Source organism: Chanodichthys erythropterus, chromosome 5, assembly GCF_024489055.1.
Source record: "Chanodichthys erythropterus isolate Z2021 chromosome 5, ASM2448905v1, whole genome shotgun sequence".
Lineage (NCBI taxonomy): Eukaryota > Metazoa > Chordata > Actinopteri > Cypriniformes > Xenocyprididae > Chanodichthys > Chanodichthys erythropterus.
Genome location: NC_090225.1, coordinates 29,405,327 through 29,477,415, shown reverse-complemented (window position 1 = coordinate 29,477,415; position 72,089 = coordinate 29,405,327). Strand labels below are relative to the sequence as shown.

At 36.9% G+C, this 72,089-nt stretch overlaps 1 protein-coding gene across 1 annotated transcript; it reads left to right on the top strand.

Annotated features, from left to right (window-relative positions):
* Window positions 1-47,495: 47,495 nt before the first annotated feature.
* Window positions 47,496-60,404, top strand: tnfaip3 (tumor necrosis factor, alpha-induced protein 3). Its single transcript, XM_067386826.1, has 9 exons — window positions 47,496-47,802; window positions 48,646-48,982; window positions 55,912-56,102; window positions 56,234-56,375; window positions 56,512-56,682; window positions 56,775-56,955; window positions 57,157-58,058; window positions 58,246-58,445; window positions 58,543-60,404. Exons 2-9 carry the CDS (start codon window positions 48,676-48,678, stop codon window positions 58,801-58,803), a joined length of 2,355 nt encoding a protein of 784 aa, XP_067242927.1. The 5' UTR covers window positions 47,496-47,802; window positions 48,646-48,675; the 3' UTR covers window positions 58,804-60,404.
* The last annotated feature ends 11,685 nt before the right edge of the window (window positions 60,405-72,089 follow it).

The following is a 72,089-nucleotide window of genomic DNA, read 5'->3' as shown; positions in this document are numbered from 1 at the left end:
ACATCCCTTAATCCATACCTGAACTTAACAACTACCTTACTATTAATAAGCAGTAAATTAGGAGTTTGAGGAAAAAAGTCATAAATAGTTTATATGTGTCCTATACTAAAGTGTCACAGTAATAATATTACTTTTTGCAGTAACTAATAGTGTAACTAATTACTAATAAGTTTTCAGTAATAACATTACAGTTATCATCCATAAAACAGCTCATTAGTAACTTTTGATGCCTCAACTCCTACTGATTTGAAATCCAACAATCTCACAGGCATATGAAGTCGCCAGTGCAGCAGGCAAGCTTGAAATATGGAAAAAATTACATTCAGAGGATGGAAATATTGCCATTACATTGATTTTGTCAGGACACTAACACTGTTGTGTAAGTTGTGGCATTAGTTTACTCTGGCATTACATGGCCCACCCACATCCCTCTGATCCCGATATAAATTATATTACTATAATTTAAAAGATTTTTTGGAAAAGAAAAATTTTCTCACGAACGTATGTGTATATATATATATATATATATATATATATATATATATATATATATTTATATATATATATATATATAGATATATATATAGATAGATAGATAGATAGATAGATAGATAGATAGATAGATAGATAGATAGATAGATAGATAGATAGATAGATAGATAGATAGATAGATCACAGTGTCACATGATCCTTCAGAAATCATTCTAATATGATGATTTGCTGCTCAAGAAACATTTATGATTATTTTCAATGTTGAAAACAGTTGTGTACTTTTTTTTCAGGATTCCTTGATGAATAGAAAGTTCAAAAGAACAGCATTCATCTGAAATACAAAGCTTCTGTAGCATTATACACTACCGTTCAAAAGTTTGGGGTCAGTAAGAATTTTTATTTTTATTTTTTTGAAAAGAAATTAAAGAAATTAATACTTTTATTCAGCAAGGATGCATTAAATCAATCAAAAGTGGCAGTAAAGACATTTATAATGTTACAAAAGATTAGATTTCAGATAAACACTGTTCTTTTGAACTTTCTATTCATCAAATAATCCTGAAAAAAAATATTGTACACAAATATTTTGTACAATTGTACACATTAAATGTTTCTTGAGCAGCAGATCAGCATATCAGAATGATTTCTGAAGGATCATGTGACACTGAAGACTGGAGTAATGATGCTGAAAATTCAGCTTTGCATCACAGGAATAAATTACTTTGTGAAATATATTCAAATAGAAAACAGTTATTTTAAATTATAATAATATTTCACAATATTACTGTTTTTACTGTATTTTTAATTAAATAAAAGTAGCCTTGGTGAGCAGAAGAAACTTCTTTTAAAAACATTAAAAATCTTATTGGTTCCAAACTTTTGGACTGTATATATATATACAGCTATGGAAAAAAATAAGAGATCACTCCAAGTTCAGAAATCAATGTTAAGTGGTCTCTTATTTTTTTCCATAGCTGTATATATAATATATGGGTAACTATATGGTATAGAAATTATAGCTACAATTAGCTTCAAGCTACACATGACAATTAATGAGATAAATACAACACTTTTACTTTAAAGTCTCTATCAGTCACCATTGAGTGTTTATAATAACTTCTGACTGCGATCCAATGTGGACTTTGGTCAAATGATGAGGCAGAAATTTGTTGTTAGTGACATTTTAGAAGAATTTTATGGGGAAGATACACAATTACAACTTCTGTGGGGTGTGAAGGAAAAGTAATATAATTAGTAGTGTAAGTAATTACTGTTGCCAGAAAGTAATAATAAGTAAATAATATTACTTTTGAAAGAAGTAGCTAGTAAAAAGTAATAAATTACATTTTTTGAGTAATGAGCACTATTAACCATATAAGTAATGTACAGTATTTTAGTAAAGGAGTTGTTAATGGTTATCAGGAGTAAATAGATCTCACTAAGTCATGGAACATCATAAAATGTTTTAAACCAGGTTTGTTTCAAAAGGTGCTTTAAATAAACCAGTCTTTGCAACAAAAGTGGTGTGAAAAACTGTTTGCCCCCTTCCTGTTTTTTTTTTTTTTTATTATTATTTTTTGCATGTTTGTCACACTTTAATGTTTCAGATTATCAAACAAATTTAAATATTAATCAAAAATAACATGCAGTTTTTAAATGAAGGTTTTTATTTTATGAAGGGAAAACAAATCCAAACCCACATGGTCCTGTGTGAAAAAGTGCTTGCCCCCTAAACCTAATAACTGGTTGGTCCACCCATAGCAGCAACAACTGCAATCAAGTGTTTGCGTTAACTTGCAATGAGTCTGTTACAGCACTGTGGAGGAATTTTGGCCCACTCATCTTTGCAGAATTGTTGTAATTCAGCCACATTGGAGGGTTTGAGAATGAATCTCTTCCAGGTCCTGAAGCAGCAAAACAGCCCAAGACCATAACACTACCACCACCATATTTTGCTGTTGTATAATGTTCTTTTTCTGAAATGCTGTGTTACTTTTATGCCAGGCGCAATGGGATACACACCTTCCAAAAAGTTCAACTTTTGTCTCATCAGTCAGAGTATTTTCCCAAAAGTCTTGGGGATCATCAAGATGTTTTCTGGCAAAACTGAGACGAGCCTTTGTTCTTTTTGCTCAGCAGCAGTTTTCATCTTGGCCATTTTTGCCCAGTCTCTTTCTTATGGTGGAGTTATGAACACTGACCTTAACTGAGGCAAGTGAGGCCTGCAATCCTTTGGATGTTGTTGTGGGGTCTTTTGTGACCTCTTAGATGACTCGTCGCACTTTCACACAGGACAACGTGGGTTAGGATTTTGTGTGTGTGTGTATATATATATATATATAATATATATATATATATACATATAGATGATCCTTGGATGATTTGCCAAATACGGAGTGTCTATTTACACTAAGCACAAATAGTGTCCCTTGTTAGCAAAAGGCTATTTACACTAGCTCCGCCCACCAATGTCTGGTTGGGCCACTCAAGTTCATTTTAAGCTAGCCATATAGCAATTTTTAAATAATAGTTGGTTTAAATAAAACTACCCAGCAGGTTGGGCAAACATTTAACCCTACCGCTGGGTTAAAACAACCCAATCGCTGGGTTTGTCCATTTTCAACCCAACTTGGGTTGTTTTTAACCCAGCATTTTTTAGAAAGTAGCCACTCGCAGACCTGGCTTTTAACGCGATCGACGCAGGTTCGAATCCGCCTTTTGCCAAGCTCGCTCTTCTCCATTTTCCCATCACATATCACATCAGATAAGCATTTATTTTCTATAAAAATGAAAATAATGTTCTAAAAGTGGAAATAAACTTTGAACACGTTTAATAATATAAAAAGTATTTATTGGGTAGGGGAAGGTGTATTTATTTATTTATTATTATTTTTTTATTTAGAGGGTTATTATATCCTGTTATTGTACAAAAATACTGAGGTGCAAATAGTATGTGCCATTATAAAGTATAGCATCTAATTATTATTTACACTTATTACAAAGAACTGATACTTTTACATGGTGTAAATCGAATCTATCACTATTTTCACCTAGTGTAAATAGCATATCAATAAGAAAATGCTACTATTGTAACAGTGTAAATAGAATATATTGTTATTTTCACTTAGTGTAAATAGCATCTATTGCTAAAAAAATATGTTATATGCCTCTATTGCATAAACAACATTTATTGCTATTTGCACTTAGTGCAAATAGCCGCTGCCTTAATTAGTAAAACTTTATTTTGACAATCTTTAGACATTTTACTAACTATGGGTAACTTTGCAACTGCATGTCAACTAGCAGTCATTAGAGTATCAGTAGTGCTAAATATCTGCTAACACTTTATTTTGATGCTCCTAACAGACATTCTACTGACTATAAGTAACTTTACGAGGATATATCTACTAATTCTACTAACCCTACTATTACTCCAATTTAAAGTCGGCATGAAAGGGAAGTTGCGATAGTCTTTCTTCCCTGTTGTGCTGTATATCTGAAACATCTTCTGGAATGGCTTTCCTGTAGCTCAGTGGTTAGAGCGTGGCACTAGCAATGCCAAAGGTCATGGGTTCGATCCCAGGGATTGCACATACTCAGATACAAATATATAGTATAATGCAATGTAAGTCGCTTTGGATAAAAGCGTCTGCCAAATGCATAAATGTAAATGTAAATGTAAATGAGAACAAATATGGGCGGGGCTTTATTTTGTCTGTGGGGAATTGATTGGATGGTTGTGGTTTGCTATTGGTGGATCTCATGTGAGTGACAGGTTGCCCCGCCCTCGTCATCAGAGAAGAGATGTCGCTGCAGAGGGAAGTTATTCTGATTCAAGATTATGAGGAACATGAATTTAACAAAATAATGGTATGCACGGATAAATCGTTCATAATAAATACAGTAATATTCCATCCAAAAAATTGTCAATTTTAATTTCATTGTGCCTTTAAGTGTGTTAATGTTAATTTCTTCATATACTAATATTACCCCTAATAAATGAACCTAGGCTAATAAATGCTGTAACAATTATTGTGTTATCAGTGCATGACATCCAATGCATAAACCAATTAACCTTATTGCGAAACATTACCGATTTTTTGAATGTAACTGCATATCATCTGTACATGCGTGTGCTGGGAACTGTGAGAAATCAGGCCCTGCAGTGGTCAACAGGCAGTTTCCCTCCCAAGCACTGCTGTCTATTGTCAAACAGCCAATGAGAGCACCAACCCCATTGATCACCCTGACAAAGTGTCTAATGGCTGTTCCCACACAGACAAGATACACAACAAGCAGGTATATTGCCATGGCTACAGAACAGCACTCGAGAGCGAGAGCGGCCCGTCGGGGGGAATAGTTGCGTGGGGAGACGCCAAAGGCCGCCACTCACCTTTGACATGGCCTCATGAATGCCAGTTTGTTTTCCGATTGCTACGGTTCATCTTCACGTGGAGGCGGACAAACAGTGGTAAACAGGCAGCTAGCAGTTCAAAGCCAGAAAAGAAAGGCAGGGTCCCCACTTCAGCTGTGTTCACATGAGAATCAATCTGTTTTGAGTCTTTGAAGAGCGGAGAGCATAAAGGAATAACAGGGGTCTGCTCTGAAAGGAAAACAAGAAATGAGCTTGAAAGAAACTCTTGCCCTGGCTAGTGTATCTCTCCATTTGGATGCTAACCAATGAACGGTCTGCAAAAAAAGTTTAACAATAAGCGACCTGGTCCCACTTTATATTAAGTGTATTTAACTACTATGTACTTTCATTATAAAATAATTATGTACAATGTACTTACTGTGTTGACGTATTGCAAAACATTTGTGTCGATATTGAGCTGGATACGGTTAAGGTTAGGACAGGTTTGCGGTTTAAGGGTGGGTTAAGGTGTAAGAGAAGGGTCAACACTTTGATTAAAGGTGTAATTACAGAAAGTTCTGTTTCAGAGATGCACCGATGTATCGGCCGATGAAAGCTATTATTTTCACTATCAGCCATTGGTCGATTGTTTAAAAACAGCTGATGATCAGGGCTGATTATATCCCGTCAATCAAAAAGGTGTGAGAAAATACGTCAGACTGCAACTCATACTGTGTGTGAAGAAAATGTCTCGTGTTGAATTTAGGGCAAGTTCACGTGGCAATAATGCATTAACAGTTAAAGAATATAGCGATGTTAAAGCAGGCTCTATTTGAATCACCCATAGTTCAAGCCAAGAGCTTTGCTACTTCTGATCAGAAACAAAATCTCAGTGTTCAAATTCTGTCCATTTTATCGCAAAATTCAAACAATAAATGGTGTTTTGACACTCTTAAATGTGACGTGACAGATCACTGCAGCACCTCAGTGCTCAGAGTGTTTTTTTCCTCTTTAATAGATGTTATAGCATTAAAAAACATGCATGAACATCAGAAGGTATGTTGAAAGATACAGTACAACTAACTGAAATGTATCATGTCTCATGTAATTGTACAGTGTTTCAACCGCAGAAAGACATCAATAAAACAGTTTATGAACAATATCTCACTTGATGTTGCATTTACCTCAGTAAAGTTATCCAATGTTTACAGTTCATTAGTTAGCTATAAAAAACACTAGAGAGGAACTTATTTACTGTTAATTATTATGTATGTTTGAATAAATTTGCCATGAAGACGAGTGTTTATGAAAACTACCTTATTTAAATGTAATTATTATATCTAATAAATAGCAGTTAGCTCTGTTGTTAATCGTAACCTCTAATATTATAGCGCACTAAATGAGAGAGTTCCCTGTATAGTTTGCAGCATTATTTGGGAGAGATTTTTTTTTTCCTTAAGAAAAATCAAAGTATCACTATCGGTCTCGGCAGATATCATTCTGAATAATCGGCTATCTTTATCGGCTGAGAAATTTAGTATCGGTGCATCTCTATTCTGTTTATATGTACCCTAATTTTGCGATTAATTTATGCGTTTTACATGTATTCCCAACAAATTTCAGCACATGTGCAGTGCCCACGTTCAGAAACAATAAAACTTGATGACATATCTAAAAAAAAATATTTCAGAAAAGCTTTTTTTGGCAAATATGATAAGCATACACATGTTTTTAAAGGTGCCCTAGATTCAAAAATTGAATTTACTTCGGCATAGTTAAATAACAAGAGTTCAGTACATGGAAATGACATTCAGTGAGTCTCAAACTCCATTGTTTCCTCTCATTTGTTTAAAAGACCTCTGAAGAACAGGCAAATCTCAACATAACACCGACTGTTACGTAACAGTCGGGATCATTAATATGTACGCCCCCAATTTTTGCATGTGCCAGCTCATGTTCAAGGCATTAGACAAGGGCAGCCAGTATTAACGTCTGGATCTGTGCACAGCTGAATCATCAGACTAGGTAAGCAAGCAAGAACAATAGCGAAAAATGGCAGATGGAGCAATAATAACTGACATGATCCATGATTACATGATATTTTTAGTGATATTTGTAAATTGTTTTTCTAAATGTTTCGTTAGCATGTTGCTAATGTACTGTTAAATGTGGTTAAAGTTACCATCGTTTCTTACTGTATTCACGGAGACAAGACTGTCATCATTTTCATTTTTAAACACTTGCAGTCTGTATAATTCATAAACAACTTCATTCTTTATAAATCTCTCCAGCAGTGTAGCATTAGCCGTTAGCCACGGAGCATAGCCTCAAATTCACTCAGAATCAAATGTAAACATCAAAATAAACACTGTACTTGCGCGATTAGACATGCTGCATGACAAACACTTTGTAAAGATCCATTTTGAGGGTTATATTAGCTGTGTGAACTTTGTTTATGTTGTTTAAGGCAAGCGCGAGCTCTTGGGGCGTGGAGCGCCAGATTTAAAGGGCCACACACCCTGAATCGGCTCATTTCTAATTATGCCCCAAAATAGACAGTTAAAAAAATGAAATCTATGGGGTATTTTGAGCTGAAACTTCACAGACACATTCAGGAGACACCTTAGACTTATATTACATCTTTTTAAAAAAAGTTCTAGGGCACCTTTAATACGTGTGTGTGCAAGCTATATTTGATCATAAATGAGAAATGGATTGAAATTGGCTAAAATATTCCTGTCACACTGATGATTTAAGATCTACACCACCCAGATTGATATATTATTCGGAATGAGCTCAAACTGGGGTGCGTTTCCCAAAGCGAACTATGGTCGCAAGTTCCGTCGATACCAATAGAGTTCAATGGGACTTACGACCATAGCTGGCTAATGATGCTTTCGGGAAACGCACCCCTGATTGGTTGAGGTGTTCACAGGCTTTTCGGCCTGATTTGGCCATCAATTTGATTATAAACAGATTATCAGGTTGCTTGTAAACGTACCGTAAAGCACCGTTTTGCGTGGTCTGCATGGGGGAAATAAAGAAATAGTTGTATTTATTAATACGAACAATTTTTTGCTTCTCGTATCACTCCCCAGTGTTTTTCTTCTCACAAAATAAAATAATTTTAATCAACATTTCATGTACATTTAATTATTTATGTCTAATATCCTTCATGTTGAGGTCCATATCCCTTATAATTATTTTGCAGTAATGATCAACTGTTATAATCTCTTTTATGTGTTCATGGAAATTCAGTTCTGGTTATTGTGTGTTTTTTAAACCTGCAGACCGTGAGGTTTCAAGGCTTTCCCCGGGCATCAAACAGTTGTCAGGCGTTTTAGTCTGATTGAAAGGAATGTTGTTTTATTTGTGTTCCACTCTGAAGGAAAACGCCGATTTCTGTCACGAGAGAGCACCGAGACAATGAGAGGTGGAGAGAAACACTTTTCAGCCTTTTTTTTATTTCAACGCCAACACGCTCAGACAACAGCGGCCTTTCAGCTAATTAAGCTGTTTTAAAAAGGGCTGGTCGACCAGTGACATCTTGGTGGGGTATCAGGGAGTCAATGGGGCGGTACAGAAGGGGAGACATTTATGGGGTGGCTTTTCCCATTGTTTCCAACCTGGCAGGATCTTTTCTACTTGGCCGCCTCTGCCTCAGTGACCTGTACAATGACAAGAATGCAAAGGGTAAACTCTGTGTTCGCCACAAAGGGGACAATTGCAGAATAAAAATTTCACGCTGCTGGGCAATGCCTCTTCTCTGCCAAGATTCCACAGATATTTCAGTCCAACACAACTTCATGGTGATGGAACATGGATCTCTGGTTTGGCCTCAGGACTTGCATGTTGTTTTGTCTTAGTAGTACATCGATGGAAGGTTATTGTTATGGAGAAATGTATAGCACGTATAGTCTATATGCATTATAAAATTTGGTAACACTTTAGTTTTAAGAACACGTATTCACTATTTACTATGACTTTTGCCTCAATAAACTCCTAATTACTGCTTATTAATAGTAAGGTAGTTGTGAAGTTTAGGTATTGGGTAGGATTAAGGGATGTAGAATATGGTCATGCAGAATAAGACATTAATATGTGCTTTGTAAGTACTAATAAAGATATCCTACTAATATCCATGCTAATAAATAACTAGTTAATTGTGAGAATTGGACCCTAAACTAAAGCGTTACCTAAAATTCTTCAAGGTAGTTGATTGGGCAATACAGAGCTCCAGAAACATTCAAATCCACATAGATGTAATATAGAAACTGCGATGACATGAAACAGCTGATCATCAGCTCCTGTATGTTGTAGCAGGAATGGTGGCACTTAATGAATTCCCTTATTAAACTAATACACATTTTTAATTAAATAACTAAAACCCTTTTAAGAATACACACATCTGTGAACAGAACATTTGTGAATTCTATGGTGTATTATCTTGGTTGTTTTGGTCTGGGCCAAAAAAGAAAATGATTCATTTAGTTCTAGGGCCAAGTAATAATAAAAAAGTAAAACAATCTGAAGATTAAAGTTGTTTAATTTTGAGAAAAAAGTCGAGATAAAATGTTGAGAATAAAGTCATTAAATTACGAGAACAAACTCGTTAAATTATGAGAAAAATGTTGTTAAATTTCGAGAAAAAAATTGAGATAAAATGTTGAGAATAACTTTATTAAATTATGAGAAAAAATTTGTTAAATTTCCAGAACAAAATTCGTTAAATTACGAATTTGTTCTCATAATTTAATGACTTTTTTCTAATTTAATGAAGTTATTCTCAACATTTTATTTAGACTTTTTTCTCGAAATTCAACAACTTTAATCTCGAGATGGTTTTATTTTTTTATTATTGCTTGGCCCTAATCCTCTTCCGTAGGTTTGCATAGCGTTCACATTTTTAACACAAAACCTAAAGATACAAAAAAAAAAACCCCACAAAAAAAAGGCTTTTATGAGAAACACAAACAATGCTATTTGCTGGGCTTGTTGTACTGTATGTGTGCGTACATATGAGGAGTTTGTAACCAGCTGAAAACTCATGAAGTGCTTATAAAATGTGTAATGGAGTCAAAACAGCAGCAGGAATTTCTCCATTACACACAAACGAAGATCTGCTACGCTTTTCCAATGCCTGTACCGAACTGTAATGGGCCATATAGATCATATGATGAGAAAAACATCCTTGTTAGGGTCACATCTTGTGACATCCTGTTTTTGGTTCATTTAGTCTTTATGATTATATTTCAGTCAAACCGCACTTTTCAGGAACCTCTGTTCGCTTGTTTGCTACTCACCATGTTTCGGGTGGCAGCGTTCACACTTATTCACATGAACCACATGAACCGCACGAACAGAGCAATTGCACCAGAGTTTGTTTTAATCTAACCAAACTTGCCAGGTGTGAACATATAAATGCACCAAGTCTACAATATCACATACCAATGAGGTTTGTTCTTGTGTATCAACACTTACTATTAAGCTTCTGTTTACCATATTTGATTAGCTCTATGTATGTTGATCAATGTTTAATAAAAGCCTAAATTATATCTCTTCATCGTATAAAGTGACAGTGTCTCTTCAGAAGACTTGAATTAAACTGCTCAATCCATTCATTGCTTTTACCATGTCTTTATCAACTTTTTGAATCAACAAGGCTTTGGGTGAATGGACTTTCAAAAGAGAGACAGAAATCTCCCAGGTTGAAGTTGAACGGCTTCATGTGTTTAGACAGACATAACAGTGAGTAATAGATGGCAGTTTTCATTTTTGAGTGAACTATCCCTTTAATTGTCATTTTTATCACAACTAAATTGATTTATTGAACATTGGTGTCTTATAGGGGTGTAATGGTACATGTATTCATCCCGAACCGTGCAGTTAGGACGTCACAGATCGGTTCATGAAGTTAGATGACGAATACAGTCAGTCACAGTCGATCCACACTCCAATCCAGAAGGGCGCTGTAATATAACACTGTTTGCGAACTACCACAACAGGAAAAAGAGCAGAAGAAGACAAAACAAAGAAAACAAAGTCCGCTAGGTAGTGTGCATGCGTCAAATGTGTCTATTTGCACTCAAAGACAAAAGAGAATTGAAACAGAGCGGAAGGTTGGTCTTAAGCTTTGAATGTTTAAATATAGTTTAAGTGGAGCAAATTTTAACACTCCTAATGCACAAGTTTTATTTTTCATTATTCTATTTATTTTGTACTCAATATGACCTATGCAAGAGTGCACTGTTTACTGCTTAGTGCTAACTACACTATAGGAGGCTGTACTGCACTAGCTAGGGGACTAAATGCCGCCAGGTGGAACAAACTGTGATATGCACTACTGTCTGTTCAAAATAAATGAAACCTAGCATAATGAATTCCTTTTTCCAGTAACACTTTAGTTTAGGGCCCAATTCTCACTATTAACTAGTTGCTTATTACGGATATTACTAGGATATTGGCTGTTTATTAATTATAAAGCAGATATTAATGCCTTATTCTGCATGATCATATTCTACATCCCTTAATCCTACCCAATACCTAAACTTAACAACTACCTTACTAACTATTAATAAGCAGTAATTGAGTTTATTTAGGTAAAAGTCATAGTAGATAGTTAGTTAATAGTGAGAATTGGACCCTAAACTGAAGTGTGACCATTTTTCCTATTGTACCGAAATCGTACCGAACCGTGACCCCAAAACCGAGTACGTATGAACCATGACTTCTGTGTACCATTACACCCCTAGTGTCTTATATACCACATTATAATATATATAATATACTCCTGGACAGAAAAACATGAAATTATTTACTCATGCAAAGGACTTACATTTAATTTGACGTCATTATTCATTGAAAATCTTCCCGCCTGCCACAGTTCTCAAATCTCATTCTCCATATTTGGCACATATAAGAACCAATGAGGTTTTGCTTTCAATGATGTCAAACTTGGTGTGATGAAAAAACAGACCAGCTATGGCAGTGAGGAATTATCAATGAATAACAAGTGAAAGAGAGATTTGTTATGGCTTCAGAAGACTTTAGTCAGATATGATCACATATGTGTTAAAAACCACATGAGGATGAGTAAATAATGACAGTGTTTTCATTTTTGCCTGAACTATTCCTTCAACCAATAGTGACTCACAGCTGCTAAGCAAAACTTTTTTGACAAAAGAAACTCTTATTACGCTCAGATTGAAGATCAGTCTGGAGGGGGACAAACGGCGTTCACAGCGTCTAATCGTAAATCTACACATTAGACAGTCCACCCTGCTGTGTTGGCAACACTTCATTTAGCTGATCGTGTTTTATTTACCGCCGCTTTCGCTCTTCTTCAACAGAAATGCAAACCCTCCTCTAAGTCATATTAGCTGGTTGATGTTTGGCATCTGTGATCTGTGCGCACACGAACTTTAAATCATTATTCTAAGAGCTGAAGGAAAACTGTCAACACCACCTGCCACGTCCGCGAGGTCCTGCCAGCTTGTATCTCTTTTGAGCGAGCCATGTGTTGTTATAATGTAACGCGATTACAGAAAGCGTTTCACACCGTTTTCGGCAGAGCCAAAACATGAACAACAAAGCATGCCAATTATGGAGTCATTTGAGTGTTTGTTGAGCTTCGGCTGGGCTCCATTTTCTCTGGCTGAGCATATTGAAGGGGTCAAATGGAACATCTGAATCGCTGCTTTATTACACATCCTGTAATCCCTCTTACATTCGGATGCCCAAGAAGAAGGCGGGAAAAAAAACGTTCCTTGTTACAATTTGGCTCCGAGTGTCTGTGCACATTGCACTTGCGTCTGTAGCAGCATGTGTTTCTGGGATTGTTCTGGAAGGGAAAATGCCGAAACAGCAGGGAGCAGGAGATAAACAGGCTATTCGTGACTCGTTAAAAAAGGCGACGGTGGCCAACATTGTGGAGAGCGTAAGGACCCTCGTTCCAACTGGGCTATAAACTTTTTCGGCACCAGCTGGACCGAGCATCTGTCGGCTTGCGCGTGGAGAGATGATCTGGTGCGGATGACAACGGAGCTGTGCGTTAAAAAACCCAACACCTTACATAACTGTGCTGATTAAAAACTCAGGCAGTCCAATAGCACAGTGGCTTATGCCTACTATCAAGGGGCCTCCGGCTGCACAGGGAGCAAGTCTGCAGACAGCGTTCACTGTTACACGGCCAATGCCAGGCTGGGCTGAAAATTCAGCTCTACAATAGTCGGAACTTGTCTTGAAGTATTGCGTAGGGTCAGTTTGCTAGTATTGATCAGAAAGTGACCAAGACATGACACTCCACAAGTGATAATTTGGGTAAAATTAGCCTAAAAGGCCTAAACATACCCAAAGTAAATTGCACACTGTTCTTGAACCATTTGGAGTATATGCGTGCTTTTTGTCTTTTTTGAAAGGTATGTGTACCACGGCAGTACAGCGGAACACTAACAGGTTCAGACAAAATACACAAATGAGTGTTTTAAATTAATTTGTTTCATATATTTCATTTACAGATTATTCACTACTTTATCACCTACACATTCTAAATTACACCTCTTTTGGCAGATAAACATCTTTATATTTGTCCTTGAAAAGCAAAAACGAAGGTATCATTACATAAACTTAATAATGTTAAAGTTTGTTTTTACGTTTATGCTCATCGGAAGCAGGACTTGCCGACATCTTGGAAGTGACGTCAAATGACACGTCTCACTGAGGTCAGGGTTGATCGATGTACCCCGAGTTCACAGGTTGAATGTCTGAGTGATGTTCCAGATATTATTTCCAAGAACAAGGTGGGGAAAAAAAAAAAAACAGATTCTGAGCTGTCTGGAACGTAGCATTAGGGCTATAAATACAGAGTAAAACAGGAGCCAAACAAGGAGCAGGTGGATCAAATTAATTAAACAATGAGTTGCCATGACAACAAATGAGAACATACTAGAAACCATGGAAACAAAAAGGAAACAGGAAACAAAGATCTACAAACTAAACCGTTACGCTCTCTCATTTCAAACAGCCTCTGAATACATCTCTCGACAGAAACGTTTTTGCAGATTTTAATAAAATGTTATTTAATAACGGTAGTCATAATAAGCATATTTCCAGTACATGCCTCAGGCTTCAGACTCCTCGGTAATCCTTCGACAGCTGGGTGAACCGGCTCATTCGGTTCTTTTTGATTCGGATTTGCTACTTCGTATAGATGTATATACATAGATGCCTCATTAGCAGCCAATTAAATGGGCTGCAATACATAAGCTGTCCGCCATATTGCAGCATTCCGTGAACATTTAAGATCAAGTTGACAGCGTCTGCAATCGTAGTTAGATGCGTGCATGAATATCTATATATGAAATAGACTTGAGCAGATGATTTTGCTAAACTAAATACAATAAGATGAAGGCATCAGCTGACTCGACATTAATAAAAGTAAAAACATAATATTGCATTAAAACATATAAAAACACAAACCAACACATTCTCACCTGTGAAAGGTTATCCCATTTCTTCAGGAATTTAAATCTTGGACCAGAATTGCGTAATGTTGTGCCATCACTGATTCTTGCTGTGAGTGACAAGACCATGACTGTTCCAAGATGGCGGGCATGCCGACGTGTCTGGTGTGTTGGAATGAGGCATCTACGTATACATATCTGCATCATCAACCCGGAACTTAGGTTCGATTCAGTTCGATTAATGAACCAGCTCGACCGGTTACTTCCTAAAACTGGGCTCAAAAGAACAATTCGTTCAAATATCGAACATGACTATTTCACTTTGATATCATGTTGATTTTAAAAAAGTGATACAGAATAGAAAGAGCATTTCCAGGAGCACACTAAGATGCCTTCACCAGGGCAACATATATATTTTTTCAATGATATCTCACAGTCCTGTTTGTGTGGTTTGGAATAAAAATATTTGCTTGGTTATCTCTTGGTTATCTCTTTGGAAGCCAATCTGAAAATGGTTTCTTTAAAACGGTCTTCATACAGACTCTGTGAATCACTGACTGAACAGTGAGGCCTAATACACAGAGCAATAGCTAATGACATTCGCCTTACGCATATGTACATTGATCAACAATTAAACAACAACACAGACGGTGCATTCTGAGTGAGCAGCCCTCCAAATATGTCTGTCCATTTTTAATCCATGAAAGAGAGCGCAGGGCAAGTTTAGCCTTTTAGAAAGAAGTTATACTGCAAAAGATTTGATTTTTGAAGAACTTTTTGCTTATTGTCTTACATGACATGCGACTCCATCACCATTTCACCCTCCCTCACGTAAAGAAACTTCTCTGTATTTCAGCACAAGTTCTTTAGTCGCTCTCTTGAAAGTTTGTTAAGATGTTTACAGCCTCATTAGTCTGTAAGTGTGAATGAAGGCATGAAAAATAGATAAGCTGGATCTGTGCTGCGTGCCAGAGGAGCGGCGCGTGGCACTTAAGTCTTTGCAGTGTGACAGACGGCCGGCCCTTTCATTCTGCAGCATCAGGGTATCATTTGGAATTAAAGAAACTTTACGACTCCCTGAACTGATTTTCTGGAATATGAAAACATCAGCATATGGCTGAAGACAGCAGCGGGCTAAAAAGTCAATTTCCCTCATGGAACATAGCAAGAGGGGTGACATTCATATTTATATTGTCCTTTTGGCTCAGTGTTGCCTAGGACAGTGTTTTTTATGATATCTACTTTTAGTGAGCACACATTTCTGTGTTTATACATATCGTTCACGCATGTCATTGCTGTTATTTTTCCTGTGAAACACAAAAGGAAAAAAAAATTGTAAGCATTTTCAAGCTATAAAAAGGTCAACAAAACTGTCCCTCACACAAAACTATCATATGGATTCAAAAGACATGGAATAAAGTTCATGAGCAACGCAGACTACTACTAAACATGCTTCTACCTATGTGTCATGTAAATTAAAGGGTTTAAAGGGTTAGTTCACCCAAAAATGAAAATAATTTCATTTATTACTCACCCTCATGTTGTTCCACACCTGTAAGACCTTAGTTCATCTTCAGAACACAAATTAAGATATTTTTGATAAAATCTTAACTCTTTCAATGCCCAGTAAGCTGCTAAAGACGTATTTAAAACAGATCATGTGACTACAGTGGTTCAACCTTAATGTTATGAAACTTAAAGAATTTAGAGAAGTTAAAGAATACTTTTTGTGTGCCAAAAAAAAAAAAAAAAAAAATTAAAAATAACGACTTTATTCAACAATATAGTGATGGGTGATTTCAAAACACTGCTTCATGAAGCTTCAAAGCTTTACAAATCTTTTGTTTCAAATCAGTGGTTCAGAGCGCCAAAGTTACTTGATTTCAGTAAAAGAGGCTTCGTTACGTCATAACTGTTTTGAAATTTCAATGGTTCGCGTCTTTGGCAGTTTGACGCGCTCCGAACCACTGATTTGAAACAAAAGATTCGTTAAGCATTGAAGCTTCATGAAGCAGTGTTTTGAAATCGCCTATCACGAGATACTGTTGAATAAAGTCGTTATTTTGGGTTTTTTTGGTGCACAAAAAGTATTCTCTTTAGTAACTTTAAAGTAGTCTTTAGTAGCTTTCTGGGCATCTGAAAGTGTTAATTATCTTGCTAGCAATGCAGGCCTGAGCCAATTTGTGTTCTGAAGATGAATGAAGATCTTACGGGTGCAGAACGACATGAGGGTGAGTAATTAATGACCAACCCTTTAATTCGAGTCTATAGTCTCAAATATAGGCCTACTTTATAATCAAACTATCATAAGTGTGTCATTTTAATGACCTCATCTTAAAAAAGTTTTGTGTTCCCCCGAGAAACCTTAAGTGCAATATCTTTGCATTCCCTTTTGCATTCCCTGACCTTATCGGGGGAACGCAAAACATTTCAGAGAGAATGCAAAAGAATTGACATATAAATTTCTCCCTACCATCTCATTTTTTTTTCCATCCATGTAATGCGATGTGTGAAAGCAGTGCCATTTGTTGATGTTAACCAATAGACTGTAGTGCATCTTCTGAATGTCTAGTACAGTGGTTCCCAAACTTTTTAGCGTGGAGTACCCCCTGAAGGGATCACCATCCTTCCGTGTACCCCCTCTCTTCCACTTAGACTGCAGTCACACCTTTACCATTAAGGGACAATATTTGCCCCCTGAATTGATTTTCCAGTGCATTCTTTTTTTTACCTTTTTAAATAACTTTATAAAATAATTCATGTTTTAAATAAAAATGTTCAATAGAGAAATATGCAATGATGGTAAAACCAAGTAAAACTTTTAAATATTAAACTAAAACCGCTAGTAGGTGGCAGCAAGTCACTGTTTTTGTGAGTGAGTCATGGAGTCATTCATTCAGTAACGAAGCAAGTGGCTGTGAATGAATCATTGAATCATTGACTCACGATTCATTCAAAGCCGCAGAATTGTTTGCGAAACACAGACGTGTATTGTAGTTCTGCTGCGGTTTTCGTTATTATTTCATTGCAAAATAGAGTAAATACTGACAGTACTGTGTTTAAAATGTACGTTTTATTTTTTGACCTGTTGTAAGTGCTAAATCCCCATTTTTACAAAGGTGCACTGTCGAGAACGACAGTAATTTAGCGCGATTTAAGGCAGCAGATTCGGCACGCAATCTATGTATGCTGCTTGTGTGGATACAGTCATTTTTGATTACAAATGATGAGGTAATTTGATTAAATGTACTGGATTTACGACATTTTGGCAGTTAGAAATACATGCTCTATTTTAATATTATTTTAATGTAGAATTAAATGAAATACTCAGCATTTTGTTCGCATACCCCCTGTTGTCACCTCACGTACCCCAGTTTGGGAACCACTGGTCAATTTTTTTGTGACAACATTTAAAATATAGACATTCAACAAGGCTACACCTATGAACGGCCACGGGTGCTTTTCCCAAAGCCAACTATGTAGTTACGAAACAATTCAAAGGAAATTGCGACCATAGTTAGCTAATGATACTATTGGGAAACGTACCCCAGATCTGTTGATAAAAAGTTTGATGTTAGCTTACAATGCAGTACGCTGAAGGCGGCTCACTAGGTTTTTGAGAGCTTCAGATTGTTATATTTCAATAAGGCCTCCCATTTTTAATTTCAATAAGATTTTGATCACTTTTCCAATAGCCTAGACCGTATGCGTCAAAGAAACAAGCGCGCCACCATCTTTAAAATATTGTCTTTGAACTTCTGTTTTTGCGGGATCTCTGTACATTTCTATGGCATTGCTGTCAAAGGATAATTAGCTGGTTAAGTGGATTTACTTGTTGTAGAGTAGTCATTCGCTACGAGTGTAGATCCGGTGTGTGCTACATTTGTAGAAAGCTATAGCGTTCCAAGCAGACTGCAGTGTACATGTAAACAAAAAGGTAAAATGTGAGACTACAGACATGTTCCTCTTTGTACAGTAATAATTTGATAGGAATACAATGTACTACAAACCTTAATTTCATTCAGGAAGTTTCCCCTCAGGATGTTTTCTTATAACTCAAAATGACCAGTTTTAACCGGTTTGGAGCAGACTACCCGACATTGGGTTACACTGACCCAGCACTGTGTAGGTATGTGATGAGGTTCATCATTTGTATTGATAGTAAAAATGACCCAACAGCTGAGTTACAGAAAACTACCCAGCACTGGGTAAAAATATTAAAAATAACCCAATAAAACGATCCAGCATGCTGAACCCAGAATTTGGGTTAAAAAAAAAAAAAGAATTTCACTCTAAAAAATCTTGGGTTATTTTTTTTTTTACCCAAGTCCTGGGTTCAGCCTTTTGGGTCATTTTTGGGGTTATTTTTCCATTCTTTCCATTCATTACCCAGCTCCTGGGTTAGACGTAACAACCCAGAGTTTGGGTAGTTTTTGCGTTACCCAGATCCTGGGTCAGACGTCACAACCCAGTGTTTGGGTAGTTTTTGCGTTACCCAGATCCTGGGTCAGACGTAACCCAGTGTTTGGGTAGTTTTTGCGTTACGCAGATCCTGGGTCAGACGTAACAACCCAGAGTTTGGATAGTTTTTGCATTACCCAGCTCCTGGATCAGACATAACCCAGTGTTTGGGTAGTTTTTGCATTACCCAGATCCTGGGTCAGACATAACCCAGTGTTTGGGTAGTTTTTGCGTTACCCAGATCCTGGGTCAGACGTAACAACCCAGTGTTTGGATAGTTTTTTCATTACCCAGCTCCTGAATCAGACATAACCCAGTGTTTGGGTAGTTTTTGCTTTACCCAGATCCTGGGTCAGACGTAACAACCCAGAGTTTGGATAGTTTTTGTGTTACCCAGCTCCTGGGTCAGACATAACCCAGTGTTTGGGTAGTTTTTGCGATACCCAGATCCTGGGTCAGACATAACCCAGTGTTTGGATAGTTTTTGCATTTCCCAGCTCCTGGGTCAGACATAACCCAGTGTTTGGGTAGTTTTTGCATTTCCCAGCTCCTGGGTCAGACATAACCCAGTGTTTGGGTAGTTTTTGCATTTCCCAGCTCCTGGATCAGACATAACCCAGTGTTTGGGTAGTTTTTGTTTTACCCAGATCCTGGGTCAGACGTCACAACCCAGTGTTTGTGTAGTTTTTGCTTTACCCAGATCCTGGGTCAGACATAACCCAGTGTTTGGGTAGTTTTTGCATGTCCCAGCTCCTGGGTCAGACATAACCCAGTGTTTGGGTAGTTTTTGCATTTCCCAGCTCCTGGGTCAGACATAACCCAGTGTTTGGGTAGTTTTTGCATTTCCCAGCTCCTGGATCAGACATAACCCAGTGTTTGGGTAGTTTTTGTTTTACCCAGATCCTGGGTCAGACGTCACAACCCAGTGTTTGTGTAGTTTTTGCTTTACCCAGATCCTGGGTCAGACGTCACAAACCAGTGTTTGGGTAGTTTTTGCATTACCCAGCTCCTGGGTCAGACATAACCCAGTGTTTGGGTAGTTTTTGCATTACCCAGCTCCTGGGTCAGACATAACCCAGTGTTTGGGTAGTTTTTGCATTTCCCAGCTCCTGGGTCAGACATAACCCAGTGTTTGGGTAGTTTTTGTTTTACCCAGCTCCTGGTTCAGACTTAACAACCCAGGGGTTGAGTTATTTATCACAGGCTTTTTGCAACCTCTTCAGGAGAGAGCAGTGCAGCTCCGTCAAATTGGTGTCTTCGGTAAAATACAGGTTTGTGTACGTTTTATTTTATCTAAAAATTCATTATTGTTCTGTATATCATTTAATTTTATGCAAAGCAACATACAGGGGCGCGATGTGAGTCACCTAAACGAGTGCATCGAATGGATTATGTCCACTGAAGACAGTATTTTTTTAATTTCTATTTCAATTTTTTATCTATTTACTTACATCATAAGTCCTCCTGTTTTGTTTTTCTCATTCTCTATGCATCCTGTCATGCACCCTTCAAACCTGACAGACAAGATGCAGAATGTCCCGCCCCCTTAGTAAGACATGGTGGGAGAGGCTGTCAATCACTTAAATTGCTGAGCAGTCCAGCTCTATGTGCTTCTGTCATGCACTGATGGACATGTGGACTTTCCCACCTAGTAGGGGGCGACTTAGTGGCGGGTAAAGCGAAAGGGATGCATCCTAAATAAACTATTAATATGTTATGAATGTTTCCTACATTGCTAGGCTTTTATAAAAGATATAAAATCCTATTATTTTAATGATATATTTTGTCTGTTTCGATAACAATGAATGCGTTAAATAAATAATTAAATATGTAAAAATGGATTATGCATATCTTACTTTTTCCCCCTCTAAAGTCCAATTACACAATAATATGGCAATTTCACAGTACAACAGGTAATGGGCAATTATTCAACTTAGTCATGCAGTGTAATGTTTCAAAACAGTTATGCTAAAACCATTGTTTTAACAACTAATTCACAACTTCAGGATTCATTCAATACATGTGTATTGAGAGTATATTTTCTTGATAGATGACTTTCTTTGTATATGGTTGGGCAAATCCATTTTTACCCCAGCAAAGTGTTATCGAGCGCGCACGGCCCTTCTCGCCTCCCCCCGATCGACCCCGTTTTTTATGAATAATTGGTGATGTGTGTCAATATTGCACCCCATAGTAACCATATGGTTGGCCTGAGCAGACAGGCGATTGTTTGGTGCTGTGAAATATTGTGTTACCCTGTGAGATGTGGAGCCAGTGGAAGCAGAAACTGTTGCTCAGACTGACAGTTACATTGTGTGTCTGAATGGGAAAACTTCTGAGGAAAAGATGCAAGTGGACCCAGACAGAATGTCCTGACCTCCAAAAGAAAAGACGATTTGACATGGTATAAGGTCTTCCATCGCTTCCCATCTCTCGCTATCTGCCTTTCAGCCAATGGGAAATGAAGAGGAACATTAAACTTAAGTGGAGCTTTCTTTTGTTCTTCAACCCATGAGGAGAAACTTTTTTGGTGCCCAACAGTTGTCCTTATATTCACTGCTATTAATATAATATGCAATATGTCTGAAAGGCCCCTGGACTATTTAACAGACTGCTGGACTAAAACTAGTTTCAATTACTCTAATGGCACAATGACAGTTGTGATGCATTGGATGCTGTTTAAAAAAGCTTTACATTACTGAAGTACCTTTATGGACATATGCATACACAATGAACGTTGTGTCTAGTTCTGCAATGCACAACTTTTTTCTTCTAGACTTTTTCTTCTAGTTCATTCTGAAAGAAATCAACAGAAAAGTGTGGGATATGACTTCATCATCATACAGGTGCTATTTTAATGCAAAAGAAAAATAATAATGTATTAGTTTCCTTGTACAATATTTATACATGGAAATATTTATTCTTCTTCCCTTAATTTCTCTTTGATTTAAATTTATTTTTATATATGAATATGTACACTCTTAGAAAAAGGTTCAACGGGGTTCTATCTAGAACTCTAGGGTTCTTGACTCAATTTAAAGAACCAAAAAGGTTCTATATGAGGAAAAATGTCTTAAATGATTCCATAATACTTCCATGTGATTTAATTTTTGTCCTATTGATAAAGTATGTTTATGAGCTGCTTAATTCATAAATTTTAAGAGCCCTATTTTAAAAATCTAAGCGCATGGTCTAAAGCGCATGGCACTAGTGCACTGCATGTCCGAATCCACTTTTTCTAGTTTAAGGATGGGAAAAATGGTCAGCGTATAGTCTAAAAGGCTTGTTCCTATTCTCTTAATGAGTAATGGGTGTGTTTTGGGCATGCAATAAATCAATCAGAGTCTCATCTCCTATTCCCTTTAAAAGCCAGCTGCATTCGCGCCATGGCAGATTCGCTATTTACATGGCGGAATTTGCAAGCAGAAAAACCGAACGCTTCTCTAGCAAGGAAACGGATCTGCTCGTGCACGAGGTTAAAGCGCGCGCAGACCATCTATGGGACAAGCCGGATTTCACCAAAGCATTTTTATCTTTATGCACACAATAATAATCTTTTACATTGTGATACTTTTATTTTTAATATTTGGCATGTTTGTGTGCATCCCTGTGTGTGTAATAATCAGAGTGTACAGTCGCTGTGCACCCGCCTATAGGCGCATATTGCTAACATGCTCTTTAAATAACAAAACAAATATTACGCCAGGTTTCAGTTGGTCAATCGCGCAGTCTATTTCAGTTGCCTCAAAATAGTAACACGCCAACAATGCGCCTGAGCACGTTTTCAGACCAGCACCCCGTGGGCGAACAGATGGGGGCAAGTGCATTTGCACAACGTGGCACAGGACATGAAAATGATAACTGTGTTGGCCTGAAACTAGCAAAAAACACTTGCTTTGTGCCTGGTGCCGCATTGCGCCAGGTGTATGATGGGGCCCTACAGATGAATTAAAACAAAATTAATGAAATAAACCTAAATTCATAAAATGAGATGGGAACAGTTGTGTTTATGAGGTGCCTGACGGAACCCTGTAAGATTCTATATAGTAGGGCTGGGCGATATATCGCGCGCATTTCGTCAGTAAAGCCGGTTCCCTGATTGCCGCTAAATCACCATCACCTGCTTTCAAATGGAGTGGCTTTTAATAGACAGAACCGTAGATCACTACGCAATATCGCATTCATTATAGCAGATGAAACCCTTCGATAATGAATGCGATATTGCGTAGCTTGTCAGTGAACTACGGCTCTGTCTATTAAATGCCGCTCCATTTGAAAGCAGGTGATGGTGATTTAGCGGCAATCAGGGAACTGGCTTTACTGACGAAATGCGCGTGACAATCGCATGCGATATATCGCCCAGCCCTACTATATATAGATCTGTTTCTTCTAAGAGTGCACTCTCATGGCAATTCATAACTATTTCACGTATCAGCAATTTTTTGGCCAATTCATATTAATTTGTATGACCTCAATCATACAAGTAAGACATGCTGCTGCTGTACAACACAGCTACATTAATTACCTGTAGCAGATCTATACAGGTAAAGCTGAGGTATAGTTTCTGAAAGCATGCTGCAACCGCTACAGCAAATGCTCACCAAGTATTTGAAAGTTGAGCAGCGAGATCATTGGCTGCTGATACAGCAGGAACCAATCAGCTCTTTTCGGTTTGTGGCGACCAGGGCGGGCGAGAGCCGTGAGGGAACGGCGCGAGGCCGGTGGCGCGAGTGTTAATGAGCTTCACCTGGGAGGCGCACCGGCCTTGAGTCCCTCACGGAGGAGCTCCGGGAGCATAAAAGGAGGAGCGACTACCGTGAAGAACGAGAGAGGACCAGGCCTGGACTTTATTTTATGGTTTATTATGTTTGTGTGGCCGGCAGACGTCCGCGAGGGTCTGCCGGAATTACTTTCGTTTTGTTCTTTGTTTATTTTGAATTAAAGTTACGTTGAATGTTCGCCGGTTCCCGCCTCCTTCTTCCCATTTACGAACTGTTACACGGTTGTTAAGTCTGACGTTACGCGGCAGCGCTTCCGGGTCCTAACGCTCTATCTCATACCACAAGAAAACAACAAATGGTGCTAATATACATACACGATGTGGTGTAATACTACAAAAAATATATAATTACAGATGGCCAGACAATGATTCATCTTTTATAAATCATTAAAATATTAATATCTTTGACGATGTGAGCACGGAGACTGTTGTGTAGACTGTAAGTATTTAAAATGTTTAACTTTTTTAAATGATTGATGTTTAATATGAATAAATAGCGCTCATAAACGGCCGTCGATGGCATTCTCAAGTGAAACGAGTCAAGGCTTGGACCCGGAAACGGCGTTCTTTATGTCACGACTTAACAAGCGGATAGGTGATGTGACTGTAAGCAGATTGAGTTAAGGACCTATTAGCCTGCGCCATCTAGAGTTTCATGACAGAACTTTGTATTCATTTTGCATTACGGTAATGCAAAGCATGCAAAAGCATTTTTTGAAATCATATTGGTCTGGACTGCACATAGGTCAGAAATCAGAATTGTTTATGGCTTTTTCAGCTAACAGGGAACGTTCTCTCAAAGTTTTGAACAAACACTATACCAGTAACATTAATAGAACATTCATTCAAAGTTATTATGTTCTCAAAACGTTAGGATAAAAAAAACATTATTTTATATATCGTTCATGGAACATTTTTTTCTGAACTGTTTTAGTTGGACGTTCATCTGATATTTTTTAAATGTTACTGCTTGTTTTAGAACTTTTAGAGAACATTCAAAAGTAACATTCCCATGATGTTTGCAGAAAAATGGAATGTTCTACCAAACAATTTTTTTTTTTTAATATTTAAAAAAAGAACATTCAGAAAAAACATACTAACAGAATGTTAGTGTTTTTAGAACTTCATTGTTAGTTTGGTTTAAGCATGTTTAACAACTGATTATGCTGTTTAAAACAAGCTACTCTCTTTTTTGATTATTTTATTTTGCCCTCATACGAAGGCTACATGTCTTGGTAGTCCTCTGTTGGATTTTGCATATTTTGATCAAGAGTGTGCGGCCTGATCAAAAGTGATGCATTCTCTTAAAGTGGTAACTTTCATCATCCTTTACACAACTTCTGGAACAATCACCATTCTGTCAGCATAATCGGCTTTGTTTACCACAAAGAGAGACTAAATTGATGCCCATTCTGCCTTTATCTTAAAAATAAAGCGGAACAATTAAAGCCCATGTCTCTTTGCTCAGCTTTTGATGTAGCACAATGCTTTCCCACTCGCTGTTTTTTCTGGGGAAGTAATGCGGAGCATGCTGCTGGACCTCAAGCTAAGCGGTAACAAGCATGGGGCGGCTCCTTGTTTTTGCTCAATCGGAGGCATTCAGCAACACTGTTTGGACTATCAGTATGATTTATTTGTCTGTATTGACCTGCGTTCCCTGCTTAATTACCCTGGGATAATCTCAGACAGAGCCTCTTGACACTGGCAGAAAGCCCAGCCACTTTGGCTCTGGGGACCAACTGTTGACCTGATGGTTGGGGGTTGACGGGCAGGGGCGATGGGTCGCGGCTGCACCGTCCACTCCAACTCCCGCTCTCTGCAGTGGCCGGAGCCACGGACCTACAACCTCCTGGGTGAGTGAGTCCCATCGCCCTAATGAGGCGGCGTGACGGCGGCGGCGTTCGAGCGGCTCGCCCTCAGTGGTAAATCATTGAGTGAAGACGGTGGCTCTAGCGGAGCCGGTTCAACCTCTGGCTGAAACACATTTATCTAATATAAAAATGATCCGACGGAGCCTTTGAACTCACAAAGTTCAAGAAAACAAACTTGAGGCGAGCCTTCCAAAGAAAGTAGTGCGACGTCAATTCGTTTCCAAGCCTCGCTCATAGACGACGTCCCACAAATGCACAATGTGAAGGAAAGCAAAACTAATTAGCAGGAAAGTTGTGCCTGCAAAATAAACATTTAAAAACACAGCGTGATACCCGAGATTACATTTGAGGTGTTTCGTCTGTGCTTTTCTAATTGTATTTTTCTATATGTCTTGCCAGTGGAGTTTTGGCCGTGGTTTATATAAAAAGAAATCAAATGAGATGGTTTGTTTGAAATCAAAGTAAGTGAGATCATTGCAATGTTCTCCCCAACTCAACCTCCTCAACAAAAATCATTATTTAATTTTTTTTTTATATCCTAATAATATCTTCTTAAAAATAAATGAAATTCATTAAAGATCCGATTGCCTCAACATCAGGAAATTTCTTTAAACAGTTGGAACTCATTACAAATGTTTTAGTTATATCATAATGTTAACCATTTTGAAGCACTTTTGTCATTTTTATTATCTTTTTATATTACTTTTTAGGTTTAATTTATTTTATTTCAGTTTTAAGTTATATTATTTATTGTGATTCAACATATGTACCATCACATTTATCATATTATAACTTCTTTTTTTTATTATATATTTTATTCTAGCTTTATTTCATTCATTTTTTTTTTTTTTATTCAATTAACACTAATGTTTAGTTTTAGTTTGTTAACGTAATAATAACCCTGATATCGTTCTCTTAATTATGTTACAAAGCACATGCACTTATGTAGACATTTACTCGGGTGCATATTGTGAGATATTTGTCCATATGATACTTGAATGTCAAAGTGCACTAGTAGAGCACTAGTAGAGCACTAGTAGAGCTGGAGGAACCTGTGGCCGTGGGTGTGAGTAACGCTCCATCACACAGAGAGTGACAGCAGAAGTGTGGAGAGAGTGATGAGGCCCCCCGCTGGCCGTCTCCAGACGCCTCCTCTCTCCATTCACACCGCAGCACTCTTCATGTCCCCGGCCAACAGGTAGCTGCAGACTTTGGAACGGTCATTTGGTTACTGATGTCATTACTAATGTGGTTTAGTTCTTGAGCATTTTTGTTCGTTTTGTAAAAGGATTTTCTAAAGAAGAATTTTCACAAATAAAGTACAAAACAGGGCCTGAAACTCACTGTCAGTGAAAGGAGGATCAGAGCGGTTTAATTTCGTGTTATTCCAGCTAATAAAAAAAAATAATACTTTGTAAGAATGTTTTGCTAATGTTATGAAAACATTATTTCTTTGAACATTCAAAACATCCAGTTTTTTTAAATGCTTTATGTGAACATTAAGGGAACATTCCATTTTATAATTTTGCAAACATTAACGTTACATTTGAATGTTACTTTAGAATGTTCTCATAATATTCTGAAACATTTAAAAAAGGTTAGACAAACACACACACACACACACATTCCATGAACCATGTATAAATAACATTTTGTGTTAAAATTTCATTTAACATTTTGAGAACATCTATTAACGTTACTGGAAGAAGGTTTGTTTATAACTTTGAGAGAACCTTACCATAACATTAAAGGATTAGTTCACCCAAAAATGAAAATAATGGGCTTCCACACCCGTAAGGCCTTCATCATTCATCTTCAGTACACAAATTAAGATATTTTTCATGAAATCTGATGGCTCAGTGAGGCCTCCATAGCCAGCAATGACATTTCCTCTCTCAAAATCCATTAATGTACTAAAAACATATTTAAATCAGTTCATGTGAGTACAGTGGTTCAATATTAATATTATAAAGCGACAAGAATATTTTTGGAGCGCCAAAAAAAAAACAAAATAACGACTTATTTAGTGATGGCCGATTTCAAAACACTGCTTCAGGAAGCTTCGGATCATAAATGAATCAGTGTATCGAATCTGCTGTTCGGAGCTCCAAAGTCACGTGATTTCAGCCGTTGGCAGTTTGACACGCGATCTGAATCATGATTCGATACCGATTCATTGTGCTCCGATGCTTCCTGAAGCAGCGTTTTGAAAAATGGTTTAATTCAAACTAAAGTCTCACATTGTCAAATCTAGTCACAAATGTTATATTCAAACTATCATACCTGTTGATTTAGGCCTACCTCATCTGTCAACATGAAGGTGGTGAATTGCAGAGCTGGTTCAAACATATCCACATCGATATGATCTGATGATTTCGCTGTCATTTTTGTTGTTGATGTTTTGTTTATCTTGTTATTGAGAGGAAAGCGCGAGGCACATATTTACATATTCATCTAACTGTTGCTCTCAGCAGTGTGGACGACGTCTAGATGTCCGTTAACAGCTGCAAAGGCATTTCCAACTCATATTTACTTATAAGCAAAGAACGAAAAAGAACTTCTCCGTGTGTATATCAGGCCTTGAATCACCTTCAGTCTCAGTACTTCATCTGTGCACGAGTGCGAGGCGAGCACGAGCAGTAAATTGCTGGCTGTAGTTCACTTAAACGGCCACTGGTGTCGCTAATAACAAGGGTTTTTGAATTCTACATGTAACCTCTTCAAATTAAAACATCAATATTAAATTAACAAATTAATACAAACCCACACACACACAAAAAAAAATAAGTAGCCTTAAGTATTTAATATTTTTTTAGTTAAATAAATCTAAATATGCATACTATACTAAAAACGAATAAAAATGACAACAACAAAAAAAAACACTAACTGAAAGAAATTAAACTAAAATTGAAATGAAAACAAAATGTAAAATTAAAAACTAATTCAAAATATTAATAAAAACTATAATAGTATCTCAATGATATTAAAATAACACTGGCTTGGGGGAACACAGTCATTATTAAAATTTGAGTATACCAAGCCTCGGTTGACTTTGAGTTAGAATGAAAAGCATCATAAGTGCACACATACACACACATGCACACACACACACACACACACACTCACACTGGCTCCTCCTCTTGCCCGAGCGCAGGGATCCCGCTGGGCAGAAGCGCCACTCTCTCTCCAGGGGAAGGCGGCCCTCAGCGCGGGGCCTCTTTGTCATGCAACCGCCGGCCCCTGGCCTTGGGAACTGACTTGCAGCAGTGTACACATCTATTGGTTTGGCTCGGGGCCGGAGGCTCCCTTTGTCTCCCCTGCAGACAGAGATGCCGACTGGGAAGTGCTTGTCATCGCTGAGTTACCGAGGCAGCCAGCCTTCAAGACACCCTGAAATTTTAAGCACAACTGCATCATGGGACATCTACTAAGGTCTGTGGCCCACAGCGGCCCATTGAACAGGAATGATTATGAACCCTAACCCTTCTTTAAGAGGAAAAGAGAGGACATCATCTCCCTTTTACAAGACATTTACTAAATCATGCTGTGGACAAGGAAATGTAGCTCACCAAAACAGCAAAATCACAAGAAGAAAATGAAAATCAGGCCAACAGGACTGCTGTTTGTATTGTGACATTGTTTTCATGCAAATTAATCACATTTACCCTCCAAATTCTCATCATCACAATGTGTCCAAACGTTTAAGTTTTTGTTTTTATTAATTCACATAACTCTTGATGGTGATTCTTGATACTTCAGTAATTTGTATTTAAATCAGAATAAATTAAAGGTAAATTAAAAGGCAGTACAACAAAATACCATGATGTAAAAATAGTTTAAATAGCCTACGTATATGTCATTATTTTGGCATTAAACTAACTTTTTGATATTTGATATATTATTTTTGACTTTTTAGGTTTTTCTTATTCTCAAATATTTTAGTGGACAGAGACCTGAGAGTGCAGGATGAGTCAGCAATATTTTTCATCCTCTTTACTGAAAAAGAAAGATTGCACATTTTAAATGTGTAAATATGCATTTATGGGCCATTCTTCAGAATTGGTGCAAACTGCTGTCCCACAACCAAAAAACACATTTAAAAAGCATTTAAGTATTCAAATTTTAGATGTTTACTAAGATCCTTCTATTATCTATTGAATCCCACAATAATATTTAAAATGTCAGTAAGATTAATATATATATGTATGTAATCATCATTTATTGGGTACTTTCAGTTGGGAGGTGTCTGTCCTGAACCTTTATATTTCAACTTGTGAAAATGATATTGAAATAATTTTTGCATTTTATTCCATTGTTGTTTTTATTATACATTATTTTATATTTTTTCTTTGTAAATCATTAAACTTCATGTAAAATAAATGTGTCACACATTTTTATATCACCACCGAAACAGTGTGTTTGAGTCCATTGGCTGATTTTAACACACTTTCTGATCAGGAAATATTCCTGTGTTCCTCCTCTCACAGCCTCTCTTTCAGAGTAGATAGATCATCATTCTGAGTTAAATGTGTTCACATGTCTGAAAATCTGTGTGTGACCTTAAGGAACGTCACTACCAAACACCCTTTTTCTGCAATTAAACAAACTTTTTTGAGTGTTATTCCATTAAATGTAGTTTGTATGTGTGTGCAACTGTTCAGAACTGAAAGCCATGTGCTGATTATCATCTTTGAGCAACTCCAAAATATCTAAAATTGTCACTACAGAAACACCACAATGACCATTGTTTTGAGTAGTGACAAAAGAGAACACAGTCATTTATTTGGGGGAAATAAACAACGTTTTAGTACAATTATGCAAATCATTAGTATTTTAGTATGTTTTAGTATACGAGTTAAATCCTGTAATGTGATGCGGTCACTACCAACACATTACTGTCACGACCGAAACATGGGATGTTTTGTCTAAAATAAAGTATATTGAATGATCAACTAAGATGTTATTATAGTGTTTAGTTCAATGTTTATTCATACTAATGAATCCTTCACTTTGAAATATGATCAACTTTATGACTTTTACAAAGTAATATTGGATTCAAAATCCAACAAATCTCATAAATTACACATGAAATATTGTTAAAATTGTAATTATTATTGATTTACCTCTAAAAAAAAAATATATATATATATATATAAAATGTAGTAAGTAAATGTAATCAAAATCTTAATAGGTCAATGTAACCCTTCTTATTAAATTATTTATATTTTGTGTTTCAGTAGTGACGAATTTGGGGAGAGGAAAATAAAATATTCCAAAACTTTCTGAAAATAAAATATGAGAATTAACTGCACAATTACTAGAAATGTGTACCTTGGATATTATACAATTTACATACATACAAAATTTGTGGAAAAATACATTTTTTTCAAGAAGTTTCCAAATCTGACTTTGAACCAAATCTGTACAGTGACCCATGAATGCATTTAAACAGTCTAAAAGACTCAATAATCAAATATTGATTTGACCTGGATGTGTTCTTGACAGGTTTGCACAATTATGAATTGTAAGGGTTGGAATTGTTGTTCTTATTAAGTATCATATTACTAGAGAAAAAAGAGGATTTCTGTAGATTTGATGTATTCTAGAATTATGAAGTAACTATAATGTTTAATGAACATATTTCAATATATTGTTTGTTTTTCCCCCACAAAATATATTTTATACATTTAAACAAATTCATTTCATTCTAGTGAAAAAGCATCCGTGGCACATCATGATGTTGCGTAATGAAGACAGATGAAGATTAAACGCACAGGTAAACCTGAGAGAGTGGAGAAGAAGAGAGAGGGACCGGAGCGGCGGCTCATGAATGTCACTCAGCGCTCTGAACTCAGCAGGGACTCTCAGAGTCATGTTATGTGTGACATGTATTCAACAATTCCTTTCTATATGACAGAAAAGAATTGTGCGAGGCCAGCCCTGCGACTAAAGCGTATGAAATTGCATTATTAAAAAACGTATTTCCAAAGCCTGGAGGAGGACGCTTCACATTGACCGCGCAGCTAAAGAGACTTTAAGGTTGTCTGTTCTGAAGGCGGTCGAGGTCAGCGGAGCATCAGCAGCATGTGTGAGAGAGGAACAGGATTCAGGATTCAGGTGTTTGGTGGGAAAAGGTTGTTTATAACTCAATATTTAAAAAGTCACCTTTGCTGGTGAAATAAGTCACTTTTGGTATCATTTTCAATAAACAAGTTTCAATAAAACATCTACTGACAATCCATCCCTAAACTCAAATAAAGAAATTATGATTGATTTTATGTTTAGACTAGAATAAATAAAACATTTTTAGCACTATTATATTTTACTTCATGACAATTAAGTGCAAATCCTGCTGCCACACACCCAACCAATTATATGTGTAATTTAAAATTAATTACGTTTCATTATTATTTTTAAATAAATTTATGATAAATTATTTAAATTGTAAAGTATTTATACATTATGGTAATATTTGTTAAATTGCCTTTAACTGATGGTGGTTTTGAGAATATACTGAGAATAATGATAACAAAATAATTCAAAAATAAGTCTGGATGCATTACAAAAGTGAGAATTTTAAGGGAAATGTGCTTGTCATGAAAATAAAGTCATCATGAAAGTCTTAAAATAGGCTTGATTTTTTTTTTTTTTACAACAAAAATTTGACTCTTTTAAAATCCACACCTGCAAAAAAATGAATAAAGGTGAAATAAAAGATAAAATAAGTGGGAATAAGTCTTTAAGAGTGAATTATTTGTGTAAATTTGATTTTAGTCAAGAAGTAAAATAAACCTTTGCTGCCATCCAGTGTCTTATCGTATAAATAACATTTAAATTGTGAATCACAGTTAGCCTAATACATCTATTTGTCCTCAACTTTACCTATTTCCAGTCACATCTGTGCACTATAAATTACTGAAAGTAAAGAAGCCATGTTTTAAGACACATCTTAATAACTTCAGTTAGGCTACATGAAAAGACACAGTGTTCATTTACAAATCTGAGTTCTTATACTGGAAGTGGCCATAGGCAGTTTCCTTCATATGTGGCCCTGGACCACAAGCCATGAGGGTCAATTTATACATCAATCTGAACGCTGAGTAAATAAGCTTTCCATTGATGTATGGTTTGTTAGGATATAATAATATAATATATTTGGCTGAGATACAACTATTTGAAATAAATCACCCAGTTTTGAAAATCTATTTGAATACTATTTGAAAATCTGGAATCTGAGGGTGCAAAAAAATCTAAATATTTAGAAAATCGCCTTTAAAATTGTAGTAAATTTACAAAACATCTTCATGGAACATGATCTTTACTTAATATCCTAATGATTTTCAGCATAAAAGTAAAATCAACAATTTGACCCATTTAAATGTATTGTTGGCTATTGCTACAAATATACCTGTGTGACTTATGACTGGATTTGTGGTCCATCTGGTGTGTAAATTGCTAATTGTTTACAGCTGTGAGGCCAGACAGCTATATCAGCAGATATTTAATCATTTTGAGATGATCAGCATTGGCCATATTGTGTCAGTTCCTAAATATTGAGTAAAAATGGCCTTCGTCATACATCCAACGAGCACTGGACGTCAGTGTGACGTTAGGACGACTCCAACGCAGGTGTAACAGATGAGAGCTGTGCGTGTAAACCTCACTCCCCTGAACTCTAGGGGTTGCAGCATTTAGCCTCCTTGTTAGAGCGTCTGACTCCCACTCCAGAGACCCAGGTTCGAGGGTAGAGGGGTTATACAGGGCCGGCCCGTGGCATAGGCGACATATGTGGTTGGCTAGGGCGCAAAATGACAGGGGACAGCCGCACTAGAGGCTTTAACGAGAGGTTCAAAAAACAAACAAAAATAATGGCTTTGTTCAACAATTTCTTCTCTTCCCTGTCAGTCTCTACACTGTTGATGAAGTGAACACAGTCCAGCGCTTCCAGGTTCTACTTCAGAACGCCGACAGCATCACATGAACTGGAGTCACATTAACTATTTTAATGATGTCTTTACTACCTTTCTGGGGCTTAAAGGTTGTATAATTTATAATGCTCAGCGTAAATGAGTGCACCCCCTTTGAAAAGTAACATTTTAAACAATATCTCAATGAACACAAAAACAATTTTCAAAATGTTGATAAGAATAAGTTTAATATGACATCTGTTTAACTTATCACATGAAAGTAAGGATAATATCAGGATAAAATCAGTTTTACTCAAATTAGGATGGTGCAAAAATGAGCACACCCCACAACAAAAACTATTGTTGGCCTCCATGATTTTGAATGGAATGAACAAACTGGCGTATTTTGCAACATCTATCTTTTCCCATTCTTCAAGAATGACCTCTTTTAGAGACTGGATGCTGGATGGAGAGTGATGCTCAATATCTCTTCAGAATTCCCCATAGGTGTTCGATTGGGTTCAGATCAGGAGCCACTGAATCACTTTCACCCTGTTCTTCTTCAGAAATCCAACAGTGCCCTTAGATGTGTGTTTAGGATCATTGTCATGTTGGAAAAGTGCACGACGACCAAGGGCACGGAGTGATGGTAGCATCTTCTCTTTCAGATTAGAGCAGTACATCTGTGAATTCATGATGCCGTCAATGAAACGACACCAGCAGCACTCATGCAGCCCCACATAAGGACACTGACACCACCATGTTTCACTGTAGGCACCATGCATTTTTCTTTGTATTCCTCACCTTTGCGACGCCATACAGTTTTGAAGCCATCAGTCCAAAAACATTTATCTTGGTCTCATCACTCCAGAGTATAGAGTCCCAGTAGTCTTCATCTTTGTCAGCATGGGCCCTGGAAAACACTAGGAGGGCTTTTTTGTGCCTGGACTTTAGGAGAGGCTTCTTTTGTGGACGGCACCCATGCATGCATCCCATTCCTCTGCAGTGTACGCCGTATTGTGTCACGAGGGAATAGTCACCTCAGTTTGGCTTTCTACTTCTTTAGATAACTGCAGTGAACTTGCATGGCGATTTTCCTCAACCCTTCTCATTAGAAGATGCCCCTGTCGAGGTGTTAACTTCCGTGGACGACCTGGACGTCTCTGTGAGATGGTTGCAGTCCCATCTTTACATTTTTGTGCCACTTTTGCTACAGTATTCTGACTGAAAAGTAAAGCTTTACTGATCTTCTTGTAGCCTTCACCTTTCTGGTGTAAAGAAATTATTTTCTTTCTCAGGTCTTGTGACATTTCTCTCCCATGTGGTGCCATTGCTGACAGCATGAAATGGGAAGGGGTTTTAACACCCTTTTACAGTCAACTGTCTGCTGGACACCTGTGTAATGAATAATTAGACTCACCTGTGGTTGAATTCTTGTTAAATTAGACATTTGTAGTCTAAAATTTAGCTTTGCATCAGAAAAAGAATGGCATCTACGCTAATATTAGTCTTTCTGTTTATCCCGAGGTTTACCGTAGTCAACCGGATTCGGGGCCGTTTCCAGATGAGACCGAGGACCGGTGCCTTGACACGACCACAACGCAGCCCTGTATCAGCAGAGATCGAGTCGACTAGATCATCCATTGTGAAGACATCATCAACACGACAGCCAGTGCCACAGTTTCCTCAAAATTATAATCACGATTATTAATCATGTTTATTCTATCAAAAGAGTAATGTAACTATGGCTATTTTGCAAGTTCTTTACCAACCTACACTTCACCCAAAAGGCCTGTAGGTGGCACAAAGACTTAAATTTAACCAACTATGATAACTTCGTTAGATGGTAAATCAATACAAAACATGGTTTTGGTGAGCGCTTTGTAATATGTATTCACATTAGATTTTAAAGCAACACAATTCGTTTGCAATAAGACAAACCAGATTCAAATTGCCCGGCAAAATTCGTAAAGCAAAGAAAAATCATTTCTAGCTGATCAACATTATGAAAACTGGTAAAACCTTTAGGAACTTAAAAAGATAAAACAGCGAAATTCCTAATATTACTTCCAGTATTTCCAAATTATGTTCATTTTCATAGAGCCAATATCGTGACGATTATTTAAAATCAATCGAGAGAAGCAGATATCGTTATCGTGATAAAATACGATTAATCGTGCAGCCCTTATTTAATTTAATTTGACTCGACATTTATTCAACAGTGCTTTTGATCTGCCTGCATTGACACTATTCTTTAAAAGGAAAAATTATGTACCAGTTATCAATGTAAAGCTGCTTTGACACAAACTGCATTGTAAAAAGCGCTATATAAATAAAGGTGACTTGACTTGACTTTGCTCCAGAGACTTTCAGCGGTGTACTCATTTTTGCATCACCCTAATTTGAGTAAAACTGAAAATTTTGTTCTCTAAGTTATATTATTAACCTTACTTTCATGTTATAAGATAAACAGATGTTATATTAAACTTAGTCTTGTCAACATTTTGGAAATTGTTGTATATATATATATATATATATATATATATATATATATATATATATATATATGTGTGTGTGTGTGTGTGTGTGTGTGTGTGTTTCTGCTTTAAATTAATACATTGTTTAAACTAATACATTGTTAGCTAACTGTATGATTTATATATGTACAGTTCTGAAATATATAACTTGGACTCAGTCACCTCTGAAAACAGATCACTATAATTTGTAATGTAGACACACACATTTTCTGTAAAACTGCTTTAAAATGATATATATTGCGCTATAAAAATAAATGTGAACTGAGCTAAACTGAAAAATATAAAGTCCAGGTGCTCTCAGGTGGTCTAGGGTTTGTAATAGTCTATCAGAAAACTTTTACAGGTAGGTGGTAAAAAAAACTACCAATTTGTCCCCTAAGGTTGTACTTAAAAAAAAAAAGGACAAAAAGTATTTTTTTAATACAGTACAGCTGCTGAAAAAAATTGATGAATTATTCAAAAAACATTGGGGCATTTTACATAATGATGATTAGTTGATGAATAGATCCTCCAATGAAAACAAAAAGTTGAAAGTACAACATTAGGGGATAAATTAGTCCATAGTTTTTTACCACCTATATATACCTGTAAAAGTTCCTGGTTAGGGGATAAACCTAAGAGCTGCTTTAAATGCTATCATTGTGATAATGTTGTACAAGGTAAAACATTTTTAGATGTAAATACAAACAAGATTTATTCTATTAAACATTTATTAATTGTCAAACTATGATATTTAGGGGGAGAGTGGGGACGGTTGCAACACTTTTTGCATTTCCTTCAATTTCTTTGAGACCATTTGTATTTGAAAGCCAAATTATTAATACAGTAAACCCACATCTGTCAGCTACCCACCCACACCGGCGTAACGTATGATAATATACATACAATTTATACTTGAATAGACAAAGTATTGCAACTGACCCCATAAGAGGGGACGGTTGCAACATTCATTAAAATGTAATTAAAATCATTCTTTAACATCATTTTTGCATTTTTTTTTTTTTTTTTTTTTTTTTACAAAGACTAGTAGGCTAAAGGGGGGGGGGGGGGGATTTGGTTAATTGATACATTTGCAAAATATTTTAATCATAAATCAAGACTTTGAAATTCACAGAAAAACTTTTGTGCACTTATCTAAACTGTGTGTGTGTGTGTGTGTGGCTGGCAGGCTACATTATGACTGACAGTATTTACTTTAAAAAATGAGATACCTGGCTATTAAAAGATGTAATTAGAAGTTTTTAGTGTATGTATCCATCTAATAATAGGCTTTTTAACCAGACAGAGTGTCATGGTCGTCCTAAAGTTTTCTTTATACCCATATGTAATTAGAAATATGTATTAGAAAACAAGCAAGTCGTTGTCAGGCTTGAACAAATACAAACACCAATCAACAAACGCTAATCTAGGCTAGTTGTATGGTATGGTGAGCAGACGTACAGTCCCAGTTTTTGATGTTCTGTTTCTGATGTTTTGACTGGAGCTGTCCCCGGAAATGCCCCCGTTTTACAGCTCGTGCAAAACAACCGCAAGCACATTGCAAAAAAGCCCGACCAACATCCAGCTGCCTGTTGTTTATCGGAGTAATCGTGTAGTGATTATATTCACCACCAGAGGGGGCTGTGCAGCTACACTGAGACACCACAGGAAGACCCTGACCTGAACCAGAGCAGAGAGCTTTAACATCAGCAGTTATCAAAAGAAACGTCCTTATCTGTTTCAAGGTAGTAGGCTAACTGTAACATACTAACTATTCATTATAAGTGAAAGTTTATATGTGTTTTATAACAGGGCCTCAACAGGGTGTGGGATTGTTTTTGGGTTGCTCAATTTTAAACGCCCCCAAAAGTTCCGCAGAACGCAGCACTTTCCACACACACACACACACACACACACATACTTAACTTTATCACGTGGTGTAGGTACGCATGTGAATAAATAAATGTTAAAAAAATTATAATACACTTGCTACTTTGTGCTTAAAATGAGTCTAAAATGCAAAACAAATGTTGTAATTTCTGTAAACAGCTTGTGAACATGAAAAATACAATAATACAGTATTAAATACAATAATAAAACAGGCCTATTTGTTAAATCCCGTTTTATATCTTATCATTTATCTGCTTTTGTAAAGTCATACCTTTGTTATAGGCTAATAGACTAATATTTTGAACTGCTTTTACAATGTGTAGACTACTAGTGTAGTTTTTGGTGAATTGTATTAAAAACAGACCAAAATCCCATTAATCAAAATAATCATAATAATAATTATGGTAACACTTTACAATAAGGTTCATTAGTTAACATTAGTTAACTACATTAGTTAACATGAACTAATGAACTGCACTTATACAGCATTTATTAATCTTTGTTAATGTTAATTTCAACATTTAATAAAACATTATTAAAATCTTAGTTAATATGAACAAACAATTAACTGTATTTCATTAACTAACATTAACGAAGATTAGTAAATACAGTATGTTAGTTAATACATTAATGTTTAACTATGAACCTTATTTTAAAGTATTACCATAATTATTCATGTACTAATATAGGGAACCCACAACAACTGTAAAACATTTCATCTGGTTAAACTTAGAAATGAAAGTTCATCTGCTGCCTTAAAAATGTGAGTTAACTCAACTTGAAAATAACTTTTGTTTCAACTCACAAATAGTTAAGACAATGCATTACTTTAAGTTTAATTTTTAACTTAAAGTAATGCATTGTCTTGACTATTCGGGAATTGAAACAAAGGTTATTTTCAAGTTGAATTAACTCACATTTTTAAGGCAGCAGATGAACTTTCATTTCTAAGTTTAACCAGCTGAAATGTTTTACAAATGTATTGTCCCCTTTTTTAAAATTAGGCTAACAGATAACAATTAATGAGATTTCATTGATATTTTGACCACTCATGTAGGAAATGTCCCTGGTTTCCATTTCAGAAATCTGCTCACCTTATTGTATGATCATAACACGGTTCAAACTTTTCAAATTAATCATGTGGATTAATTTTATGATGTGAAAGCGATAGTTGCATCAACTGTCAATGAAGGGACAGAAATCTTTCTAAAAATATCTTAATTTGTGTTCTGAAGATGAACGAAGGTCTTACAGGTGTGGAACGACATGAGGGTGAGTCATTAATGACATACATTTCATTTTGGGGTGAACTAACCCTTTACGCTGACTCTAACCCAGTTCATGATTCACAATTTCTAATTGTATTTCCTTTTTAATATCTAAAAGATAAGGGACCCTTTGCTCTGCCCATGTCAAATGCTTTCTCATGGGGTACAGATGGATGTGTAGGGAAGTGAAACAGCCTCTAGATGGCGCCAGAGATCTCCTGATCCTTCATGCCAAACTCAAATATCCCTATCAAATAATCTGTAAAATGCACCTGATACTGAAGTATAAGATCATGTGAGTTTATCTTGTGTGAAACTAACCCCCACAATCACCTTCATATCAATGAAGAATGTCTAATTCCTCCATGCTTTTGTTTTAAAACACACTGAACATGGCTGGATGTTGCGATGTTGAGGGGTCCCAACATGTGCACTGACAGATGATCAGAGATGCAGTGGCGTCCAGCAGCTCAACAACAGCACAACGCTGAACTCAAAATGGATGATTGAAGAAGAAAGCCTCTATCCAGAAGTTATGGCATGTGTTCTTGAGGTCTCCTGTGTATTTTCTGCAGCAGTAAATAACCTTGTGGGAGTTTCCGTTGACAGACAAAGTGAGTTCAGATTAGATTAAAGATTAGGAAAACTAATTGGGACAGGAAGAGATTACTGCTAACTTCTGTGTGTCATATGAAGGCTATGAGGCAATCTGTGATTGTGTGTTGGGAAAACCTGAACATTGTTTTACAATATTCAAAATTATTCATGACATATTGATCAGAATTGCTGTCTTATGGTGACATGTAGGAATACAGCAAATATTCAATATTGAGTTTTCATTTCAGAATTGATGACGAAGATCCAAGATGAATAAACATCTTTGAGAAATGAAGACTAAAACTTGATTTCTTTAATATCTAGAAAACAAATATCTGTTTTCTAAAAAGATTTAATGTCAAGAGCCGAAATCATAAAGACAAAATGACACCTTATATGTGAGTGAACATCCTAATCATTATTTTCAAAATCCTTTGTGTTTCTTTTTACAAATATCATGAATTTTTGAATGAATGGGACCATTTGAAAGTTAGCTCAGGGTGTCAGACTGCACAGGAAAACATGATATTTGTTCAGATTATTGGATTTTGAAAATAAACAGCGTTATAAACCAATCAAAATAAACTGTTTTTAAACAACTTGCTGTCTTTGACTGACAGTCATGAGGCTCAGCAATAAACTAAAATAATTTAGACACTTTATCCTCCACTATAAATACTGTAACTGAATTATTTTTTTGAAAATGAAAAATTGTTAATCATACACTCTAAATCAATGTTGGGTTAAAAACAACCCAAGTTGGGTTGAAAATGGACAGCGTTATTGTATACCTGGTAGTTTTAACTCAACTATTGTTTAAATATGACTATGTCTTGCTTAAAATGAACCCAAAATATGTTGGAAATTAAAAAAAAACAGACACATAATTACTAGAGGCAACAATAATAATCAAAAGGTGAACATTTATTAATAAGCAATTTAATATATGTTTATTGTTTAATTATTATTTATTAAACTTATTAATAAATGTTAATTTCCAACCTATTTTTGGCAAGAAATACAGTAATTTTTAAACAATAGTTGAGTTAATTAAAACTACCCAGCAGGTTGGTCAAACATTTAACCCAACCGCTGGGTAAAAAACTATGTAATTGCTGGTTTTGTCCATTTTTAACCCAACTTGTGTTGTTTTTAACCCAGTATTTCTTAGAGTGTAGAAAATGATTAGTATTTTTAATGTATTTCTGTTCTGGATCTGAATCGGCTGTTGAGAATGAAGGTGCTGCTCTTCTTCTCTCTCTCTCTTCCTACTGGGAAACTTTTTAGTGACGTGATGACAACGTTTCAATGAGGGAAAAGGGCACAGATGGAAAATTATGGCTTTCAAAAAAAATCCCTCTACATTCTCGTCATTAAAAACTATGAAACCCACCTCTCTGTAAGGTGAAGTCAGACTAACGTCATATCATAAAAAATATCGGCAACACTTTATTTTGATGGTCCCCTTTAGACATTCTGTTGTCTATAAATAACGTTACACCTACATGTCAACGATTAGTTGAGTATTATAGACTGTTAGGGTCAGGGTTAGTAGAATAAGTTGACATACTTGTAAAGTTACTGTTAGGAGCATCAAAATAGCAGATATTAAGCAGACAGTCTAATACTCTGAGAGTTAGTTGACATGTTGCAAAGTTACTTATAGTTAAGTCAAAAGTGGACCATTGAAATAAATTGTTACCAGAAATTTAACTGATATTAATAAATCCATCAAAATATAGATTCGTAGATTTAAAAATAAATCATATCAGAATTGTTGGTAACACTTTAGTTTAGGGAACACAACTATTAACTAAGTCTACGACCCTCAATAAACTCCCTAATTTACTGATTATTAACAGTTAGTAAGGTAACACTTTACAATAAGTTTCTATAGTTAAACATTAGTTAAAGTATTAACTAACATGAATTAATAACGAGCAATACTTGTTACTGTATTTACTATCTTCGTTAATGTTAGTTAATGAAAAGAGCAGTTCATTGTTTGTTCATGTTAGTTCACAGTGCATTAACTATAATGTTAACAAAAACAACTCTTGATTTTAATAATGTATTAGTAAATGCTGAAATTAACATTAACAAAGATTAATAAATGTTGTAGAAGTGCAGTTCGTTATTAGCTAACTACTAGTATTGCCAAAAAATCAAATGGTTAATTAGTCATTCATGTTTCAAAGGCCCCAGTTGTTATGGTGTTTTCTGCAGTAATTTCTCTCTCTAAATCAAAAGAAACATTACGTACATCATATATGGTGTCATATAATGGAATAACTGTTATTCTCCAGCTTCCTTCAGAGATTTCAGAGTATTTCTCATTGGGTCACAGGCAGTATTGTGCACTTTACACATTAGTTCCCTTCAAAGTCAGCATGAGCCACAAATTTTTCTTCCCTATTGTGATGTATATATATCTGAGTGAAACAGCTTCTCGAATGAGGGAAAGAATGATGGGACTCGATTTTGTCCATCAGGAATTGATTGGATTGATGTGATTGTTTCATGTGAGGGAGAGGCTGTTTGATAATAACCATGTGCACCGATAAATCATTCATAATAAACACTGCAATATTTTATAAAATAATAAGAATTGTTGGTTCTGATTTCATGGTGTCTTTAAAATAAATAAAGCCAGAGTTTTTGGATGCTTGAGGGTTTCAGCTCTTTAAAAATGTATGTAATATTCAACATTTTTGCTTAGTTTAATATGTTCTATAGTTTTATTGGTTGAAATATAACCTCTTATATCATGATTTGGATGCTATAGAGTGTGAAAACGTCTTGTCAAACAATACAGAGTCTCAATGAAGTCTAAAGGTGTTGATAAAGTAGGTCAGCACTAGCGTGATGTAAAGATGGTTATTCACATTATTAATCAAAGGTGTTATTCCGTGTTACCAAGAAACGTTGAATGGGATGAATGTAAAGAATGAACGACCCTGGCAAGAAATGAATAGTTGCTCTTTATTACACTATTGTTGATGGGAACTTCTGATCAACTTCTCTTGAATAGAGTTTTAAACTTCACACCCACATCATCTTCATCATCATGTGCTATATGAATCTTTATGATTCTGCCCTGGATATATGGTATATGCTCATTCTACAAAACAGGTGTCCTTTGTGTCTCTCATGAGTGTTTTTTTATACAGAATATAAGCAGTCTTTATAGATTCTATAAACCTTTATACCAAGGTGCAGGCGTAATCTACTATAATAAGTGAACACTGCAAGAACTGTTACCAGCAAACAACTGAAATGTGTGTAGAAATATAGCAGCATTAAATTCTCTTTCTAAGAAGCACCTTCCAGTTTCACAGCCTCACAGTTTGTAATGTTGAATTTAACTTCAGCCTTCCCAGCTAACAAAGATATGATCTAAAAACCTTTCACTGTCATTCCCATTAAGTTATGAAAACGTTACTTTTGAATGTTCAAAACGTCCAGTTTTTTAAAAATGTGTTGTTTTTTGTTGATTATGCGAATGTTAAAGAAACATTCCATTTTATCATTCTTCAAACATCATGTTACTTTTGATTGTTCTCGTAACATTCTGAAACAAGTAGTAACATTTAAATAATGAACATCCTAAAGCATTTCAGAATAAAAAACATGAATGTATAAATAATGTTTTTGTGGTAACGTTTAGAGAACATTATTAAAGAGTGTATAAAGCCGCTCAGAGTAAAGTAAGAATCAGTCCACAGTAAGAAGAAAGAGCACTATTGTCCCACTGACCACACCAAACGTGATGTGCAGAGGATTGTTTTTAATGACCCTACAAGTTTACTTTAACCATCAAAATATGAGGAAAATATTTTTATATTTTTTAAATATTTTAAAATATGAGGGAAGAACTAAACACTAAACTTAGTGCAGGTATTTATCTGACAAAAAAGGCAAACTAACTACAGACACAGGTTTTAGAAAAACAAAAAAAGCTCACAGGATAAAGAAAACATTGACTGCAATATAATCAGTTATTAATATTTCATTGGTTCACTCTTGTTTTTGCATGTCTTCATAATTTCTTTGTATGACAGTCTGGCCAAAAATTATGTCGCACAATTTGCCATGTTTCATTGAGTTATCTTTGAGTGACTCCAAGCACAACTACTATTTTTAATAATATTTGAATAAAGAGTGAAGATGTCAATCTTCCTATTCTGGACATCACTTCTGGTCACTACTGTATGTCCATTCATTGACTTTCCAACTGACCGTCAAACCATGTGGCAAAAGTATAGATTTCGGGCTTCCCTGCACTTGTAGGAGCCGTTGAAACTCATGTTCACATGTAAATGAGGTGATGGATATCAATAGAAAACATCAATACTTTCTGATAATTTTGCAAAATGCAAAGCATTTTTTTTTTTTTTATAAATTTAAATTTTAAAGTTTCATTTAATGATTTTGTTGTAATAACATTAAATGATTGGTGTGGTGCTGCAGTGACCCTGGCAGGCTCACTATTGGCTGATTCAGTGGTTGGGGGCAGCCATTTTGGGTTGACCCAATGAATGTAATTATAATAAAATCATTTCATTAAGACAATGAAACTTTAATATTTAAAGGGGGGGTATCACACACAGTTTCTGCCAATCTCATCTTAATCTTGAGTACCTGTAGAGTAGTTTTGCATCCTTCATATCTCTGAAAAGTCTTTAGTTTTATCATATTTATAAAAGATACAACGCCGAGTCTTTCCGAAAAAAGCCGAGCTCCTGGAGGCGTGCCGTGTGAGCGGAGCTACAGAGTCACATGCGCGCAACTTTTGCACAGAGATCGTCTGCAAGCTGCACATCATTCTAAATAAAAGAGAACACAAACATTCGTGTTGTTTACATGGCGCAGCTTTACTCACTGCCCGCAATCTGCAAATCCAGCGCCGAAATGGCACTTGTTTGCAAAACATTCATCACCGAAATCCCGGGAACACACAAACATACACTCTAAAAAATGCTGGGTTAAAAACAACCTGCAATTGGGTTGTTTTAACCCAGCGGTTGGGTTAAATGTTTGCCCAACCTGCTGGGTAGTTTTATTTAACTCAACTATTGTTTAAAATTACTGTATTGCTTAATTAAAATTAACCCAAAGTATGTTGGAAATGAACATTTATTAATGTTCAATGAATAATTTTTAAACAATAAACATTTATTAAATTGCTTATTAATAAATCTATATTAATAAACTATTAAATTTATATTAATAAAATATTAAAGCTTATTAATAAACATTCACCTTTTGTCTATTATTGTTGTCTCGAATTGCATCTGGTTTTTAATTTCTCAACTATTTTGGGTTCATTTTAAGCTAGCCATATAGCAATTTTTAAATAATAGTTGGTTTAAATAAAACTACCCAGCAGGTTGGGCAAACATTTAACCCAACCGCTGGGTTAAAACAACCCAATAGCTGGGTTTGTCCATTTTCAACCCAACTTGGGTTGTTTTTAACCCAGCATTTTTTAGAGAGTACATGCACAACTCCGCAGCTGCCCCGGAAAAACAAACTTCATCCACTGCTCCCTTAATGCTGGGTTCTTTGGGAAGCTTTCCCTCACAACCAAAATCACACTCCTTTGGTGACATTTCCTGCGTCTCAATCAGCTCCCTAGCTCGTGAATCAGTATATTGTGAAAACGAATGTGGCCGACTCCCTGATCAGTGCCCTGACTACTGTACTAGGGAGCTGATTGGGACACAGCCACTGTTGAAATCTCTCGGCTTCCGTAACCCGAACGCAGCGTGTTGATGGGCGGCTCTTGCTCTGGGTGATGTGTGTGTGCACGCTTATCAGGGAGAAGTGTCTATACAAGGAATTCCACCCTGTATGACGTGATACAGGTCTATACTAGAAAAAAATTCGCAGAAACATGTCCACAACCGTGTATTTGACACAGAAATACTCTGTCATATTCGTCCAACTCGTGTTTTGAAACTTTAGCATGAGAATGCAACTCTTTAACAGTGTAAATAAGTCCGAATGCATGAAATAGCATTTATTCTAAAAATTGCTTTGCATTATGCAAAATTATCACATAGTATTGATGCTGTGGAGTCCTTTTCTATTGATATACTGTGCAAAAGTCTCAGGCATGTCAGTATTTTCACCCCCAAAAAGGCTTTTAAGCCAGTTATTTATATATTTTGTTGTAATGTGTCAGTAGGAAATATCAGTTCACATTTCCAAACATTCATTTTGCCATTAATTGTAACAATCCAGTGAGATTTTTGAATACACAACAGCCGGTGCTCCACACGGAGATCTGATCTCACCATCATCGAATCTGTCTGTGATTACATGAAGAAACAGGTGAACTAAATCTAGGAGAACTGTGGCCGTGTGTCCAAGATGCTTGAAGAAACCTGCCTGCAAACATACAGCACTGTGAAGAGTTTGAGGCACTTGTGTAAAAATGCTGTAAAGTGAGGATGATTTTAAAAATACTGTCATATATCAATGAACTTCTATTAAATCAAATCAATATTTGGTGTGATCACCCATCGTATTTTGTCAGGTATCGTTTTTCAGGTATCTTTGCAGGTCGGTTTCTTCAAGCATCTTGGAGAAGCATCAATCTGTTTCTTCCTGTAATCACAGACAGTGTGAGATGAGATGTGGGATCAGATCTCCGTGTGGAGCACCGGCTGTTGTCAGAGTCTTTGTGTATTCAAACATCTCACTGGATTATTACAATTAATAACAGAATGAATGTTTGGAAATGGTTTTGCTAACACTTTACAATATGGTTCAATAGTTAACATGAACTAATAACGAACTGCACTTCTACAGCATTTATTAATCTTCGTTAATGTTAATTTCAACATTTACTAATAATTTATTCAAATCAAGAGTTGTATTTGTTAACATTAGTTAATGCACTGTGAACGAAGAATGAACAACGAACGACAGTATTTCTAACATTAACAAAGATGAACAAACACAGTAATAAATGTGTTGCTCATCTTTAGTTCATGTTAGTTAATACATTATGTAATGTTAACAAATGAACCTTATTGCAAAGTGTTACCGAAATTTTGTAAGCATATTGCGTAGTTGTGCTTGGAGTCAGCAATTGTTTTATTTGTGATAACGCAATGAAACGTGACAAATTGCACAACATATATTTTGGCCATACAAAGAAATTATGAACAAATGCAAAAACAAGAGAGACCCAATGAAATATTAATAACTGATTATGATCAATGTTTGCTTTTTTGTTGATCTAAAACCTGTAGCTGTAGTTTCCTTTTTTTGCTAAATTTTTTTTTAAGGTAAAACACCTTCACTTTTTTTCTTCCCTCATATTTTAAAATATTTTTTAAAAAAATCCTCATATTTTGATGATTTAAGCAAACTTGTAGGGTCATTAAAAACATCACGTTTGAACTTTATATGAATCACAAATATTCTAGGAAATAAGAGTAAAATTACATCACTTTTCGAAATCTGACACACTCAATTCTGAGCAGCTTTATACAGAACTTTGAATGAACATTCTAAAAAGAACGTTGATCGTAACTTTGAGAATTAACCTTGCCAGAGCATTCTGAAAACGTTCCCTGTTATCTGGGTTGTTTCTGCCAACCTCGTCATCTTTCTGAAGACATTTAATGATTTATATAAACACAAACATCGACTGAATTAGTGAAAAAGTCACGCCTTGCTCCCCCCCATGTAGAGTCACATGACTAAAATTCCCTCTCTTGTAATGCACATTCATTCTTTACATCAATTAAATGGAACTAGAACATACATGCGTGTAAAACGCACAAGCTGGGACTTCCAGTGTGATGTTTCCACATCTCACCTAACTACCAACTATGGGTGTGGCATAACAGGCGTCGAGCTTTACGTCATCGACTCGAACGTAACGTAAGCGTACAAGCCCGCGCTCGCCCTCTAGCGGAGAAGACGAGAGAACGCTCGCTCATAATGGGTTGTGAAAGTGGAAAGTACCTTATGGAAATCCCCTACTGGCTTTTATGTACTGGTATCAATCGGGCTGTCTAAACTAATAGAGCGTAGACTTCGCCGTGTTTTGGACGCGTTTCATGCGAGCAGTGAAATCCAGTGGATCTCCTTTAAAGCGCCATGAACGATTAAAGTGGACTGAGTGAAGTAGCAGCAGAGCCAGAGCATCTTATGGGCTTTGTTGGTGGATACCGACATATTGAACAGGTAAGAGTTGTCCGATTCATCGCTGCCCGTTCCCTCGCCTCTATAATGTCGCGTCCAGACTCTATCCTAAAGCAAGCGAGGTTGATTTCTCCCATATTGATTGTCTCAAGCTCAAACGGCAGGCTGTCTTGCACGGACGGATACAGTCTTGAACGCCACGGATTTGACAGCCATTGTTTGCGAAGACGTCACTTATCAGCGATTAAGAACATTAAACGGAGAAAACGTTCTATTGTTGCCATGGGGACATATCGCTTCCTTTCGAGTGTTACAGTGTTGCATTGTCTAAGGGCTTCTGTCAAGTCAATTACGTAATTCGAGCGTCAGCAACTGATGTTACAATATTTTCGCATCGCTCTCTATTGTCCCCGTTGCGCTTTGTGTTTAATAAAACTGTGGACGCCGCTTTGTCGCTTTTCCCCACGACAACAACGTTGCGAATATTTCGCGAGAGGTATTTAAGGGAACACTGTCTGAATAAGTTGTCCCTAAAGAACCTTGGCAGCTGAGACAAATAAATGGTGCCCTTGCAGTCAATGGCATTTTAAAGCCGCCAGGTTCCAGTCAGCGTGTCTGAACCCAGCTATTATCGCCTGTTCTGGTAGTTTGGGAGAATTCATTGTGGGGGTGGACTAATAAAGATCTTCGCCTTTCACTAACTGACCTCAAGAGCCCTTTACCATGAGACTGGAATACACCAGCAGCTTTCAGGGGCCACCATCAGTCTTTCAGTTCTTCACCTTTAGGGTGGAGGGAAATGAGGGGAAATTCTTATTTGTAGCACATGGTCGTGGGCTGAGCGCTCCTGACAATGGTGTTTTTGTCTCATGTCTTCTTTCGCAGAGATAGATTGGTTCCCCACTCCAGATCGCCATGTCCCAGGGCCAGAACTTCCTGCCCAAGTTCCTGTTCGTGAGTAACCTCCTGAAGGCCGTCAAAATCAGAGAGCGGGTGCCCAATGACGTGGTCAAGCCTTCGGCCAGCAGCGGCCTGATCCATCACCTGCGTAGCATGCATCGCTACACGCTGGAGATGATCCGCATGAGCCAGTTCCCGCAGGCCTTCCGCGAGGTCATCCAGGCGGCCATCTTGGACCGGGCCATGCAGAGCTCGCTGGAGCAGGAGAAGAGGTTGAACTGGTGCCGCGAGGTCAAGAAGCTGGTGCCGCTGAGAACGAACGGTAACTATGGCACGATTTTATCGGCTAGAAGCCGCAGCTCCCTTTGAGCGCTAACGGTGTGTCGCGTTTCCTTCAAACGAAACAATTTTAAACCACTTGCATTGGCTTATATGAACTAAATAAAGTTTTTCTAAGTAAACTTTGAAGTTGGCTTGAGAAAGAAGTAGTTTTAAAAACTTGAATATTGAAGGTTTTCGGATAGTTTTAAGTTTTAGTTTAGTAGTTTTAAAAGCTAGCTAGCTAAGATAGATGGAATGGTGTCTTGCGTTTCCTTCAAATGAAACGGCCGCATTAACGTTTATTTTAAACCATTTGTATTGGTTTATATTAATTAACTAGATAGAAAAGTTTGTCAACAAACTTTGAAGTTGGCTTGAGAAAGCCTGACCAGAAAGTTTGAAGTAGTTTTAAAAGCTTGAATTTTGAAGGTTTTCGGTTTGTAATTGTTTTAGTTTAGTAGTTTTAAAAGCTAGCCAGCAAAGATAGATAGATAGATAGATAGATAGATAGATAGATAGATAGATAGATAGATAGATAGATAGATAGATAGATAGATAGATAGATAGATAGATAGATAGGAAGCTTAAATGAGTCTCAATGGCTTAGAAATAGTACACAAAATGGCCGCTTGAATTGAGTCTAATGGGCTTCTGGCAGTTTAAATTTGAATTTTGACAGTGGCTCATTTGAACAGTCTGTCCATATAAGTCTATGGGATTTTTCCGAGCTTTAATCGTAATTTTTTTTTTAGGAAACCCTCGACCAGTTGAATAATAGGACAGACATGAAATGGCTTTTTAAATTCTTATAAAATTGCATAAATTATTCTTGAACTGACCAAAGTATTTAAAGGGATAACATTACATTAAAAACCTACATTTTAACATTAGATTTTATGTTAAAAACATTATTGTTTTATATAGAATTGTTTATACTGCATTTAATGTAATTACATCAGAAGTATCTGCTATTAAATTACAGAAAAATTCTGAGTAATCCCTTCACATTTCAAGGGAAAAGTAATTCAATTACAGTAACTGATTACTTAGTAATGCATGTTATAGCTAGTAATTGGTTGGTATACAAATAATCAATCACTATTTTGCCATTTCTTTTGGCTGATAATCATGTCTGCTTGGTCATTTAACAAAAGTGATACTACTTTTTATTCAGTTCATCACAGTGTTTTTATGAACATTTTCAATTCCTATCGCTATCAAAATTATAACTTCTGGATATCACCAAAAAAAGCCATATCGTTAGACCACTTAAAAAAAAAAAAACAGTTCTTCACAGCAGACGGGGAAAATCCTGCACTGTCTGTCACACTGATGTTTTTCCCCCTTAATTCTACAGCACAATTTGATTAAAGGGGCCGTGCCGTGATGCTGGGCTCACAGCGAGCTCTTTATGACTCTGACGTTGCTCTTGCTAACTGAGGGTCAGGTCGCGCTGCTCTTCTCTTATGAGTAATGCTGCAGGGGAAACTTCTCTGTACTTGCCATTGTTGCTCCATTGTACAGTCACTAGTTACTGTAACTGAAATTAGGTAAATGCAGATTACACACCTCATTTTCTCATTACATTTTTCTGAAATGGTCAGCAATCTACTGTTGCTTGTTTGGTAGTTTCATTATTTTATGCAGTTGTGTTAGTATGTCATTTTTGTCATGTCTAGTTCCTGGTAGTGGACAGTTTCTCACTCTTGTATTCTGGTAAATTTCTTGCTTTTTTGCTGGACAGCACAGATTTTTCCTCATAATGAAACGGGAATTTCCTGTTTTAAATCACACAGGATTATGAAAGCGCTATACTGGAATATGTTTAAAACAGATTGCGCTGATATGATCCGTAACAGAGGGGAACTGGAATAAATAAAGCGCTCAAATGTAATAGCGTAATACACAATGACCATCTCAGATCTGCTCACAGGTGTCAGGTTTCCTTCGAAATTTGCATCTGTCTTAATTTTCTGTCCTGTTTTTAAAAAAGGCCTTCTGCATGAAATAACAACTTCCTAGTTCAAAAAATGCCTGTTTGCATAAACTGTACATTTTAGACTGTGTTTGTATTTTACTGATTTATGAAGTGCCTCTTTAGGATTTCAAGTTTAGTCAAATAGTTTGATCAATAGTCTGATGTCACAATTGAAGCAGAGGATATGTCTAAAGTTTGAGGATGTGTTTTGTACATTTACATTTAGAGCTGCACGATTCTGGTTAAAATGAGAACGATTGTTTGGTTTCATATAGAGATCACGATTCGGAATATACAACTAAACAAAATAACATGTAATTTATTAGAGGTTCTGACAAAATATTAATTGCTGGAAAAAAATGTTTAATTTGATTAAATCATTTAAAAATTGTTTTGAATGATTTTAATGACTTATTAATAAATACCTGTTTCATTACTGGATGAATCAGTGTTTTTGATCGAATCTTTTGAATGAATGATTTAATGACGAATACATTGTTTAACAGTCACTTGTCGCCACCTAGTGGCGTAAGATGTAATTGATACAACCGTTATTTGAAGCGCCAAGTCAGTTTGGTCTGTTTTGATCGCTATCATAGACATCAATATTTGTATCCTAATTTTAAATTTTTATCTCAGTACACAGCAAAATCCCCAGAGTTAAATCAACTCTGCTCAGATTACATATGGTCCCTCTCTATATAGTGTTAAAGTTACACTGAAGCAGAGTTAAAGTTAATGAAATAATTAAGTGATTAATTAAGTTATGATTGAGCATTAGTGATGAACACCTGCTGTTAACAAGCAGAATCACTGAAGAGAAACACAGTAACTACAAATGACTTCCAGCCACAGCCTTAGATGAAATCAACTGAAGATAAAAGACATTAAATCTCTCAAGATCTGATTAAACAACTCCACAAACAGCATATTGTCTCATTAACTTTAACTCTGCTTCAGTGTTATTTTAACTCTATGTAGAGAAGGACCATATGTTCTCCGAGCAGAGTTGACTTAACTCTGGGGATTTTGCTGTGTACTTCTGTGATGATGTGAATATTTGTAACACAGAAATAACTACTATGTGGTTTGAAACGGCTTTCTCTGGATCAGCGCGGTAGCACGAACACAGATTTGAATGTTCCGGTATAATTTTGTCAAAGGTTTAATGGACATGGGCGAATCGTTGTCATTTAAAAAAAAAAATAAGATGGCGTGGGTGTTCGAATCATGATCGCGATCTTTTTATGATAAATCGTGCAGCTCTATTTACATTTATGCATTTATCGAAAGCAACTTACATTGCATTCAAAATAATCATTTTTTATTATAATTGTTGTTGTTATTACTATTATTAGTTTTTGTATTCCCAGGGAATTGAACCCATGACCTTTGCACCATTACTCTGCTGTTGAGCTACAGAAATAAATTGTATTAATTACCTTTAGTGTGTACAATAATATTTAGTGTTTGTTTTATATATATATATATATATATATATATATATATATATATATATATATATATATATATATATATATATATATATATATATATATATATATATATTTCCCCACCGATTATATAATTTCTAATTATATAATCAAATATATAATTTCTCTACCGATTAACTGATTATTCAGAGTGATATCTGCTGATACCAATGGTTTGGTGGTTCTGCCTTTTATACCTTCTTTTAAATTAATGATAATTTCATTATAATTAATAATTATATTTTTAATTTGTATATTTTGAAAGAAATGCAAATAACTTTATTCTCTCCATTTCATCAACTTGTTTCAGTGTAAATGGTATCAATTATAAACACAATACTTAAACAATTAGTGTTGTCAAAAGTACCGACTTCGGTACCTAGTCGGTACTGAAATTTAAAAAACGTGACGCTTTGAGCGTTGTTGAGTGGATTCGTAAACATCTCTGATTGGCCGTTGTTTTCACGGCTCATCGGATATGTCTGTGATAGGCTTCAATGATCAACGCTGTAAAAACGTTGTAAATAGTCATCAATTAATCTCTTCACTAAGCGCTTACACAGATACACATGGGAGCGTTTGAAAGCAGGCGTCTATCGCGGATCGGTCCACTGTGTTTTCAATCGCTCGCGCTCCCACTTTCAAAACGCTTTCAAATTCAAACACTTCCGTGTGCTTTCAAATGCTCCCATGCGTTGATCATTGTAGCCAATCACGGGCATATCCGATGAGCGCGTCAACACAATGGCCAATCAGAGATGTTTACGAATCCGCTCAACAGCGCTCAAAGCGTCACATTTTTAAAATTTCAGTACCGATAGGTACCGAAGTCAGTACTTTTGACAACACTATAAACAATACAGAAACACATTTTAAATTAATATTAACACGCATTAACTAAATTCTGAAAATTTTAATTAATATTTCTTAACTTTCTGAATGTTATTAATTTTATAAGTACAATTAATATTGAACATCAAACTGGTTTCTTAGCGTTTTCCTTTCACAAAGCCCAAATTCAGTGCATTTTCCTGCCCTGATTGACAGGATATATCGGCCGATAGCCGATAGTGTGAAAATTTGTTTTATCAGTCGATACTGATTATTGGCCGATATATCGGTGCATTTATAAGTATTTCTTTATTTTCTATTAAATCCCATTACATTTATACAACATATGAGTATTGGACTAAATTGGAATGGACTAACCGACATGGATATTGACTATATCCGAGGCAAAATTACAAAGCTTTAGGTTAAATAGTGTGTGTGTACATGAATAACAAAAACAAGTGTTAAATTCTGATCGTATCGTATGACAGTAAAATCAGAGAATTGGACAATGTTATCATATTTACACAATATTTAATTAAAAGACTCCACTTTTCTCCTGTGACCATTATTGCTGTACGTGTTGAAAAGGATGTGGTTGTATAGCAGATGTTGTTTGTATCCACATTTTGTGTGTTCTTTTTCTGTTCTGTATTGTATTGGGGAAGCTGATTTGAAACTGTAACTTCCCAAGTGGCAAGTTTCACATAATTTAAGTGTTTAAATAGAGTCAAGATGAAAAAGAATTAGTGAAAAAGAATGTAGTGCAGTGATAATCTACACTGCAAACTTAACAAAAAGTAGCTAACTAGTTTAAGAGTATTTAAGGAGGGAATATCATTATAAATATGTAACTCGAATCAAACAAAATGTAATCAAAAACATAGTGATGAGCAGAAACATTAAATTTAATAAAAAATAAGTGTGCAGGGACAAAATTGGTGAATCTTCTATAATGTAAAGTCCAAGCGAATTGCTTCAAAGAGGACATTGAGCTCAATCTGCTGTAAATCTGCATTCTTAAGCAATGTGGCAAAAAAATGCAACTCATTGGAAATTTGTTACTGGAAAAAATACTTATTTTGAAAAGTGCTTCTGGAAAATGTGGTTCAGTTAGGTATTGTTATAAGTTAGCATCACTACTTTTAGATAGTTAGAATTTGCAAGCTCTTTGGACTTGAAATGTTATCAATTCACATTCAGATCCATTTGTTTATGAGAGTATGATTTAGAGGTACAACAACACCTTTCTTTACCTATTGTTGACAGTCCTACAGAAACTCTTGTGTAACAGAAAACAGTCTATTATGCACTGCACAAATAGTTTCCATATACAAACCAGATAAAACCTCCCTCTACTTTGGAACATTTTGTCTTTGTGTTGATAGCAGGTTTAAAGAACAGGAACTAGATCATATGTTCAGACTTCCCTTATCAGCCCTAGAGATGGCATAGGCACGGGCGCAGGCATTCCTGTACAACATTGCCCCTCCTCTCTGGAAAGTCCAGATGCTTTATATCATGGCTCTGGTGTCAAGAGGAGTCAAGGGAAAGAAAAAGTTGAAGTGAAGCCCTTATGGCGCTTAATCATAGAATCACAAACTAGGGAAATTCCTCACAGTTGTGCGCAGGCTGTTTCACACAAGCACACATGCAAATGTGTACGAATGCATTCGCGCGCACATGTTGCACAACATCAGAAAGAACACAGAATCTAGGCCATGGGTATAGCGCTGCAATGCATGCTCTTTTTACTTACAGGTTGTTTTCCCTTTGAACTGCAATGGTTACAGTAAAGTTACTGATTTACAAAAGTATTTTGAGATTTGTTAATAATTCCCGATAGGTAGCCTGACATGTCCAAATTGCTGTTGGGGTGTTATGAGGAGTTGATTTAAATGCTTTTGCAGAGATATGGTCACATGTCCTGTTTTAAAATGCACACAGTTGGATGAAACGGATATCTTTAAACAGCTTTAACACCTCTGTGGAAATCCCCTGAATTGCTTTTATCTCATCCTTAATCTTGCTTCTTGACAAATACAGCTGAACTAACCTTTAGGTGTAAAAGATATTGCTATCAATGTATGCAACAACAAAGCAAAGATTGTATAATTTTCTTTTTCTCAGAATTATATTTTGTTGCTATGTAATGCATGTCAACAGGTTGCTAAGGCTCTCTCTGTTATGACGATCTAGATGATTGTGAAAGTCCAAACAGGAACTGCAAGTTTCATAGCCTTTTTGTGAATGCATGAATAACTCCTTTATGAACTTTTATGACCTGAGGTTTTTTCCAAAGTAAAGCCAAATCTTTAAGTGAGTCTATCTGCAAACGTGATGATGCAAGATGATCCTTCAGGACATCCAATGTATAATGGCAGACCTGCATGCCGCCATGTTTGTGCCCATTTGTGATTAATTACTCTGAAGCTGCAGGAAAATTATGTCCTGAAGTCCCAAGTCAAGTCAAGTCAAATCACCTTTATTTATATAGCGCTTTTTACAATGTACATTGTGTCAAAGCAGCTTTACATTGATGACTGGTACATTATTTTGGCTGCACAGCAGCTCTAAAAGCCCTTGTGACTATCCTAAGGTTTCCTGTGTTTGTTTGTTTTCATTCAGGTGATGGGAACTGCCTGCTCCACGCAGCCTCTCAGTACCTGCTGGGGGTTCAGGACACGGACCTGGTGCTCCGCAAGGCTCTTTATGCAGTGCTGAAGGAAACAGACACTAGTAACTTTAGAACACGCTTTCAAACAGAGCTGCTGCACTCTCAGGAGTTCACCCAGACTGGCCTGCGATACAGCACTTTGGTAAGCACTTCCACCTTCACTGCCAACTTGTAAAATTGTCCTTTGTCTGGCATAAACAGCCAGTCAAAAGATCTAAACATTGTCCTTTTGATATGAGAACTTATGGATATTTGCTATGTTTTGTCTATCAGAACTGGGAGGAGGAATGGGTTAAGATTGTAGAAATGGCTTCTCCAGTTTCCAGCAGTAATGGCCTACAGTTTGACTCTTTAGAGGATATTCATATCTTTGTGCTTTCAAATATTCTACGGAGGCCAATTATTGTTATTGCAGGTATGTATCCATATACAGCAGCATTTCAATTGTATTGCACAAACACTTCTTCATTGGAGCAATAAAACGCTTCATTCTTTAAACACAAGTGCATTAACATAACCATAATATATGATATTGTTTTATTCCTCAACAGACCAAGTACTTAGAAGTATGAAGTCTGGTTCCTCTTTTTCACCCCTCAATGTGGGGGGCATATACTTGCCTTTGCATTGGCCTCCAGGAGAATGTTATAAATATCCCATAGTTCTTGGCTATGACTCCCAGCACTTTGCACCCCTGATCACAATCAAAGACAGTGGCCCGGGTACGTCTCTACTAGACATTGCACTACTCTTTAATGTGCACTTACAAGTTGGCCCAGTGTATTTGAATATTTGACCTTTGTAACCCATTCAGAGATCCGTGCGGTGCCGTTGATAAACCCGGGACGGGGAGGGTTTGAAGAGCTTCGAGTGCACTTTCTGACAGAGAAGGAGCAGCAACAGAAGGAGAAATTGCTGAAAGACTACCTAATGCTAATAGAAATTCCTGTCATTGGCCTGGGATACGATCCCACACAGATAATCACTGCAGCCAGGTATGAACTAAATACACTCTTTATTGAAGTCTTGCTGGTTAAGCTTGTTTAGAGGCCTGGTGAGAACACCAGAGTCGAAAAAACAAGTAGACAAGTGGAATTAGTTGTACTATTTTCTTGGGATACATACGTAGGCATTACCTAAAAAGTTGTGGTGCTTTGCCATGTACCTTTTTAAATCTTGAATCCTTCCTCCATCAGACTGGATGAAGGCAACCTACCTGAGGATATGAATCTGATGGAGGACTACCTACAACTGGTCAACCATGAGTATAAGCGCTGGCAAGAGGATAAGGAGTCTTTATGGGCACCCCAATCCCAGCGTCCCCCTCCCTTCTCAGTCTCCCAACTCTCCCTCATTGAGATCCGCTGTGCCACACCCCGCTGTACCTTCTACGTCTCGGTGGACACTCAGCCTCACTGTCATGAGTGCTTCGAAAAGCGGCAGGCGGGTCGGAAGCCCGAGGCCATTTCCAGCACAAACCAAACCTCATCCTCAGACCCAGAGAGCCGAGGGAGGCTGGAGCGCTCCGTCCTGCCTAGCCCGCGTTCTGCACCCCCTACGGCCCCCAGTCTAAGCCTTTACAGTGAGACTCATGCCATGAAGTGCAAGACACCCGGATGCTTGTTCACACTCAGTGTGGAGCACGACGGGCTGTGTGAACGCTGCTTTACGGCGAGGCAAAACCGGTCCGCAGCCAATGGGCCACCGCAAGGCCCTTCTCATGGCTGGTGCCATGGTCAGTGGTCGTCAGGCGGCCGGGAACGAGAGAAGGAAAGGGAGAGGGAACGAGAACGAGAAAGGGACACCGAGAGGTGTGTTATGTGTCGACAGGAGGTGTTTAGGATATTTAATGGTCTTTGCCCACCCTGCATGCAGAGGACTGCTGTTTCAGAGAGGGGGGATGCCCAGCAGCAGGAGCCTAGAACAGAGGCCTCACTGTGGGCACTACATAGGGAGACAGAGCGCACTGGTACCACCGGCCACACCTGGCAGACGCCTGCTGCTCGACAATGTAAACGCTCTGGCTGCCAATTCTTCGGAACGCCAGAGAAACTGGGATTCTGCACTATATGTTATCTAGACTACCAGACCAATCACCGTAAGTGCAACTATTCTGAATCCACACAAAGTTCTTGTAGTATCTCTCTAATGAACAAGAAATATCTCTCAACTACAATAAGTTATAATGTCTCTACTTCCTGTTGGGTACAGGAAGCAATTTATAGGCATTGTAAAGTGGACCCCTGGAGCAAAGATGTGATTTTTGGCTGTTTTTGTTTGTATAGAGGCCACTCCTGCTATTGTCCAGCCCAGGCACACATCCGAGGCAGGTTTTCAGAACTGTCCGCGGTGCCGGGGTCAGGGCTGCGGTGCCGAGGGAAAGGCCATGCTGGAGGGTTACTGCAACAAGTGCTTTGTGAAGGAACAGAGTGCTAGACTCAACCAAGCTGCTAGCAGGGGCTCTCATTCCCCACCTCTTGTCACGGTAAGTGTCCTTATGTGCTGTGGTTTGTTGTTGCTGTGGGGCTCTGCTTAAGTGTTGAAGAACCGATAAGACAACAAGCTCTGTTGTTTCTGTCCAGCGGGCCTCGAAACCACGTCCACCTCCGATGCTCACCCCGGCACAGTGTCGGCGTAGTGGATGTAAGAACCTCTCCCCTGGTTGCACGGACCTCTGCCCGGACTGCCTCAGCCGCGGCCAGCGAGAGGGTCGGCGTGCCCAGGCGCCCAAAGAGAAAAGCAAACAGCGCTGCAAGACGCAGGGCTGCGATCACTACGCCAATCAAGAGAAACAAGGCTACTGTAACGAATGTGACCACTTCAAGCAGATTTACCGAGGCTGATGTTAAGAAGGGCCCAGTTCATTGCGCATGCTGGTGAACACTCTTACACAAGGACCTTTTTTGCCCAAAATCCCCCACCTGTCTTGGGCAGGGCCTAAAGAGCCCGGTGGTGCTGTAGAATTGGTGATTACCTCTCAAATGAAGTTTTGGTCATTTGTATCATGTGTATAGAACTGATGTGAGATGCTAGCATACAGAAACTAATGATACACAATGACGTCTAGTCACACACCTGTGGCATCTGCTGTTTATATTGAACAGGGTAATTAATTGCAAACTTTCTTGAAAAAATTGAGGAGAGCATGTATAAGAATTAATCTGTTTAGCAACAAATTTGACCAAAGTTAATTTACCGAAAGATATGTTGCATCGCCACTGTGGACTGCAGAAAGCCAACAGGCCTTTTGGAAGTACAGGAATAAGACGTACAGGGTATGCAGAGACCACCGAAGGACAGCATTTGATAGTTTATTCATAAAATGTAGGTTAAGTGCCAATGAGAGCTCGCTAAGCAGAGCTCGAATTTCATTTCCTGCTGCACCATTTGATGTCTGCGAGCAGTACGGATCTGTTGCCTTTGAGAATGTTTTTTTTTACCATTGATCACTTCTTCGCAAGTCCTTCTTGCTCTTGAAACTATTTCACTTTTGCTTGCCTTGCTAAACTTCATATGACTTGGTCTGTTCTATTGAATGGATATGTTCATTTTTCTGTGGCTGAAAAATTCCTTAAGTGCAATGAAAACCCGATACTTGACACCTCCCCGATGTCTAGAGCAGGTGACAATAAATTAAGCTGAAGGGAATCGCCATGCCAAAAAAACAAAAAAGAGCTTAAAAATTTTTGACGAGATGTCTGGAATCCCCCTCCCGATAAACAGATAGGCGACAACAAATAAGTCCCAAACATAAACACGCCCAGGTAGGAAACGTCCGCTCCTAGATCTGTGAACTCCCTGTCCAGCCACATTCTTTTGGTTGCACTACTCTCCTTTAAACACACAATGCCTCAGTCTATTTCTTTGCATATGTTTAGTATGCACAAACTGACATCCTCTATTTGAATATTTCCGAAATATCTGCAAAGACGTACAGAGAAAAGATAGTTAGCTCCTGTGGCATCGTTTATAAAGAAATAACTGTCTGTGTTAAACATTCCCATCTTTGAAGTCCAATATTGTGCAAGCACATTTAGCTTTGTCTACTTGAGAATTAGATTCATGTGGGCCTATACAGAAATGTGCTTTGGATAAATGATACACAGAAAAATCTGCAGTCGAATGACAAATTTAAAGAGTGTCTACTCTTCAACTACTGGATCTGTTCAGTCAGTTCAGATCATCACAAACTTGCACAATACTTAATAAGCTGCTCTGGAATTAGGAACGGTACTTCTGACTTACAGTACATAGTGACATTCCAGTTATAGACCTAGAGGAATATAGATGATGAGATAGAAATTTTGTGCAACCTTTCATATAGATTATCGTATGAAAAGCCTTGTTTTTTGGTTTGTTTGGTATTTATTCACAGCAAATATTATCTGTAATGTGTTTCAAGAATTATTTATATGTGGTCCTGGAATAAATTATTTTTAATAGAAAAATATAAACCAGTTTCCTGTGTCTGTTTACCTTTTTTTGGATCTTGAAATGCATGTTAAAACAAGAAGTACTAGAAAGTGCTTATAAAACAGTGCATCAGTAGTGATGCACAAGTGTATTATGTATTAATAAATTAACAATAGTTTTGGTATTGGTAGCAAAACAACGTCACCATGCCAATGGCTTCCATTAAATAACTAGTTAGGTAACTGTGGTTGGGTGAGTTCCTGATGAGTGAGTGAGTGAGTGCCAGACGGACAGATTGTAAGAATACACCAACAAAGTCACATAATGACATGGGTTGAGCTGTGAGGATTACTGACCAAAGAAAAATATCTTTGGCAACTATCCAGAAATCATAGAACCACGTTACACAACTAGTGTCCTCTTTCATACCTCCACATTCACCTGAAAAAGTAGTCAAGGCTGCTCCAGAAAAAAACTGCAGAATTGACCTTGTGAAACCAGCCAAAGAGAATCCCAGGTGGCAGCATCGCAGATATCGGCCAAGAAAACCACTTAGAAGGCAGTCACTAAAAATGGTCTAATAGAGTGACAATTGAGATCTCTATATAAGGGCTGCTGTTAACATCCAAAGTATAGGATCAAATCCACGGTCCCTACACCATGAAGGGAAAGGTTTCTTAGGCTATGTCTACATTAACCCGGATATATTTGAAAACAGCATTTTCCAAAAGTTTCTCATCCACACTGAAACATCAGAAAACGCAAAATTCACATTATTACGCATGCGTAAAAGCTCACTGAGATGATACAGATGGATCTTTATTACAGACATAATAAAGTTATCATGCTCTTCTTCTAGCAAGATCATTTCATTTAGCAAAACCTGCACCATTCACAGATGCGTCCAGGTCGCACTCACTCAACATTATATTTTTGGTCTAAAACGCAACTGCTCTCATGTTTTGCCGCATCCCAGACAGATGTGACCCAGATCTGGCCCACATCTGGTACATGTGGATTACACACGTACCAGTTGTGGGCTGGATCTGGGCCAACACTACATTGCTGTCAAGGAGGACAGCAATTGCAAATACATTTTCTGTCATCTTTGTAGCACTGTGATATGAAGTGTATGCAAAGTAACATTTTAGCAACTGTGTAAAAAAGTGAATAGCACATAACAGGCACAAGCAGTATAAAACATATCTGTTGGCTCAATATGCATCACATGACTAAACATGCATAATCGTTTTCAAATATTTTAGTTTTCATAGTCCACACTACAACGTGAAAACAGCAATTTCAAATTTATCCATTTTGGAAAGCATTTTCAAAAAGCTCAATTTTCGTAGCATAAAATCGCATCTCAGGCCCCATTTACCGTTTTTGGTCATGTAGTGTAGATGGGGACAGGACAGGCCTAACATAGACTTGCCATGTGTTAATAGCTCTGGCCCTGGTAATGGTACCCTCTGTATCAGTGTATCAGTGACTGTATCTGTGATGTACCTTAACAGGCTGCTAATTCCATGTTGCTCCCAACCCTGTTCCTGAAGGCACACCAACACTGCACATTTTAGATGTTTCCATTATCTGACCCACTCATTTCAGGACTTAGATTCTCTACTAATGAGTTGATAAATACTTAAAGGGCAGGAATATTATTATTTTTTTTATCTTATGTGTAATGTAGCTGTTTGTGCATATAAACGATCTGCAAAGTTATACAGTCCATGCCAAAGGGAGTGAATCTGTGCAACAGAAAACGCTTTCCTGAAACGCCTTGTTTGTACTCCTGCCATTATTTCTGTGATGTCACTGTGTTCAACATTTGCATAATGCCTGCCTACTGGCTGCTTTGGCCAACCCTAAATGCATAGTTCAGTAAGTGATGTCAAGGAGACACTGTTCTTTCTCTGCTGGACTGACACCATAAGGGGCTTTCGCACCGGATGAACCTTTTCATAGTTCCTAGAACTATTGGCTGAAGTACCCAGATTTTGCCGTGTTCGCACCGCAGGAACTAGGAACGATTTTAGTTCTAGGAACTCCTTTTGGGGGAACTAAATTAGTAGGGTCTAAACCAGCATTATAGAAACTATCATTGATGTAAGTGTACTTTAATTGGTCAAACACTTCAAACAATGGCACCCAGCATTTTTAAAAAGCTGTGTAAACATATTTACTTCACGAACATGGAAAACAGAGATAACTGCATTTACCTGCTGTCTGCAGTGTTTGTGTTATTTTCTCCACCTCAGTGATATGTAATACTGAAACTAGCCACTATCCTAGTTTCTAGAACTGTGCGGTGCAAAAGCCCCTATAGTTACCATAGCTAATCCTGAAGCCTCAGGATCTGAAAGCCAATTATGGTAAGGAGCGCAACATTTCTGACATGCACTCTAAGTGGTTGACTAATCAGACTGGGCCAACTGACCAATCAGAAAAGAGTTGGGCTTTAACGAGACAGGATCTGAAACAGAGTGTTTTAGGCAGAGTGTGAAAAGAGGTGCTGCGGTACAGTATGAGAAAATCATGTTTTCTGAACTTTAAATCATGTACATGTATTCTAGCAAACCCCTACAGTAGTATTATGAACTTGTAAATGAGCATAATACGTGTACTTTAAAGGCCAACTGAAGTGCCTTGGAACACGCAGCATTCAATGTGTTGATGTAGTTTCAACTAAAACAGGAAGACCTCAGCTCCTCCCCTTTTTTAAAATAGCCAATAGCGTTTCATTTATATCACAGCTCGGCCAGAGCCGTTGAACTTGATAAAGCCTCATTTTCCTTCTAATCTCTAACCATGTATCCTCCTAATATCCATCCTCTTTAAAATACAGCATTCTGTGCGATGCGGTTCACGTGACACTAACATGAAACCAGACTTCATTTGCATCATTGGAATGCATATTTATTTAAAGTCTTAATCGTTCCCTGTCCCCAATATAGTGCACTATGTGCCATTCACCATGTAGACAATAGTAAATGTGTGAACAAGTGACCAATTTCAGCCACAGCTTCAGCATCTATTTATAATGTAGGGGTGGTACGCTTTAGATTCTAGAGAGTATTTGATTGGTCAGAAGATTTGAAGAGAAACTGAAGTCCGCAGTGATGTCATGAAAATCCGTGATCCATTTTAGCGGAAGTGAGAGACGGTAATTTTTGAATGCTTATATCTCCTAAATGCGAATTTTGTCTTTGGTTAGGAACACACCAGCTTATTCACAACCTTAAGACTAACATATTCATACTAAAAGCTAAAAAACTTTGGAATACACCTTTGTTTTTTCTCCAGGAATAGGGTTGGGAAACACTGGTACCATCGGATAGAGCCATAATGTAAAAATACTATATCAGGCCTCAGCTATAATAAAGCTAAAAAAAAAAAAAAGTCCACTAGTCCGTAGCTCCGCCTCTTACCATCAAGAGGAATGAAACAGAAACATATGCTTATTTCCAAACCATTCTGATGCCAAGTGAAAGCATGGCTGAAATATTCAAAGTTGTTTGATCAAATTATTTTCAGTCTCCATTTTGTAGTTACTTCAATCAACATTCAGTATTGAGTTTAAAAAAAAAAAAAAATCATATTATATATTAATACCTCCGCATTAATGTTGTATATTATACTTCTCTGGCAGATTGGTATAATTTTTGACTGACTCTAAATATAGAGGCTGGTAAAACCTTGCATAAACCCAAGGTGAATTTTGTGGCATTAGTACCAAACTATTCCGTCACAGGAAGTTTTGTGGTTGTGAGTTACAACATCGCTATCTTTGTCTCATTTTTTTTTTTTTCGACTGCTTAAAATTTTGTGGCTCTTTCTAATAATGTGATTCTGAAAGTCAACTCACAGCCATTTCAGTGGCCCACACTCAAATTGCTCGAGAAGTAGGCAACCCCCAAACCCCCTCAAGAGCTCTAGTGACTCACAGCTGGAAGGAAAGAGTGTATCGAACCCTGTGTCAGAGAGGGAGGGGATATTTGGTGTGGGGAAGAGGTGACATTTCAGTGATGCGGGGGAAGGGACCGCTGCAGTGTGGGCGGAAAGTTAACGCACAACCTGTAGTGTGGCACTCTGAAAATAGCAATGCTATGCAAAGTGACACGCTCGGCATAAAATGTGCAGCCTACACAACACTGACTCTCTGTCACAACTTGAGCGTTTCTGTTATAGTGCAGTTCCAATGCAACAAATGTTTCGTCAGAAGAACATAACATATCGAACTGCATTCGACAACAGAAGTCGGTAGCTTGTCCTTGTCTTGAAACCAGGGCTGTTATAGCTAACTTAAACCAAACTAACACCATAAAAAACATTCGTTACTTAACATAAAATTAAAAACAAACAGTATTTTATTTCAGATTGCCAAGGAAAAGTTTCTCGTTTTCATTTCAGTTAAAATAACTAAAACTAAAATAAAATTTAACATTTTTTTTAATTTATTTTAAAACAGAATATAAATAGAGCTGCACAATTAATCATTAAAAGATCACAATCTGGATTAAAACACCCACATGACCCACTCATTCCTAAACAAACATTCAGATCTGCGTTGGCACTGCTGAGCCAGAGAGTTGTTATGTATAGGTATGAAACACACAGTATCATTATTTCTGTGATAGAAATATACATATGATCACAGAAGTACTGGGATAAAAGTTTATAGTTCGGATATAAACACTGATGTCTACAGTATAGTGATCAAAATAGTGCAAATCACCTTTTGAAAGTAACATGGTGCTTCGAAAAATGATTGTATCGATTACATTGTTACAAGTGAATGTTAAAAATGTATTGAATCATTCAATCAAAAGATTCATTCAAAAACTCTGATTCATCCAGTAATGAAGTGTTTATGAGACATTTTAAAAATAATTCATTTGGATTAATTATATATATATATATATATATATATATATATATATATATATATATATATATATATATATATATATATATATATATATATATATATATATATATGATAATACAATAACTGTATGATAATAATTTTATGTTAATATTACAGTGCACAGCATAAATGAGTACACCCCTCTGAACAAATACAAAAGATGTATTTTCTTTATGGTCACTAATACAATTCATGGAAAGATGGCAAAACTAAAATGTATAAAACATATACAACGCCCTCCATAATTTTGAACATACTGCTCTGACCCTTCTTGGCGTGGAGTGTACAAGTTCATGACAAATTGTCACATCTGTCCTGTTTAACTCCTGGATGATGAGCTCCTTAAATGCCCTGATCTTTAACGGGGAGTGTTGCTCAACTCGTCTCTACAGAATCCCCCACAGGTGCTCAAGAGTGTTAAGATTGACTGCAGTACATGTCCAGAGAAGGTTTTTCAGGTTTGAGAATGAATATCCTCATTGTCAGGTTGAAGAATGCCCAACAATGCAGGGAATGAGGAAAGGGTAATATTTTCTGTTTCAAGTTTGTGTATTAAATTACACAGTGGCGTGTGAATTCATGACAGCATTGATAAAGCACAACTCCCTCACACCTTCAGCACTCATACATCCCTATATAAGAGCTTTACTACCACTGAACTTTACTGTGGGAACCAGGCACGTCTCACTGTACTCCTCCTCTAGCAACACCACAACATTTCTGATGCCATTAGATCCAAAATTATTGATTTGGTCTCATGTGACCAGAGTATTGATATATTTTTGTAAATATGAGCTTTGGAAATGGCTAACTGACTTTATTGTGCTTTGGCTACAGTAGGTAGTTCAGGTGAGAACAACAACTATGCATTTTGCTATATTTTTGCTATATTTCCACACAATCCTCTTGTATCACTGTCCTCTTTTGTGCTGAGAAATAAGTCTCCTGACAGTTCTCTCCCATGTGTTTCCATTGTTGTCAGCATTAAGTCTGAGAATGATTCAGTGGGCTATATTACACTTTAAATTGTCAAGAAATTACTTCTCTTTAAATGTTTTGGTTCAACATACTTACCTGTTGATCAAACATTGCCTTAAACTTACACCAGAAAAAAAAAAAAAATGTTTTATTTAGTAACTTTTAGGAGGGTGTACTCATTTTGCTACACAACATTTTATCACCTTGATAAGAAAATATTATTTTTCTGAATAATTGTGACATGCTTCTTTGGTAATTGATTAAGCAGACTTGCTGGAACATTATATCTCTAAAGAACCCTAACATGTCTTCTAAGTAATTGAGTGACTTTCAGAAGTTTCAGATGGGGGTGTTTATGCTGTGCACTGCATATGAAATATAAAATAACTGCCTTAAACTTAAATTGTTTTCTGTCTTTATGTGTTAGGTAGGTCATATTTTTGCAATATCATGTCATACTTTTATATTTACAATAACCTGTGAATTGTATATTTCCCTGTTTCCACCTTGTTAATCAGATAACATGGAAAACAATTAATAAGTGAATTATTGTTCAATCAGTAGGCATACAACATACAATAGTGGCCAAAAGTGATGTCCAGTCTACAGGAAAATTGACATCTTCACCCTTCTTCCAAATATTATTAAAATTTTGTAAGCATATTGTGGAGTCAATTGTTTTATTTGATGAAACATGCCAAATTGTGCAACATTATTTTTGACCAGACTGTAATAAAATATATTATAAACACTATTAAAAAAATTATGAAAATGAGAGAACCAACTAAATATTAATAACTGATTATTTTCTAGTCACTGTTTGCTCTTTTTTTTTTTTTTCTGTGTGCTTTTGTTATAGTGAAATAACACTGTAGTTTGCCTTCTTTTGCCGAATATTTTTGTCAGATAAATACCTGAACCAAGTTTAATGTTTTCTTATTCTTATCATATTTAAAATATATAACATATTTTCCTCATATTTTCATGGTTTAATCAAACTTGTAGGGTCATTAAAAACAAACATCCCCTCCGGACATCACTTTTGGCCAACAAACACATATTCAATATTAATCATTCCATAACTCTTGAATTATGAATCTCAAGTTTGAGTGAGTGATAATGAAACCATGCCAGGAAAGACAAAAAGGGAAAATAAAACAAAACCAGGATGATGGTAAATCCTACAGTACATATTTTCTTAGCTTCTTAACTAATTAGCAGTGTCTTCTGTTTGGTGGAATAGAGAGGGAATTCCAAGTCTGTTCATTTATAGTGGTGTGTTTGACTAGATCCCATGAGTCATTTTTGTACAACAGGAAAAGTTCCAAGATGATCTGTCATCTTGGGTGCATTCCAGAAAAGTTTCCTGAAGGCCGTAGCTTATGACCGGCAAATGACAGAAAACCTACCTGTCATTTTGTTAGTGTTGTTATGAGCTTTTTCAACACATTATTTTATTACTCCACAGTAAACAATACATTAATAATAGTAACTAATATATATATATATATATATATACACACACACACACACACACACACACATATTTCATAAGTTAGATGTGATTAATTGTGATTACTCATTTTGACAGCACTATTATATAATTCGAGTAAGCATGTCAAAAACTCTTGGTCTAGTAGTGTGATGTCAAATTCAGCGAACAAAACTGAAAGTTTCTCACGTGTTTAGCGACCAAGAGACTGATACTGGGAATAGGTGTGATTTGCATGGTCACGTCATGTTGTAAGTCCTTTATTGCCTTAGTTCATGCGCTGACTCATTCTCGACCAGCGATCTATAGGATGGATCCCGTAAATTTCATCATCATGCAGTTGTGATTTCAGCAGCCCCACAGAGCTGGTGTTCAGGGGTTGCCCCCAGCAAAACTACAGGCTTGAGTTGGAGTGAAGTCAGTTAAAGTATTAAGCTGAAGTGGGGGTGTGGACTCAAAGAAGCTATAGGAAACATTCAAGGGGAAATCACTTTTCAGGTGTTTTTTTTTTTTTCTCTTTCTTTCTTTTTGTAACTTTTCAGTAAGTTACTGTTTTGACTCATGATTCAAAAACCCACTCACCCCCATCACGCTAAAAAGCTAGACAATGTTTAAACGGCAACAATGGTAAAATGCTTTGATTTCATAACACAGACGTGGATGGAATTACCTGGATGACAAAATTCTAAACATTCTGAACATTCGCAGCTGTTTCATTGCATGGAACTAATACATGTTCTGGCTTGTGGCTCACTTCAACCTACTGACCTTCTGTAACTCAAAACACAAACCTATTTTACTTCAAGAGTTGAAAAATCATCATGTTAACGTTCATGTTCTGTTTGGGAGGTCTCAATACCCTTCAAGAGGTCAGAAGATCAAAAATGATGATGTTTTTATTTTAATGATGCATCATTAGTCAGTAATTAATGCCTACTTGGGGGTTTGATTAGGTCAGAGGAGCATATTAAAGTTTAAAAGTAAAACTAGATAATAAAAAAAAAAGATAAAAAAAAAGTTTGTCTAAACAAACTTTAAAGTTGGCTTGAGAAAGCCTGACCAGAAAGTTTGAAGTAGTTTTAAATGCTTGAAGTTTGAAGGTTTTCAGTTTGTAATAGTTTTAAGTTTTAGTTTAGTAGTTTTAAAAGCTAGCTTGCTAAGATAGATAGATAGATAGATAGATAGATAGATAGATAGATAGATAGATAGATAGATAGATAGATAGATAGATAGATAGATAGATAGATAGATAGATAGATAGATAGATAGATAGATAGATAGATAGATAGATAGGAAGCTTAAATGAGTCTCAGTGGCTTAGAAACAGTAGGCTACATAAAATGGCCGCTTCTGGCAGTTTAAATTTGAACAGTCTGTCCATAAAGTCTATGAGATTTTAATCATCAAGTTCATCACCAAGTTTTAATCATCATTTTTAGGAAAACCATAAGTCTAATCAGTTGGAAAACATCCCCGACAGCAACATAGTGGCGGCCCAGATCTGGCTCACATCTGGTCTGCGTGTAATCTATGTGTACCAATGTGGGCCCGATCTGGGCCAGACTATGTTGCTGTCTGACATAGCACACAAAGTCAAAGGTCTAACCCAAGTTAGGTGGTTCTAGCTTCAAGCTCTAGGAGGAGTTACACTCTAGAAAAAAAAACTGGGTTAAAAACAACCCAGTGGTTGGGTTAAATGTTTGCCCAATGTGCTGGGTAGTTTTATTTAACTCAACTATTGTTTAAAAATTACTATATGTCTGGCTTAAAATGAACCCAAAATGGGTTGGAAATTAAAAATCAGACACATAATTACAAACCCGATTCCACACAAAGTTGGGACACTGTACAAATTGTGAATAAAAAAGGAATGCACTATAATTTACAAATCTCATAAACTTATATTTTATTCACAATAGAATATAGATAACATCGAATGTTGCCAAATATTGGCTCATTTTGGATTTCATGAGAGCTACACATTCCAAAAAAGTTGGGACAGGTAGCAATAAGAGGCCGGAAAAGTTAAATGTACATATAAGGAACAGCTGGAGGACCAATTTGCAACTTATTAGGTCAATTGGCAACATGATTGGGTTTAAAAAGAGCCTCTCAGAGTGGCAGTGTCTCTCAGAAGTCAAGATGGGCAGAGGATCACCAATTCCCCCAATGCTGCGGCCAAAAATAGTGGAGCAATATCAGAAAGGAGTTTCTCAGAGAAAAATTGCAAAGAGTTTGAAGTTATCATCATCTACAGTGCATAATATCATCCAAAGATTCAAAGAATCTGGAACAATCTCTGTGCGTAAGGGTCAAGGCCGGAAAACCATACTGGATGCCCGTGATCTTCGGGCCCTTAGACGGCTCTACATCACATACAGGAATGCTACTGTAATGGAAATCACAATATGGGCTCAGGAATACTTCCAGAAAACATTGTCCGTGAACACAATCCACCGTGCCATTCGCAGTTGCCGGCTAAAACTCTATATAAGTTAAAAAAGAAGCCATATCTAAACATGATCCAGAAGCGCAGGCATTTTCTCTGGGCCAAGGATGATTTAAAATGGACTGTGGCAAAGTGGAAAACTGTTCTGTGGTCAGACGAATCAAAATGTGAAGTTCTTTTTTGGAAAACTGGGACGCCATGTCATCCGGACTAAAGAGGACAAGGACAACCCAAGTTGTTATCAGCGCTCAGTTCAGAAGCCTGCATCTCTGATGGTATGGGGTTGCATGAGTGCGTGTGGCATGGGCAGCTTACACATCTGGAAAGGCACCATCAATGCTGAAAGGTATATCCAAGTTCTAGAACAACATATGCTCCCATCCAGACATGGTCTCTTTTAGGGAAGACCTTGCATTTTCCAACATGACAATGCCAGACCACATACTGCATCAATTACAACATCATGGCTGCGTAGAAGAAGGATCTGGGTACTGAAATGGCCAGCCTGCAGTTCAGATCTTTCACCCATAGAAAACATTTGGAGCATCATAAAGAGGAAGATGTGACAAAGAAGACCTAAGACAGTTGAGCAACTAGAAGCCTGTATTAGACAAGAATGGGACAACATTCCTATTCCTAAACTTGAGCAACTTGTCTCCTCAGTCCCCAGATGTTTGCAGACTGTTATAAAAAGAAGAGGGGATGCCACACAACATGGCCTTGTCCCAACTTTTTTGAGATGTGTTGATGCCATGAAATTTAAAATCAACTTATTTTTTCCCTTAAAATGATACATTTTCTCAGTTTAAACATTTGATATGTCATCTATGTTGTATTCTGAATAAAATATTGACATTTAAAACTTCCACATCATTGCATCATTGCAACTTTTTTGGAATTGGGTCTGTACTAGAGGTAACAATAATAATCAAAAGGTGAACATTTATTAATAATAAATCTAATAAATGTTTATTGTTGAATTATTATTCATTTCATAAACATATTAAGATACATAGTTCATTTATTAAACATATGTTAATTTCCAACATATTTGGGGTTCATTTTAAGTGAGCAATACAGTAATTTTTAATCAGTAGTTGAGTTACATAAAACTACCCAGCAGGTTGAGCAAACATTTAACCCAATCGCTGGGTTTGTCCATTTTCGACCCAGCTTGGGTTGTTTTTCACCCAGCATTTTTAGAGTGTAGAGTCAGAAATTTTAGTCTCAGAACAATAACAACTATAAGTTTAAATAGCATCAGTTATAAAATAGATTTTTTAACATAAATAAATTATGACATATCTCAAGCTCACTTTATTGATCTAAAATCTTTTTAAAAATCTGTCTTATACAGACAGGATGTGGCTCTGCGACTCATTGCTGAAGGTTTTTCTTCCTTTATCACAGTGTGAAAACGAGCTGAGATACAGTCCAACCAGAGTGTGACCGATCGATCTCACTGATTTACACACAATTTGTCATCACATTTGTCACATCTGTGCGTTTGCAAGATAAGTTGTCATTTAATTAATTTTCCATTGACATTCGTATCATCTTTATTTACTTTAAAAACAAGACTAAAACACAATGCCAGTTTCATTTTAATACCAATTTATTGATCATGATAAAGCACTCTTGTGACTGGCACAAAATCACCTCTGAGCTCACAGCAGCAGTTTGCGTAGGTAAAGGGAAAATAAAAGTCCTTTCTGCGAGTCAACAGGTATGAAGAGATGGTATGACATCATCCATGGCCAATAAACCAGACACAAAGAAAGAACTGCTGCAGATGATTGCACAGGATATGCTGCCATCTAGTGGTGTGATAATGCTAGTTGAGGCCAGGGCCTGTGTGTGTAATACA

Excerpts from the sequence above, each read along its gene's own strand:
- tnfaip3 (XM_067386826.1), top strand. The coding sequence starts at position 48,676 with ATGTCCCAGGGCCAGAACTTCCTGCCCAAGTTCCTGTTCGTGAGTAAC. Across the intron at positions 56,683-56,774 it reads AATCAAAGACAGTGGCCCGG|AGATCCGTGCGGTGCCGTTG; the intron begins GTACGTCTCTAC and ends TAACCCATTCAG. Across the intron at positions 58,446-58,542 it reads ATTCCCCACCTCTTGTCACG|CGGGCCTCGAAACCACGTCC; the intron begins GTAAGTGTCCTT and ends GTTTCTGTCCAG.